Raw genomic sequence first — 72,089 nt, 5'->3', positions numbered from 1 at the left:
CTTTGACCACATAAGTGTCAAAACATAAGTATACTAAAATCCTTAAGCCTACGAGCGTAGAGGATAAGTTACAATTCCGAGATTGTAACTAAAGTATTCTTCGATTTATAAATACGTAATCGAAAGAAGAAGAATACTAAAGAAGTCATAAGCCATAAGTTCTTAACATAAAAAGGGACTTCTCATATTACTCCACAATTTTATTAAATCTATAAAGGTGTAATTATAAATATACTTGACCATCTTGTATTATTCTTAAGTCACGTATTGTTATTTAGTTTTAATATTCTTATTCGAATATTATACTACTTGTGGGCTAGTACAGTAACATACCAGTTCAAACCATCTTTTCTATACTTGGTTTGTTTCGTGGATTGTCTTATTAGTTTTGTAGTAAGGTGAAGTGACGTGAGGTGATTCTCGTTCTAAGACCCAAGTCCTAGACGTACTAACGGGGAGTTAGTAGTCTTCGCACCATGAAGAAGAGGAATGACCCAAGACCGGATCACTAAGATCCAAGACCGACAAAAGCTAAGGAAGTCAAGTCCACACAAAGGCTCTACAACAACTTTGAAGAAATAGCGGGGAGTTATTGTCTAAGATAAGTTGTGTAGGTAATATATTTATTTTGAGGTGGTGACCCTTGTGTTACGCACCAAGACAAATACTTGTAAAGGGTGTAAAGGCTTCTCCGTCTACTAAAGGAGCGAGTTTATTATAAGGGAAAATTCTGAGTCTGGGAGAGGAGCTCGGGGACTGGAGTAGGGGTGAGCGAATCTATTAGAGGTTGCGTCATCGTGAATCAGGATAAAATCACCGTGTGGTATTTTCTTTCCTTGCACTTTACTTTCCGCACATATAAACTGCATAACCACTTGGTAAAGTTTTAAAAAGGGATAAAATATTTTTAAAAACGCCACAACAATTTTTAAATTGGTAATTAAGCTATTCAACCCCCCCCCCCTTCTAGCTTAAAATAACCCTCTTACAGGACCTTACAAAGACGCGCCCTTTCCTTAAGGTACGCCCTCAAAAAAAATATATATTGATGGTGAGGTAAACTTTATTAAGTACAAGGGGAATATTAATATTGGAACTTCAGAAGAAAATAAGCTATCAGAGTAGAGGTACCATGAATCCTAGGATGAGCCCCTTGACTGTCAAGGTGAGGCCCCGGGACATGAATGAGCTCCTCTATCTAATGATGTAATGTTATATCCTTAGCATTTATAAGTAAACTCTCCAAGGCTATCTCTCTTAAGGCGCTCCTTCATTGAAATACCCATGTCATCTTACTCGACATTAAAGACATGATTTAGAAAGAAGCAAATGAAGTACAATGATCTTCCTAGTATGTCGAAAGTTTATTTTCAGTGAACACGCCCTCATATCCTCAATAATCTGAGTGAGTTTTCAGGGCGCGCCCTGAGCATATTTGTCTCATATGTTAATGCTTCTTCTTTCGGTATGATTACAAAGGTCATCTGGTTATTTTTAGCAAGAAGAAATTGTGGGAGTTGCCTTAGAAATGGATGAGGAAAATAAGGCTACAAAGTACTTTTGACAAGGTGCACGCTCGGGGGGTAGGTCACCTCTCATCAGTTCTGTGATATTACATATTGCCACATGAATAAGATATATGGCTTTTCTTAAAAATCAGGGAGATGATCGAGGTCAGGAAAACACCCACGTTTAAGAAAACGCTCAACTTCAAGAAAATGTCTCTGAGAGTGAGATGTCCTTTATTGGATGCCACTTCGTGAGATGCCTCGCTAAGAGATAATTCTACATGAGATAGTTTCAACATCCCTTGAGTTTCGTTGAAGATAGAAGACTTCTAAGAATATTGATCTTTGATTTGGTTTTGTTACATGAAGATTCTGTAGAAGACCCTTGTCGAGGTAAATGCTCCTGTTACAGAGGATGCGCCCTCTAAGGATGAGTCTCCTTGTCGTGGTAGATGCTCCTCTTACAGAGGACGCACCCTCCAAGGACGAATACCCTTGTCGAGGTAGATGCTACTCTTATAGAGGACGCGCCATCAAAGGATGAATACCTTTGTCGAGGTAGATGCTCCTCTTACAGAGGACGCGCCCTCCAAGGATGAAAACCCTTGCTGAGGTAGATGCTCCTCTTACAGAGGATGCACCCTCCAAGGATGATTCCCCTTGTCGAGGTAAATGCTCTTCTTACAGAGGACGCACCCTCAAAGGATGATCCCCCTTGCGAGGTAGATGTTCCTCGTACAGAGGATGTGCCCTCCAAGGATGATTCCCCTTGTTGACTATTTATACCTATATAATACTTATTGCTCACAATTAATATATATTAATTGACGTATCATTAATATGGTTAATCATTATCATTATGTAATTTATATATACATTAATATAAATGTAAAATTTATTTAACTAAATCATTATTTGTTAAAATCTATTAATTTTGTATGATTAGTACACATAGATACATATTTATATATACATATGTGTATATACACACACGCGTATATACATACACACGTGCACATGTACTTATTTAAACTAGACTAAAGGGTAAAAAAACGGATACTCAAATTGAATACTCGGTCGAGCTACTAATTTTTACTCATCAATCATATTTTTGACACACAAAATAATTTTAATCGTATTTCCAATACATACACATAAAATAATCTCAAAAAATTAACAAATTATACATATTTTCATATCCGTGCATAATTTAATATTATTTATTTCATACATATCCTCTCAATTAACTCATCATTAATACATATATATATATATTTATTTAAATCTCACTGAAATGTCAAAATTACTTATTTTGATTTAGATTTATGTTTGAGCAATAAGTCCATATATACATATATTTTGTCAACAACAACAACAACAACAACAACAACAACAATAATAATAATAATAATAATAATAATAATAATAATAATATATCATACAATAACTATACGTGAGAAACATATCAAACATAAATCTAATTTAAATTAAGTACTTTTCGATATTTCAGTGAAATTTAAAATTCTAAATATTAACATTTATAATTCACTTATTTATATTATTAATTTGATAAGTAATGATGTATGAGTTAGATGTCAACTGAAAAAAACTATGTATCGAGCGTACATGTGTGTATTGAACTATTAATACCTTTAATTAGATAAGTTATATATATTATTGTCATACTTTAACTATTATATTTTTATTATACAAATAAATTCAAATTCAGAAAAAGATTAATAAACTTTCATGTATATAAATACAATACAAACTTGTATTGACATTTAAAACTAAGTATTGTATGACTGATCAATCACAATTTTAACATAACAAATACACTAAATATTTTTTTATCACATTTCTAATGTAAAAAAAAATAGTTATGAATAAATCAATATTTTATATATATTTAGAGAATGCTCGTGCATCATACTGGTTAAAGATTGTGTTATATATAAGTAATCGACCTTGCATTGGCTAAAGATAATGTTATGTATAAGTAATCAACCTTCAAGATATCTTGTTATTATTTTCTCTATCGTACACAGTGAGTTATATACCATTCTATTTCCCAAGTGTTGTTTTCTTTAAAATGTATGATTGAAAATGAACACAGGCACATATATAATTTTTGGCTTATAGACTGAATTAAACATATGATCATGATGATTTATATTGGTGCTTGGCTGTGGCCTTACACGTCACAACTTGAAAGAATGGTATTGACTAAAGTAGATAATCTTAGTTTTGTTTTTGTATCAAATTCAAATGAAATCAGAAGGAGCCTAGCATGTTCAAAACTATGTATTTGTTAATATTAAATCTGGGATGTGAAAAGTTACTAAGGTTAAGAATAAATATTTAAATAACAATCAAAAATAAAATTATAAGCGTATAAACTACTATATTCTGCAGTATCTCAAACAACCACAAACACATTTACAACAACCCCATGGATCACTTTTAGCAGTGGACAACAATAAAAGCCACAAACATTTCTACAACAACCCCCATTAATAGCCATTAGCAGTGGACAACAAGAAATACCACTTACGGTCTCTATTGTTACAACTTAATGTCAAATTTTCAAGAACACGTTCAACTCAAATAACACTTCTCACATCTCGGTCCAAGAAGCACACACGAGCAAGCATTTAATATTTAAGAATAAGCCATTTATAGTTTATTAAAGACTGCAAATGTTACTTGTTATTGTCAATATTTAGTTGGTAAAATATATGGTTAACTGTGAAGAATATTATATGTTTACCTGTATAAGCACTTGATGATTAGTTGTTATGTGTTAGCTTCATAATTAAGCTATAATGATCTGTATTTTTGTGTTATTAAAATATGAATATTAAATAAATAAATATATGATATAATTTTGCCAACTATGTGTTATATTAATATTAATTATGTGTGACTCAGTTGCAGTTGAGAATTGTTTATCTTATTAATCGCTGGGTCGTATTAATTTATTTCTGTTTTTAAATGTGATTTTATTGAAAATTTATTTTCATAAATACTGATGTTATCTTTAAAATTATTTTTATAGCTTTATAATTTCAATAATTATTTATAGAAATTTATAAAATTTAGAGAATAATATTTCGTCAATCATTTATCCCCAAATGATTTTCTGATTGTATTTAGGAGCGGGTCCAAAGTTAAATTTAAAAATGCTTTAAAAATTATGAAATTTATATTTTACTAGTTTTTAAATATTCCGAGAATTTTAAAATTTGTTTTGGTGATTTTTCGGGTTATTTTTACCCGCAAATTAGTTCATTAAATTATAAAGCGCGTAACAGAAACCAGACTCTCGAGGTACGTGTTCATTTGTTTTATACGTGGCCTGTTTTCCTTCCTCACTAGAAACGTGGCAGGAGATGGTGGTTTTAAAAAAAATAAAAGAAAAAGACACAGACGGGGCATCTCTATATCTCCCATCGATTGATCTCTCTCATCTCTGGGCTCTCTTTCTCTTTTCTCTGGTCTCATGGTGCTTCTCTGCTTCTTATGTCCTCTCGCCGCCGCTGTTGTAATAACCCCAATTTTTGGAATTTTTGAAACACGGATGAATAGTAACTTTTGCTGATGATGCTGATTAAGGAAAATTATCAGACCACACTATATAAGAGTACTGTTATGGAAATTCTAAGATCGTATTAGTATTCCATAAAGTAAATAAGTGTATGTAAAGATCGTCAAAATCCAAATTCGAACACTTTGATTTTTCCCGAAAATCCACCGGATACCGAAAGAATTGAGTATAAGGTAACATGATTAAAAGGATTTAAATTCAAGGATTATAAGAGAGGATCAAAAAAGGAATATAAAATATTGAGAAAGGTTTAGGGGAACCCAAGAAATAAGATTCCGGGTATGATCCCTCAAACAATAAACGAGATCGAAAGTTAAGCGAACCGTATAACAGATAAGCGGTCATTAGCCAAGAAATTAGGGGTTAATCAAAGAGGTTAGTAGATGATGATGTCATCACACTACAAGGAGAAGACATGTGACAATTGGATGACATAAGAATGATGACCTAAGCATTACAAAAGGAAGTGTGTTGTTGGTTGATTCTTGGCCATGCAAAAGTTACCATGGTAAATCCAAAAATTAGCCAAGCCATAAACAAAGAAACAAAACAAAAATCATCACACAAATACCTAGGCAACCAAGCAAGAACCATTTCTTCTCCCCATTTTCATCTTTGCTCTCGGCTTTCAAGGAAAAAGCAAGGAAGAAAAATCCAAAGTCCAAGCTCCACTCAAGCATAAATTCCATGGTTTGTTTTTATGGATTCTACATTTCATAACTTAGCTTTGGTATGATTTTAAGCTCTTGATTCAAATGGATTCATAGCTAATTAATTCACCAAAGATTGGGGTGAATAGTGTTTTCAAATTATAACTTTGTGTTTCTTGATTTCATTTGCAAGATCAAGGTTATATAAGGATAGATCAAGGTTCTTTGAGGCTCCCTAGTAACTTTCCACCCTCCAAGAAAGGTATAAATATTCACACCGTTTAGAAATAAGTTTGAATGTTGAAGTTTTGAGATGGTTTGGATGGATGAGTAGTAATTTGAATGATAAGCATGATTTGAGCTTAATTGTTAAGTAGTTTAGTTGAATTTGGAGATGTTATAATATTTGATTGGATTGAGATCCTTGAGCTTATTTTGACTTAAATCAGTAGCCTATAAATGGATCTGAAGTTGTTATTGATTGGTAGTTGTTTTGATGTGAATTAGTATAGAAAAAAATTGGGAATCGCTAAAGTATAGCAGTCGTAATGTCTGATTTACCTTAGACTGATTTTGTTCTTAACATCAGGACCCGTGAACTCACTGTTAGGTCTTGACCATTGCCATTATTAGATAGTTCATGTTACGAGCTTCGTTTTGATATGTGGTTCACTTGAATCCGATGTACGGTTTAGGAGAAACGACCGTTTTAAGTAACGGCGTTTCGCGAACGAACCATTACCCCTCGCCTTACTTTAAAACCTTGGTTAAGGCCCTTAAATGACTAATTGGAGTATGAAACAATTATGTAAAGTGGATTAGGCAGTTGGTAGGGTATTTGCGAAAGAATCGCCTTAAAATTCTTAATGGTCAATTTATTAAAAATGGTGGAGCCGAGGGTACTAGAACGACTTATGTGATTCGTTAAGCGTAGAAGTGACCATAAGCGAACGTTAGGGTTCAATTGGTTAAAGTCTAGTTTCTTAAGCGACCGGGGTTTAATTCCAACTTATGTTGTTGTTCATAGGTTATCGGACCCACTCTAAGCTTAATTCTATCCGGGAACACTCAGGCAAGTTTTCTACCCGTTATACTGTTGTTGTGATGTATATATGTATATGCATTATCTTGTGATAGATGCATGATGGTTAATTAGCAAATCTTGCGATATATTGGAGCATGCTGATATGGTTTATATGCATGTCTGTTTCGTAATCTTGATATCTATCTGTTGATTCCAATGCTTATAATTGCATAATACCTATGCTAGAGATAAGCAGTAGTTGCGTATACCCTTAGTATAGGGGACCCAAAGGCGAACATTTTCTAAAACCGGGAGTCGATGTTCCCGAGTATATTATATATATTTATATATATATATAGATATAGTTTTCAAAACTATTAATCGAATAAGGTTTATTCGATAACTTTATTTTTATTAATAAATATTACTTTGAATATTCATTCGAGGACTTATGACTCTGCTTATTTTATTTCATGAATATTACTTTGAATATTCATTCGAGGACTTATGACTCTGTTTATTTTATTTAATGAATATTACTTTGAATATTCATTCGAGGACTTATGACTCCGCTTATTTTATTTAATGAATATTATTTTGAATATTCATTCGAGAACTTATGACTCCGCTCATTTTATTAAATAATATTCTTTATTTTATTAAAGAATAATGTTTCGATAATCAAACTTATTTTCGATTATTCAAATAAAGATCGTACTTTTGTATAAGTATATTTTTGGTTATTTATTATTCATTTCAAGTATGAGTTTTAAAACTTCTACTTCAATTATTTTTATAAAGATTATCCTTTATGGGAATATTATTTAAATAATAATATTCAGATATTTTCTAATAAATCGGGACTGATTTATTTCATTAAATCAGCATTACTCCAAACATTCTTAAAAATGTTTTCGAGTCTTCAAAAATGATTTTAAAAGTTAGAGCGGATCCCAAAACTCATTTTTATATTTAAGATCTTCCTTTTTGAAGGGGACTTGAATACTCGCTCAAAAATCTAAGGGATCCGGCTCTGTGGTGTATTTTATATTCGCAACGAGGTTGCTGTTTTGATAAATGAATTGATTACTTACCCAACATTCGGGAAGTAAGTCCATCTAATTGAGTCGGCATAAGCGACAGGCCGGGGTACGGTCTATCAAAGTGTAAGTGGCTGGGTGGCAGTCCATCAACGCGTAAGAGGTCAGGTGGCGGTCTAGCACAAGGTCCTAATGCGGCCAGGGTGATGACCGGTGGGGGATTCATCCATCTACTAGTAGAAAAGGTTACTTATTGGTATCTTTTCCTGATCAACAATATATCGGGTTTATGCCAAAATTCTTTTCTTTCCAAATTTATTGGATATTGCAACTCTGTTCATACTTTGCATGACAGAGGTTTTCAGGAAATGTATGAGAGATATATATACGGATGTATATATATCGGGACTTAATGAAGTATCTCGTAACTTCATTTCATTCAATAATATTTCAAATATTGAATCTATTCAAGTCTTATCTTGTAGTCTCATCTGGGTGATGAACTTTTGAAACTAATTATAACTTGAACGGTGGTAGTTTAAGTAGTATTTGGAAAAGATATAAGTATATTGGAGTATCTTATAACTTCATCTTTTCAACTTATATCTAGTAAATGATTATCTAATGCATGACAAAGATTTTCAGAAAAACGTTGAGACAAGGTTAGATATATGAGATCACCTTGCAACGATATTTTATTCAGTTATAAACCGGAACTCTGTGTATATTATACATGTCATAGGATTTCAAAGATTTGAGAAGTATATATGTATATATATACTGAATATTTTGCGACTTCGTCGCGTTAAGATATCAAACTTAGTTTATTTCTTCTTGACCAAGACTTTCACGAGTACTATGAGAATGCTCATATATTGTTAATTATTATACATATTATTTCGGTGGGCTTGTTGTTCACCCTTACTTTCTTCTTTCATCACACAATAACAGATAGAAAAGATGAACAAGACCAAGCTCCCAATTCGCAAGCAGTTAGGAAACGTTCCACAGTTTTCTGGAGGCGTTGATGCCGCAGTAACTGAGGTAGGAATTACCAATAGGCTAGACTTTCAACTTTTGATGCACCAGACTTATGTATCTATATGAATTGTAATAATGGCAAGGAAATGCAAATTTATTCAGAAACCCTTTTGTGGTATAATGATTTATAATTGTGGAATAAAATGACTTGTGTTATTTTGGTATTCATCTCTGAGACTATAACTTGTGGTGTGTGTGTGTGTGTATATTATGGGGTCACAGTACGCAGCAGTTGGTTGACTGTTAAGATTAAGTATGGATAAGGGAAATGGAACTCGTGACAACCCGGATCCCCGACCCCGGATTTGGGGGTGTTACAGCTGTGATTCCGGTTCTGTTTTCCGATCACTTTCAGGTCGTCGTATAATCCTTATTCCGGTCGCTTTGATCTGAAACTTGCTGCCTTATTTCAGTTCTTGTCTTTGTATGTATATACACACGCATACGCGTGTATATTCAGTCGAGTATATTGTTGCGCTACTGTGATTGTTAATTCGAAGCTTATTTTGATAAGGTGATCCTTTATCTATTATTTTAAATTCATTCTTGAACTTTCTTTTGAGTTCTTAATGTTGCAATTATAAATACTTAAGCACGCTTACAACCTATTTGAGTAATTGTTTCAAAGAAGCATGATTCTTAATTAGTTTTGATTAGTGTAAGTAGTCAGTAAGTATGGGTATGCGATGGATATATAACCTCAGTTAGTGAACCTTGGTTAATATTCATAAGTGCACAATTTCTGATCTCATTATAATTATGGCTTAAATAAGAAGTGGATGTGATTATGGTTGATTTGGAGTTGCATATAATGAACAAAAGTGTAAATTTTGAATACCAGTAAATTTTCCCTGTTCTGGAACCGTTAGTTGCAGCTCTGGTGAATACAATTAGGATGAAATTATTCTATTTTGTTTCTAGTATATTTAGGCGCTGACCTTGCATCGTTTGAGTATACGAGTAAAAAGTTATCGCAAATTTAGAAGAGGTAGCGCAACACAGAATTTTATGTGTATCGTTGCAAGTTTGGGCAATTATTTCACTTAATTACATAATTGATTTTGATTTGATATTTTTACGAGGGACTGAACTTGTAGCTAAGATCAAATCTGGAAAGTTTCATGTTAAAAATTTTATTTTTCATTTTATTAAAATTGTTTTACTATGCTGAGCGCAATAGACTCTTTGGTTTTCAGTTTTGGCGTTCAGTTTTGGGATATAGACCTAAACATCTAATTTCTTGTTGGTTAAAGAATAAGAATTGTAAGTTTATGTTTAAAGTATACATATGTAAAAGATTGTGATCACCATATGTGTAGAATTTGAGATAAAGATAATTATATAAGGTCTGTCACTGTTATTCCTAATCAACCCAGAAAGTCCAACTTCAAACCTATGTCATAAATAGTAAATTTCATGTTATGCTGTGAATTTTGGATATGATTTAGAATTATATATCTAGTTTACTCGGGAAAAGGAATTCAGTAAATTGAATAAACTCAGCTGGAGTTATTGGCTCTGGAGCGGGGCTGGGCAGAACTGATAATATCAAGAATAAACTGTTTTGAATGATTTAGTTTGTAAATTTATCTGGACTGATTTAAAAATGTTGTAAAAGTAGGTATTTGGTCCGAATAAACTAGTATGTGGGTAGGGAATATGAATAAAGTTTAAGACTAGAAGAAGTTAAATAAGTGTTGTTTAAAAGTGTTTGTCTATAATCTCGAAACCAAGATGTGTTGATGTAAGTTAACTATCCGGTAAATAGATTTTGATTAAGTTAGTCAATAAACATAGTTGGAATGCATATAATATTTGCATTTGGTTCATGAATATAGATTGTGAAGTAATATGTATGATTACATACTAATTCAGATATGAATTATAGGATCTCAAAGGTTTAGCAAGATTCAAGACGAGTAAACATCTGTAGTAATAATCATGTAAACATCAATTAAAGTATTGCAGAGGCCAAGGTGAGTATAAATTTGAGATCTTTCCTACATGTATGTGCTAAATTATATATTTCTCTTAATCTATAGATTTGAGATGATCACCTGGAAATGGTTATATGTAGTTAACACGTTTTTTGTGTACAAAGGTTAATATGCTATATGACCTCGATCGTTATCGGTATATTACAGTATGTAAATTATATGGAATCGATCGTTTTGGGGAATCATATGTGATTAGATGATAGATGACATAAATTTCAGATCATCGGATACAGGTATTTGAATTGATAGTTGATATGTAATATACATGTCATGCATTTGCATACCGACTAAATAAAAGAGTTGTGACTGCCACTACTTTAGTATCAGAAATAAGAATTAATGGCCTAGCTAGCCATCAGCGTGAAAATAAGGGAAAGTCCTTCGAGACTATAAACAAGAAAACACTGAGACCAAGATCCTAAAAGCCTATAAACTTAATACGTGAGGTCATCGAATGATGAACCAAGATCCTAAAAGTCTATAGACCTAATACGTGAGGTCATCGAGAATGTGTATTAAAGGAAAAGCCTTGGACCAAGATCCTAACAGTCTATAGACCTAATACGTGAGGCCATCATGTGACGGACCAAGATCTTAAAAGTCTATTAGACCTAATACGTGAGGCCAAGGAAAGGAGTCCCGGGAGATGCTAAAGTCAAGTTGGTCAGTCACAACAAAGTGAAAGAAAATGGAGTCACAGGCATATGTCGCATTCATAGTAAATGATTACTTGAATTTATTGGATGATTATCTGAAATGATTATTATATGAATCATAGGTATATTTATATGATATTATGAGTTTTACGAGTTAACATGTACCTATACAAGTGTCTTTATAGAATGCGAAATACTAGATTATCACTTTAGAAATATGTAAATTTTACTAGAGTATATTATATGATGATATATATTCACTGGGTTGTGACTCATTAAAATCGCTCATGTTTTCAGGTTAAGTTGCATGGTCGGCCAACTGGATCTTCAGAGTCTCTCCTCCTCAGCATTTGCACATATATATAATATGGTTGTGTTTTTATTTCCGCTATTACTATTTAATGTTGAGTCATCATGTTGTATTGTCAAGTTGTTCACCTGATCAGTTAGGACCGATTTAACTTATTTATATTTGTAGTAGTTGTTCACCTGATCGGTTAGGACAGGTTGAACTTGTGTTTCTTTTTTAAAGTTAGATTTGTTGATTTGCTATTAAATGGATTGGGATGGATTTGGATTACAGGTGGATAGTCCGATTTACGAATACTACATGCCGAAATTTTCTAAAATTCCTCTGTATCAAAGTCTATATTATATAATAAATTCCAGTAGCTGCAAGCATGATTTGACTGCTAATTGTTATATGTATAGTGAGTTACATTTTCTAAAGTTTTCAGCTTCCGCATTACAAAATGATTTGAAAGGGTCAATATATACTCTTATTAAAAGAATATTTTTATTCAGGGTTTTATTATTCCCTAAAGTGATTTTGAGAAAATGACATGTATACAAGGATAAAATATAATTTTATTATAAGGGTGTCACAACACCACACCAGGTCATATACAGAAACAAATACATTCTGAATCCACCGGGCAATGACATGCATATATTATCAATATTTACAATTAAAACAAATACTCGTAACAAAATTGCAACCAAACCACTAATACTCATGTTCATATACACAAATAAATACATCATTTATCCATCAAACAACAATATAAATATATCGTTAACGATTACGATTGAAAAATAAAATTTAATTCACGCAATATAGAGTATGCCCGTGCAATGCATGGGCTATAAAGCTAGTTATTATGTATGTATCAAACCAATTATATATCAAATAAATTATTATGTATAATTCACTAAAATATTAAATATAAACTAATAATTTGTGGTGTTACGACCAAATTTCTGATGATGATAGAACGTCCTTCGATCGTGTGTAGCGTCGTTCAGTCGGACCTGCAAAGAGAAGAATGCGAGGGTTTGTCCCCCCGATTCACCTCCGGTATGAGAATCAGTAATCGGCCTTTCATGATTAAGATTGAACGTACAAGAGCTATGATTGTACCAAAATTGTATATGTCATTGTCGTTAAAATTGTGTATATGATTGTGTGTATATATTGGTGTATTTATCCAAACCTCGGATATAAATGTTTCGGCCGTTACGTTTAGGAGGAACATCAATGTTGAAAGGGGTTACTTTTCTTTGACTTACTAGTCCAACGGTTGGCCCATGGTTGCCTTATGGGCCTCAAAAATCGGGCCACTATAACTAACATGTCCATGTCTATTGGTCGGACTAGTGTGTGGGCGATAGACAATGTGCGTGGCCCATTTTTGGGTAGTAACCCTAAGGCCACTTGTCGTATAACGCTCAACCAAGGAGATCGAAGACAAACGGAAGCTGGGAGAGGATCTAGAACAAACCGAAGAGTGGTGTTTCCATTCAGATTTGACTATGTTGTTGACAAGGCTCGTGGCCTTTCCTGGAATCACAAGCTCTTTCTGGATGAAGTAATGGAAGATCTAGTCGCTCGTGCTGTAGAAGACGGTCCTCATGCGATTTTTTTTCGGGAGAGGATGAAAACCTTTCTGAATTTGATTTTTATTCTATCAATCTCCTGCATTCGGGCTTGTAACTTCTGCCTTCGGGCTGTTATATTTTAATGCATCTTTCATCTTTTGTCAGCATTGTTTCTGTCTTTTATTTTAGCCGCATATTTGGCTGTCATTTGCCTTAGAAAGTTCGGCTTTATTCATTCGCCATAGCGATTTTTAATAAAACGAACTGTATCTTCGGCTTTATCGCTTGCCTTAACAATTGTAATAAAATGAACCGCATCTTCGGATTTATTCATTTGCCTTAGCAATTTTAATAAAACGAATTGTATCTTCGGCTTTATGGTTTGCCTTAACAATTGTAATAAAATAAATCGCATCTTCGGCTTTATTCATTTGCCTTAACAATTTTAATAAAACAAATTGAATCTTCGGCTTTATGGGTTGCCTTAACAATTGTAATAAAATGAATCGCGTCTTCGGCTTTATGGGTTGCCTTAACAATTGTAATAAAATGAATCGCGTCTTCGGCTTTATTCATTCACCATAGCGATTTTAATAAAACGAATTGTATATTCGGCTTTATGGTTTGCCTTAACAATTATTCAATTTTCACCGCATCTTCGGCTTTCATTTCGCCTCAACAATGGTTCAATTTTGCATTGCATTTTCGGCTTTTATTTCGCCTCAACAATTTATAAGTTTTTAGCATCCATCAAAATGAATCGCATCTTCGACTTTATTCATTTGCTTTAGCAATTTTAATAAAACGAATTGTATCTTCGGCTTTATGGTTTGCCTTAACAATTGTAATAAAATGAATCGCAACTTCGACTTTATTCATTTGCCTTAGCAATTTTAATAAAACGAATTGTATCTTCGGCTTTATGGTTTGCCTTAACAATTGTAATAAAATGAATCGCATCTTCGGTTTTATTCATTTGCCTTAGCAATTTTAATAAAACGAATTGTATCTTCGGCTTTATGGTTTGCCTTAACAATTGTAATAAAATGAATCGCGTCTTCGGCTTTATTCATTCGCCATAGCGATTTTAATAAAACGAATTGTATCTTCGGCTTTATGGTTTGCCTTAACAATTATTCAATTTTCACCGCATCTTCGGCTTTCATTTCGCCTCAACAATGGTTCAATTTTGCATTGCATTTTCGGCTTTTATTTCGCCTCAACAATTTATAAGTTTTTAGCATCCATCTCTGCCCCAAGTGTTTGAAGTACTAGGGCCATTGTTCGGAAATGATGTTAGCTTTGTTTCCCCCTTTTCCGAAAGATGGGTCTTGTTTTTTAAACAGTTGCTGTAAATTCCATGATAAGTATAGGCGATACAGAGACGAAGGACCTATTATCTTCGGGTAGCCCCTAAATAGGTGTTCGTTCGCCCCCTTTTTAGAGATAATATCTTGTGTAATGTTCCATTCGAACGAAGGAATATTGGGAGGACGAAGGACTTATCTTCTTCGGGTGGCCCCTGGATAAGTGTTTCGTGCGGGAGATAAAATTTTTAAAGAGGGACGGACGAAGGATCTATCATCTTCGGGTGGCCCCTAGATAGGTTTTCGTTCGCCCTAACTAGTATAAAAATCATGTTTATCTCTAGATAATATAGATTTAATATGAAGCGACTCTATTTATGCCTTAGCATATTTCGAGGAAATTTTACGTTACTTCGGCTATTTTCGTGCCTTCATAAAATTTTCTTCCTTTACGCTGCTTCGGCTATTTTGGTGCCCTAGCGTAATTTAGGAAATTTTATATGTGTCTTCGGCCTAGCATAATTTTTGGGACCGAATAGTTCGGATTCAGAACTTCAATTTTTGACCTAGCATAATTTATTTTTATGCTTCTTCGGTCTCCATTCTATATTTTAACTATTTCACATATTCGGTATTTTACCTAGCGTAATTTTTAATATACGCATCTTCGGTGTTTACCTAAAATATTTTGTTACGCGTCTTCGGTTTTTGACCTGGCGTAATTTATTTAACTTACGCATTTTCGGTGTTTTACCTAGCAATATTTTTAATTTATGCATCTTCGGTATTTTACCTAGCTTAACTTGTAATTTACGCATCTTCGGTGTTTTACCTAGCATATTTTTAGTTTACGCGTCTTCGGTATTTGACCTAGCGTAATTTATAGTTTACGCGTCTTCGGTATTTGACCTAGCGTAATTTATTTAATTTTCATCGCATTTTCGGCTTTTATTTCGCCCCAACAATGATTCAACTTTCATCGCATCTTCGGCTTTCATTTCGCCTCAACAACGGTTCAATTTGTATTGCATCTTCGGCTTTTATTTCGCCTCAACAATGGTTCAATTTTTCATTGCATCTTCGGCTTTTATTTCGCCTCAACAATGGTTCAATTTGCATTGCATCTTCGGCTTTCGTTTTACCTCAGCAATTTTCGAGGTTTTAACATCCATCTTCGCCCCGAGTGTTTGAGGGACTAGGGCCATCGTTCGGAAAGGATGTTCAGCTTTATTTGCCCCTTTTCCGAGGGATGGGTCTTGTGTCTTAAAGACTTACTAAAAATTCCATGATAAGTATAGGCGATACAGAGATGAAGGACCTATTATCTTCGGGTAGCCCCTAAATAGGTGTTTCGTCCGGAATCAAAATCTTACAAAGGAGTGGGGGAACGGATGAACTATTTTCTTCGGGTAGCCCCTAGATAGGTATTCGTTCGCCCCCTTTCTAAAGGTAATGTCATGCGTAATATTTCCTTCGAACGAAGGAATATTGTGAGGACGAAGGACTTATCTTCTTCGGGTGGCCCCTGGATAAGTGTTTTGTTCGGGAGATAAATTTTTAAAGAGGGACGAACGAAGGATCTATCATCTTCGGGTGGCCCCTAGATAGGTGTTTCATGCCGAAGTCAAATAATACTAGGAAAGTAAGAGACGAACGATCTTATCCTCTTCGGGTGATTCCCTAGATAAGGTGTTTGTTCGTCTTTGCTAGTCTTATGCATAACTAATCTGAACATCACATGTTCAACTACGCTGCTTCGGCCAGTTCGTGCCTTCTGCCTATCATTCAAAATTGCTATCTTTGTCCCCGATTTTTTAAGGGATTGTATAGCTTCTGCTTCGGGATTTTGATTTTCAACCTAGCATAATTTATTCTTATGCTCCTTCGATTTCCATTCCACACTTTAATTATTTTATGTTTCTTCGGTTTTGACATTACCTTAGCGTAGTTTATTTGATTTGTGCATCTTCGGCTTTATTATTTGCCTTAACACAAATTATTATTTTTTCTATATATTTTTTGCCGTTTCGGAACCGCCTCCTTGGCCCCTAAGTGTTTAAGGGACTGAGCTGTTCGCCTTCGGGACTTATATCGAGTCAATTTTTTCTCGAATTTCGAATGTAACAGGTCAGTGTCTTATAGACTTATTTTCTTTCGGGGTATTTGAGTAATTATTTATCTTCTTCGGGATATCCCCCTAGATAAATATTTCATTCATTTCTTTTAGCCTTTTTATGAAGTAAGATGCTTCGTTCAGCCTTAATACTATGCATCTTCGGTGTTACCTCAGCATAGTCACAGTTTATAGCCTTATTGCGAAGTAAAATGCTTCTTTTGGCTTTAATACTCTGCATCTTATGTGTCACCTCCGCATAGTCAGATATTATAACTACCTTTTTTGCCCCAAATTTTTAAGGGAGTGAGTAACTTCTGCTTTGGGATTTCAAATAATTAGGTCGATTTGTTCTACCCAATCCCGAAGGAAAGATAATTAGTGTCTTAAATACTTATTCCGCTTCAGGGTAAATATTTCCCTTGGATAATTAAGCAAGTTCCAATATTATTTGGGATACATCCTAAATAGGTATTTTGCTAATTTGTTTGTTATTAATGTGTTAAATTCGAATGAATTTACTTAATTCAAATTAATGCACTTAAACAAAATAGCGTACTGCATCCGGAAAAAATATATTTAAAGTAATGTACTGAATCCGAGACATGTACCTTTAGTCGGATCGAGGCTAGCTTTCAAGAATTGGTTGCCTTGATCTTGTCAAACTGGGCTATATAGTCGTTAAACTTTCATTCGGCCCTTTTTTATAGATGCAGTGTATTTTCGGAATTCTAGACAACTTGACACCTCCTTACTAAAATAGCCGTAACTTTCTGTAGAAAAATCATTTTCACGAACCATTTTTTGCATAAAAAAGAAGACTCCGAGATCTTTATAATGGCATATGATTCGCTGCCCAGAAATCCCCGGATAAAAGCAGTTTATTCTGCAAAGTTTGAAATTCTGCAGCTTCTCGCAAATCTGAACAGTTTTACACCCTGTCACTAAAACAGTCGTAACTTTTTATAGAAAATTCTTTTTGATGAACGGTTTTTTGCATGAAAAACTAGGCTCTGAGATCTTTCCATCGATGTATATCTTGTTGTCCAGAAAATTTCCTAGGAATGCAGTTTATTACTTGAAGTCAGACCTTGTGCAGTTTTTTCAGATTTTCAGTTTTGCCTTTTCCTTGTTTGCACAAGTCTTGCATATTTTTGTACTGGACCAGGGCATCATTTTATTGAACTCCCAGCTAGTTGTTGTGTCATTTGTGTGGTGGTAGTCCTCATTCTTTTCATCCAATTCTCAAAGAGATACTGAAATTTTTCGAGTTATATTATTTACTCCCGAACCAATCGTGTTGTTGTGACAATTATGTGTGCTGAGAAGTCACGATTTTTTGCTCCTGACATGCTCATATCTGGCTTTTTGTTGATTCTGGAGCATCAATTTTATTCTTATAATTTAATTGTCATATTGATTCAATTTGTCAGTGTCCTGCGACCATTATGGACAGCATGAGCATAATAAGTGCCATAACCTGAAGGTTGATGGTATGTGATGGAGATCAAAAAGTGTCCCCTGAAATTCACAGTTGAGAGCATAAAATTAGAAGTATGAATTTCTAGGAAGCAAGCAAGGGAAACTCTCTGTAAAATTATATAATTTTACATCCCTTTAAGTCTAACTATCTAGGCTCTCATGTACACTCTAGTCCATAAAAGACTTAAAAATAAAGAGTGTTTTTATGATGCAATTTTAGTTGTTGCTAATTTGCACATCCTTCTTCCATGTCACATGTTTTTCATGGCATGCGTACATTATTAAGATATAAAACAAATTCAATACTAGCAGCAATAGTATTGATTTAATACACAAATGCATAAAACAATGGTCTTATTAATAATAGAATTAATAAATCCAGACATGGCCATGTAAAATTAAACCAAGGTGTGGTAAAAACATAGTATAGAATGCAGATCCTTGCTGATAATTTTAATTACCAATCTGCTTTTTTCACCTTTTTATATATAAATATGATAGATATACGTGAAATATGGATGATATCACAAACATGAAATTAATCGGATCAACGACGACTCATATTCATCTAATCGAGCCAAGCAAATAAATAATTGGATAACAAAACTTCCCTGAATGTTTTTAAACTTGGATGCCCAACTTGATGCTTGGTTCGTCAATTTGTTTTTCGCATATCAATTTCCAGGGACTTGTCTTCGAATCTGCGATTCACCAACCCTTTTATTATTTAAAAAATAAAATTGCGTAACAAAATCTTCCTCACGGGATAAACCGCGATTATATGGATTTTGGTTTAAGCTTCCTTGTACGTTCCCATAGGCGGCGCCAATATTACGATCAAATTTCTGATGATGATAGAATTTCCTTCGATCGTGTGTAGCGTCGTTTGGTCGGACCTGCAAGGAGAAAAATGCGAGGGTTTGTCCCCCCGATTCATCTTCGGTGTGAGAATCAGTAATCGGCCTTTCATGAGTAAGATTGAACGTACAAGAGCTATGATTGTACCAAAATTGTATATGTCATTGTCGTTAAAATTGTGTATATGATTGTGTGTATATATTGGTGTATTTATCCAAATCTCGGGTATAAATGTTTCGGCCGTTACATTCTAGTCCAACGGTTGGCTCCTGATTGCCTTATGCGCATTTGGCTTTTGGGCCTCATAAATCGGACCACTATAAGTAACATGTGGTATTATATTTGTAAATTTATAGAAACTTAACATAATTTAAATAGTATATATTCTTATTTATTAAATTAATTTGCTTCTGATTAATTACTGAAAGACATATTTCTCAAACAATATTAATTTTCGTTTTTAAAATACCGTTAAAAACACTTACATTTGAGGTAAATTTTATGAGATAATCTTATAAACGTAATTTTCTGAAAAATATATTAAAATGTGATTTGGTGAATTACGATAATGAAGCTTGAAATGTATGGGCGAATCCAGCATTAATTTGTCAAAGATTTTTAGCATATATACTCTGTAGAGATCTATACATAGATCTTGTTCCTCCGATCTTCATCCATTTAGTTGCTGAGTCAACTACGCAACTGCCCTCGGACAAAAAAATTTCATAAACAATTTTTTTACACTTTTTTTTCATATCCCTAGATTTCTTTACATTTCAAAATTTACCAAAAATAGTCAATCGGTCCCTCTATTTCCCCACTTTTTCTTTTTTTTCATACTACTTCTACCCCCACTATCTCCTTTTTATACATTAGAAATTAATGGGGGCCACCACTTCACCCACTTTTCTTTCTATTTTTTACTATTTTATACATATTTCTTGATCTCCGTACGAATGTGTTCTTAAAAAGCTGTGTCCACCTCCAATTTTTATTGGTGCATAAAACTAAAATATTCTCATATATATTTTTAAAATCTAATCCGTTGTGGAACACGATAAAAGTGTGCACGAATAAATCGAATGTGCAGATACATTAACTAATTTTTTATAATGAAAAGTAAAGCAACAATTGGGCCCCACAGGTAACAACAGAATGTAAAAAAAACCTGTTGCGTGAAAAAGTACATGCTCATGTTTTTTGGTGATTAATTATACATATGTATATATTATGATGGGAATTCTTGACCTTTTGAAATGGGAAAAGTGTTCAACAATTGGGGCAAGCTTTATTGGCAGTATGGTCATGTTTTCCCCACGGTATTGCTACAAAACTAGCTACTTATGTGAGAAAAAAGAGGCAGAGATAACTTTAAACAGAAGTTACAATTTTCTTTCTATGGTAATTATTTGATTATTGATGATAAATTGGAAACAGAAGAAGCCACAATAAAGCTTTTTGTTTCGCATTTTGACTTGCAATGACAATTGACACGACTAAAGAATCAAGGGTTGGAGAGCAAGGAGTGAAGTTGAACGGAAGTGTGTAGTGAGTGATATATATGCTTGAATAACATTATGCCATGGCATCTCATGAACCTTTTTGTACAAATTATTCTGCACTAGCAAATAATCTGCAGCTGTAAGGTGGCTATAAATAGCAGAGTATGAAAGAAAATTAAAAGCATGAGTAACAATATATGCAAAGAAGAGAGGTCTTACATGAAGATAAGAGTGTTTGTTTGGTAGCCAAGGATGACTTGCCTGGTCGCTGTGCTATTGGTTTAGCCTGTGTGTGAGGCCAAAGCTTGAGTTATCAGGCCGGTCTCCTTGGCTAACTTGACATGCTCTTCTTCTTCATGCTAGCCCCCCCTTCTCTTCTTCATCAACAAAATCAAGCTCTGCCGTATTCGCATACAATCTCATACTCACTATCTTGGTTCATTTTTATAAACATGTACTTGCATCCGTAACATCTATTTAGATACATTACATGCCATGGCATGGGTTCTTCATTTGTTACGTAACATATTTCAAAATTTCACGACTAGCTAACAAAAAGTTGGTGTAATAATTAGTTAACAAAAATTTGGCTGGAATAAATATTATGCTAGACTGTTGGAGTTGATTTTTGTTTTTTTGCAGTGACATGCGTGTTGTTCGGCTAGACCACCGAGTTAGAAATAGCAAGTGACTTAAGATGAACATTTTGCAATAGGCTTACAATTAGGCCCAAGACTCCTATTTTCAAAAGAGGCCACGCAATGGTCAATCAGAGATCATCTCCAATTAAAAGTTCTCTGGAATAACGATATGAAAATGCCACATACTGACTCCTCTGTCTCAGTCTTTAAATGTTTTATTATCCAAACAGAGACTTCAAATACGCGGTGTAAGTGTCCTCTTGCTTTTTAGATGATGACAAATTAGTCAGTGGAGTTGATAGTTTATCTGGAGCACCAAATCTGCTGAGTATTAACAATAATTAAAATATTAAACTCGACTCATCTTATCTATACCGACACAGAGTGTTTACTACGTGTGCTGCTCTTATGATGCCACAATTTCCAAGACAAACAAGTACGTGTCACCATCTTGTTAGGCCAATCCAACTTTCCCCATGCCTTTATAAACCCACGGCCTCAACCAGCTTAAGCACCACTGCAACTCAACTGCAAAACATCAAACACATATTTGAGCTTCTTAAATACTGCAACTCAATTTTTTTACAACTTTGAAAATGGCAAGCTACGGAGAAGGATATGGAGAACAGAAGCACCATGGAAGTGATGAATATGGCAATCCAGTTCGTCAGACAGACGAGTATGGGAACCCTGTTCAGCACACTAGTACTGGTGGAACCATGGGTGAGTATGGCACTGGTGGACTCACTGGTGCTGGTGCAACTGCCACACAAGGCATGCATGGCACTGGTGCTGCAACAGGTGCACATGGTGTTGGCTTGTCCACTGGCACTGCCACTCATGGTCAGTCCCAGCTTCACCGCTCGGGTAGCTCCAGCTCTAGCTCTGTAAGTGCCATCCATCTTACATCTCTTTAATTTTAGCCATTCAAATATTGTTTGTGTACGAACATTTGGATAAAATTTGATTATTAGATAATTTGATGACTGTGTCTGCGTACTAATTGTTGAAAATGGCAAATTTGGATTGTGTAGTCGGAGGATGATGGAATGGGAGGGAGAAGGAAGAAGGGGCTCAAGGAGAAGATAAAGGACCATTTGTCAGGTGGTCACAAGCAGGAGCAGCAGCAGACTACTACTGTAACTTCTACTCCAGTCACCGGAGGATCTTATGGTACTGAAGGTGGATATGGAGGAGAGCAGCCTCATGAGAAGAAAGGAATTATGGAGAAGATCAAGGATAAGCTGCCTGGAGGTGGTCACCATTGATTTCAGAGGCTGTTCTGCAACCATGTCATGGGCGTGACATTGGTTCTGTGTGTGTTTTCATATAATTGTAACCATGGAAATTAAATAGTGTGAACCACAGCTTTTATATATACTCTGTGGTTGGTGTGTGTTGTAAACATTGCATTTCTTTTACAATAAGCAGTAGTGGATGGTAACCGTTGCCGGGTTATCAGTTGCAGGCTGCGTGTATATTATGTATATGTGTTGTGTGAACTTTGGGGGGTTTCATATAATACTACAGATTACTGCATCTTTCGTAATGCGCTCTTCTCTAAACGGTAGTCAGATTTAGTTATTAAGCATTCACAAAAATCATTGTCAAGACACCAGACCTACTTAATTAGGCCACCTATCAACTTCTTTAAGTTGGCCTCTCAAGTCGGTCAAGTTAAAATTTTATGTACAACAACAAAAATCAAAAATAAAATAGTAGAAACACAGTCGTACTTGAGAAAATTTCAGAATATCATCTGTTTATAATACTATATTAGGGGTTCCAAAAATATAGTATTATAAACACAAGTATATGTACCATAGCCTAAACAATTTTCTCTCATCAATCCAAAATTAAAGCTAATTACTCCAACAAATAAAATACAATACAATGAGCTCAAACTCTTATTCAAATTACATCACCAAACTTTGTTATCTCAAAGTCAATACTCTTTATAATGTAGGAATCACATAAACATGCAAATTTAGAGGGAAAAACAGGATGTTAAACTCCACAGCCTCTTTGGCTATTTTGACATGCTCTTCTCCTTCATGCCATCTTAATGAAGAAGAGAATCAAGAGCATGTAAGCTGCCTTATTCACATTCGAAGTTACCGGTTATCCTAAAATTTTAACATGTTGGGAATTGAGATTACTAGAATCATACCTAATTTCAAACTGCATTTTTGTCAATTTCTTCTTGGTTTTGCTTATCATATAATTGGAAAGTTTTCATTCTTCATGCAAGGAACTAAAGATGCATGATTCATTAATCCGTAACCTTTGTTTTCTATCTCTGCTGCCGTGTTTTTTGTATAACCAGCATTTTGAGCAAAGAAATAGAATGCAAGAACTATGAACCTAAAGAAAAAGTGATCAACTGTACTTTACTTTATAAGAAAAAATTACAAGTGTATTGAACCGGATACAAGAACAACTAGTCATAATTAACAAGACAATTTATATAAATTAGTAAACACTTGGACCTGCAACTTCTCGAGATCCATTATTTGAGCCCCTCAGTTGTCTTGAGCTGGAATCCATTCAAGAGATCTTGATTGTTCAAAATGTACTCGAGTTGAAGTAAAACAATCAGGTGACTTTTAAACATTTTATGGAAACTAAACAATTTGTAAACAATTTAAAATGTTCTTGCAAAGTGTGCATATACAGAACAAGTAAAATAATTTATTTCCAAAAAAAAAGTTTAATTGTATCTTAAAATGGTTCGAAAATGTCACGTAACATGTTATGGTTAATTGATCTATCATATAATTAACATGATAGATCAACTATGCATTCATATCAATTTCGTCAATTAAAATAGTTCAAAATGACACGTCACCCTGTCACATCATTTTTGAACTATTTTTTTTACCAATTTTGGTCCTTTTGAATTTTGAATACCTAGGACTACTTTTCAGATTTTTGTGAATTAGATTCTGGGTGTGTTTGGTATTGATGTTGCAAACTGCAACAGTAGCTTTTCGCTGAAAAAGAAAAGTGTTTTTGCCTAAAACTGCTCTAAGAGAAAGTATGTCCCCCATGGTTTTAGAAAAACCTGCTTTTCAGCTGTTGCGGGAAGCAGATGTTGATTTCACCATCAAAACTTACCAAAAACATCATTATTTTTAATTTTTTGTATTAAAACATACACATATCAAAAATATTAACAAACATTAATCTGATTTTTACAAGAGCACTTTTTTATCACCACTTTTTCAAACCGTGCAGCAATTTTTAACAACAATCCCAAACAGAGCCTCTATCTAGTATATTCTAATCAACAATCAGGGTTTCAAAATAGTTTTAGTTCATGTCCATCTCCAATATTCAAAGCAAATACCAAAGTAATCACCAACAAGAAATTAGGGAATTTAGCGCGAAAGCAGCCCTAATGTGCTCCAAAAATTTGCCCAGTGTCCGAACATATATAGGTTGCACTAACATCATTGTTTTCTTGTTCAGGCTGCAAACTGTACCCCAGCTGCTAACTAATCAGTCTGCGTATTTATATGCATGCATATATATAGTTATGCTTATGCACGCTCTTTAACAATATCTTCAACAAATTTCCCCAGAGAAGTCATAAAGATGACCCATTTTCCGCCATAGCCACCCTACTCAATTCCTACATCTTGTTATCCTTGCTTCTCCTTCATGTCAGTCCCCTTCTATTCTTATTAAAGAAAATTAAGGTCACGTAAGCTGCCTCACATACATATGCATATTGTTGGAAAACCTTAGATAAAAAAAGAAGACACCTATATTTTTTTTTGGAGAGAACTTGTACTGCTATATTTCTTGTTTTTCTTTTCTTTTTCCACGTACCATTTCATCTTGATACTTCACTAAATATATATGGAGAAATTTTTAATGCCATTTGAAATCACAGATAAATACTTAATATATATATATATATATAAATATATGTATTTTTATAAGAGTTTCACAAGCCATAGAACATATAGCTCTGATGCCTCCTTCATTTTTATTCTTGCTTCTCTTTTTCTAAAACTCAAGGTAAACTAGCCATTATATAGGCTTTACAAACATATTAAAACTAACTATTACTAAAACTAACCACTACTAATTAATGGGTAAATTACATGTCCATAATTTACTCCATAACTCCACTACTCCACTACCCCACTACTAAACAATTCTAAATTAATATTTTTCTCTAATAATTAATCTATTGCTAAATATCTAATAATTAAATAAACAAATAATTAATAACTAAATTTAAGATTATTCCAACACATATGTATTATTGAACTCTTTTATAATATATATAGTTTAGTTTGTAATTTTATACTCCTACATTACATGGGTACTTGATGCTATATGTTACATAATTTAATGGTCTGCATATAGGATTTAAACTAATGTAAAGCACTTGTAAAGATTGCAAGCTTACTGTTATTTCTGGAAATGAAGATTACAAAAACTGAAGGATGACTCAGACACTGCAACAACTCGAAGTTTAACTCCTACTGTGAAAGCTATAAACCAGGAACTACTTCCTAGTTTATCTCCACGACTTCTAAACCAACTACAATTCCTAAAGATCAGATCAGGTCTTAGTGTATACATCACGTAAAAACACCAGACTTATTTAAATAAATAAATACATAAACAACTAATTATGTTTAGATTAAATAATAATCCAACAAACACCCCCTTAATCTAAACATAATTCAGCTCCTTAACACCCAGAAGTTTACGCATCCGCTCGAACTTAGCTACTAATAAAGCCTTGACATCTGCTCGCTGTTGCTCGGTACTCACATGCTTGATAACGATTGACCCATTTTCAACACATTCTCTAATGAAATGATAACGCACATCTATATGTTTACTACGTCTATGAAAAACTGGATTCCTGACCAAGTCTATAGCACTTTTGTTGTCAATGTAAATGACCACAGGACCTCCCTTCACATCTGTTATCTGACTTAATATCTTGCTCAACCAGATTCCTTGACATGCTGCTGCGGTGGCTGCCATGAATTCAGCTTCACACGATGACAGAGCTACACACCTTTATTTCTGTGATACCCAAGTGATCAAACTTTCATCTAAATAAAATGCCATTCCACCTGTACTCTTCCCATCCACGATGTCTCCTGCTAGATCACTATCCGAGAACCCTGACAGCAAGTAATTCCCACGACCTTTAGAATATATTAGACCATAATTAAGTGTGCCTTTAATGTACCTCAGGATTCGCTTAACAGCAGCGTGATGAAGGATAGTAGGTCGTTCCATGAATCGACTAGCAACACCAACCGCGTATGCGATATCTGGACATGTATGCACCAGATATCGAAGGCCACCAATGACACTTTTAAATTATGTGGAATTCACAGCTTTGCCCTGCTCATCCTTATGCAGTTGTAGCTTTGGTTCCATGGGGAACTTTACTGGATTGCAATCTGACATTCCTGCTTTCTCTAATACCTTCTTAGCATAGGCTGTTTGTTTAAGCTCGATAAAACTTTCCCATGAACAACTTCGATCCCGAGATAGTAAGATAGCTTACCCAAATTTGACATGTCAAACTCCCTGCTCATTTGAGACTTACAATGATATTCTTCACACTTGTCCCCGTGATAATCAGGTCATCAACATAAACCCCCACTATCAATGATTCTCCTCCTTCCCTTTTAACGTAAACTGCATGCTCCAGTGGGCATTTTATAAAACCAAGTTTTTCAAGACACTTGTTAAGCTGTGTGTACCACGCCCGAGGTGCCTGTCGAAGGCCATAGAGCGCCTTAAACAATCTGTAAACATTCCTCTTTTCTCCCTCTTTCACGTACCCTTTCGGTTGATTAACATAAATCTCTTCATACAGTTGGCCATTGAGGAAAGCTGACTTTACGTCCAATTGATGGACTTCCCACTCGTTCTTCGCTGTAGGAGTCGAACTGTTTCCATCCTTGTCACAGGGGTGAAAACCTCTTCAAAATCAACACCAAATTTCTGCACATAACCCTTGGCGACCGAGCGTGCTTTGTGTTTCAGTATTTCTCCATTTGTATCACGTTTAACTTTATAGACCCACTTCAAATCGATTGCACGGTGTCCTGCGGGAAGATCTGTTAATTCTCAGGTCTTGTTTCTCTCAATAGCATCAATCTCGCAGTCCATAGCTACCTTCCAAGCTCTTTCTTTTATTGCTAGACTGTAACACACGGGTTCATCAACACACTCCATGAGAAGCTCGACATCAATTTCCTCTGTCACAACGTATATGACACTGATTGACCTGGATTTTTGTGGAGGCTCGCTCCCATCGTAATTATCAATTGGTACTGATTCACTCTCCTGTGATTTCAAGGACTGTGGTGAACTTAGACTCGTTGCACTCGACGAGCTTGGTGAGAGAGATTGTGGTGTTGACTGATTTTCTTCCCCATCATATTGTTCATCATCTGTAGATACATGAGAGCCTTCATCTGTATCCTCCATTTCGAACTGAGTTCCAGTAACTATGAACGTGGATGTACCCTGTGCATTTTCAAAACATGGTTTCCACATCCAAGCCTCTCCTTCTTCGAAGACAACGTCCCTACTCACATGTATTGTCTTCGACTCAGGATCATACAACCTGTAGGCTTTTGTTCCCGATTCCCTTCCGAGATGGACCACCCGTTTGCACCTGTCATCCAGCTTTTTTACATGCACATTAGGAATTTTCATGTGGGCTATGCATCCAAACACCTTCAAGTACTCCCATTGTGGTTTTTGTTTGGACCATCCTTCATACGGAGTTTTTCCTGACACTGCACGAGTGGGCAACCTGTTCAATAAGTAGACAGCATACCTCATTGCTTCTCCCCACATGTATGATGACAGTCCTCTTTCCTTCAGCAAGCTCCTGCCCATGGCTACAACAGTTCTATTGCGACGTTCCACCACACCATTCTGCTGTGGTGAGTATGGTGTGGTGTAATGTCTAATAATTCCCAACTCAGCACAGTAAGAAGTGAAATACTTGGAACAAAACTCACCCCCTCTATCTGTTCTTAACACTTTTATAACTTGCTTGGATTCCTTTTCTACTTGAGCCTTAAATATTTTAAAACATGCAAATGCCTCGTCCTTGCTCTTAAGCATATATATCCACATAGCACGACTATAGTCATCAACAAATAGAAGAAAATATTTATTACCAGATAGAGTCGGAGGTGATATCGGGCCACAAATATCAGCATGCACCGGTTCCAGTCGCTCCTTAGCACAAAAATTGGTTTGAGTTGGAAATAGATGCCTTGTTTACTTTGACATTAGACATCCCTTGCACACCCTTTTTGGCGAGATAAGCTCAGGTATTCCACAAACCATTTTATTTCGTGACATGAGTGTCATCGCTTGAAAATTGACATGGCCCAATCTGGAGTGCCACAGCCACGATATCTCATCTGTCTTTGCGAGTAAACACATGTCTCTGGTTTCATGGACAGTCACCTTGTACAGTCTGTTTTCAGACCGTTTAACCTTCATAATCAGCTGATTTGTACTGTCATGTACCCACAGGAACTCGCCATCGATCATCTCCCTGCTACCTCCTTCTGCCAGTTGCCCCAAGCTGATTATGTTGTTGCATAAACTGGGAATGAAATACACTTCTTTGAGTATTTCAGACCGTTTAACCTTCATAATCAGCTGATTTGTACTGTCATGTACCCACAGGAACTCGCCATCGATCATCACCATGCTACCTGCTTCTGCCAGTTGCCCCAAGCTGATTATGTTGTTGCATAAACTGGGAACGAAATACACTTCTTTGAGTATGCATTCCTTCCCATCGTTCGTTACAAAATTTACAGAACCTCTGCCCTGTATTTGTACTGTTGAACCATCCCCAAATCTGACCTTTCCAGTCACACCATTATCTATTTCCCTAAACATTGAGCGCTGGCCTGACATGTGATTGCTAGCGCCATTGTCGAGGTACCACACACTCGACTTGATACCCTCACTATTCTCTGTGTTACACAATTTTGGTGTCACTCCTTTTTCGTTTAACAAGACCACATCTCTGATGTTCTTGCACTCAGCAAGTAGAAGTGTGGGTTTATCATCCGTGACTTGTGCTAGGTTCACCTCGTTCCTTGGTGCAGCGTCCCGTTTAGGCTTTCGACACTCTGCTGCGTAGTGCCCATATGCACTACAATTAAAACAACGTATTTTGCTCCTGTCTCGCCCACCTCGTACAAAGCCTCTGCCACCAGCATCGCCTTGATTGCGAGTGCCCCCTCTACTTCGTCTTAGCCACTCTTCCCGTGTGAGAAGTAGCTGCCCTTCTTTACTTTCTCTTTTAGTCCATTCTTCCTTTGTGAGGAGAAGCTGCTGTTCACCTCGATTCTCAACTTGCCCACGTAGTCGTTCTTCATGTGCCTTAAGAGAGCCAATGGTTTCCTCCACGGACATTGTCTCCACATCACCAAATTGTTCTATGGTGGATGCTATCTGCAGAAACTTTGCAGGTACAGCCCGAAGGATCTTCTTCACCACATATGCTTCTTCAATTTGTTCCCCCAACGCTCGGATATTTGTCACCAAGCCATTCAATTTCATGCAGAAATCATCCAGTTGTTCAGTCTCTTTCATAGAAAGAGATTCAAACTCTGTTTTAAGAGTTTGTACATTTGCCTTCTTTACCTTGTCAGCTCCCAGGTGTACTGTCTTTATCGCCTCCCATGCACTTTTTGATGTGTTTTTATCAGCGATTGACAGCAACAATTCTTCCGGAATTCCTTGATAGATGATAGCCATCGCTCTTTTGTCCACCTTGTCTTCAATAGCAGCCTTAGAATCCTTTGGTTTAATTGCCTCCCACACGCTGTGTGCTTGCATAAATACTTTCATTTTCATAGCCCACGTCGTGTAGTTAGTTTTTGACAACAATGGATAGCTCAATCCAAATGAACTCTCCTTGGTCTTTGCAGCCTCCATCGTCGAGCAGTGTTGGGTCTGTTGAACGTAAGGCTCTGATACCAGATATAGGATTTAAACTAATGTAAAGCACTTGTAAAGATTGCAAGCTTACTGTTATTTCTGGAAATGAAGATTACAAAAACTGAAGGATGACTCAGACACTGCAACAACTCGAAGTTTAACTCCTACTGTGAAAGCTATAAACCAGGAACTACTTCCTAGTTTATCTCCACGACTTCTAAACCAACTACAATTCCTAAAGATCAGATCAGGTCTTAGTGTATACATCACGTAAAAACACCAGACTTATTTAAATAAATAAATACATAAACAACTAATTATGTTTAGATTAAATAATAATCCAACATGCAGATGTTCTTTCAAATTCTGAGACACAATTTTCACCCACATTTTGTGACTAGCCTGATTCATTTTTATAAAGATGTACTTGCGTTCGTAACAGAGATATAGATTTCGTAACGTAGATGTAGAATCGTACCATAGCTATGGATACGCACGTAACTATGTTATAGTTACATACATAGATATTAAGATCAAGTCTTTCCGCGGAATGTATTCATATATTAAGATTTTTGTTCACTCGAATGAACATTAATATTGGACTCTTGGAGCTCACAGGTTTTTTTGTAAGTCACATGTCTATGTAGCAACTAGTGAGCGATTTGATGACATTATTATGGCAGTAAAGTTTCAGTACCTAAGCTTAGCCCACCAGGCAAGACTAAACTTAATGATGTCCAAAAATAATCATATACCTGGCTTACAATTGGGCCTAAGACCATTAAAAGTAGGCTTTCAGTTTCAAAAGAGACCACGCAATGGGTCAGCCTGGTTGAACAGAGATCATCTTCAAATGAAATTCATCTAGAATGAGGAAATGAAAATGCCACATACCGACTCATGTGTCTCAGTCTTTAAATGTTTATTATCTGAACTCAGGCTTCAAATACGCGGTGAAGTGTCCTCTTACTTTTTAGATGTTGACAAATTAGTCAGTGGAGTTGATAGGGTTTATACGTAGCACCAAATCTGCTGAGTAATAACAATATCATTAAATATTAAACTCGAATCATCTTATCTTTACCGACAGAGTGTTTACTACGTGTGCTGCTCTTATGGTGCCACAATTTCCAAGACAAACACGTGTCACCATCTTGTTAGGCCAATCCAACTTTCCCCATGCCTTTATAAACCCACGTCCCCAACCAGCTTAAGCACCACTGCAACTCAACTGCCAAATATCAAGCAATCACTTCTAATACTTATCGAGCTTCTTGTATATTGTTAACTAGAACTTTGAAAATGGCAAGCTATGGAGAAGGATATGGAGGACAGAAGCACCAAGGAAGTGATGAATATGGGAACCCAGTTCGTCAGACAGACGAGTATGGGAACCCTGTTCAGCACACTAGTACTGGTGGAACCATGGGTGAGTATGGCACTGGTGGACTCACTGGTGCTGGTGCAACTGCCACACAAGGCATGCATGGCACTGGTGCTGCAACAGGTGCACATGGTGTTGGCTTGTCCACTGGCACTGCCACTCATGGTCAGTCCCAGCTTCACCGCTCGGGTAGCTCCAGCTCTAGCTCTGTAAGTGCCATCCATCTTACATCTCTTTAATCTTAGCCATTCAAATATTGTTTGTGTACGAACATTTGGATAAAATTTGATTATTAGATAATTTGATGACTGTGTCTGTGTACTAATTGTTGAAAAATGGCAATTTTGGATTGTGTAGTCGGAGGATGATGGAATGGGAGGGAGAAGGAAGAAGGGGCTCAAGGACAAGATAAAGGACCATTTGCCAGGTGGCCACAAGCAGGAGCAGCAGCAGACTACTACTGTAACTTCTACTCCAGTCACCGGAGGATCTTATGGTACTGAAGGAGGATATGGAGAGCAGCCTCACGAGAAGAAAGGAATTATGGAGAAGATCAAGGATAAGCTGCCCGGCGGTGGTCACCACTGATTTCAGAGGCTGTTCTGCAATCATGTCATGGCCGTGACATTGGTTCTGTGTGTGTTTTCATATATATAATTGTAACCACAGCTTTTATACTATGTGGTCAGTATGTTGTGAACATTGTGTTTCTTTTACAATAAGCAGCACTGGTTGGTAACCCTTGTCAGGTTATCAGTTGCAGGCTGCGTCTGTGTATATCTGTTGTGTGTGAACCTGTGAGGTTTCGTATAATACAAATTATGAGCGTTTTGTATTACGATTGTGTTTTTTTAGTAATATGATTGTCTTGACTTACATAGCAAACTATCGCCACTGCAACCCTGAAAAGAATTGAAACATATATCTTCTGTATTACGCTCTTTGCTGAACGAAGTCATATTTAGTTACCAAGCATTTAACAGAAAATAAGCAATCACAGAAAATCACCGGCGTACTTGAGAAGTTTTCAGACTACAATTCTATCATTTACGGGATTCCAGATAAACACTATTTTCAAAAAAGAAACAAATATGTTCCTAAAATACTTTACTATTAGGATCTAGGAACATGAAAGATTACGATATGCTCCTTGCTAGTATCAGTATATATACCGCCTGAAAATACAACAAACTGTCAGGAGAAATCGAACCTGCAACTGAATACTAAACAAGTTTAGTAATTTAGCAAAAAAAAAAACAACAAACGTCATATAGGTAGTCAATTTATAAGTCAAAATGTTATATTGGCAAAAGTAGATTCAACTTCACAAGATAGGTCCATCATTCATTGGTGAACAGGGACAGCAAACCTCCAGTCCTCCGTGAACATTAAGCTACTTTCCCTACCTAATCTCCTTTTTGTATGCGGGAAGTATACAGTTCTTCCGTACTGGTATCCTCTCTGGGAATTAACACTCATGTTTTCCAAGTTAACTTCTGTTTAGCGCTATTACCTTCTGTTACAAGGAAGACTGAAGCCGATAACCGAGGATCATCACCATCATTATAAAACAGCAAGTTGTGGCGTCTGGGCCAATTAGGCATACACTAAAAAGAGAAGAGCTTGATTTCCTGTACTCAATTTCTCGCCAAAGCCTATCCTTAACCCGTGGCATCGCCATACTGTCAGTGTCACTCTTGTGGACAGGATCACAAGATCACCTTTGCAATGGCACATCAGATGCTATCAATATTTAATAGTTTAACCTAGTTGAATGGATAGGTTGATCAAAACTGCTACTCATGTTACAATTAAACATCAATGCAACAAAACATAAATAAACAGTGGTACATTTTCATCCTCGGATATATGCAAGGACTCTGCAGCCAAGTGTTGTTCCTATATACACAATCTAATAGTCATTTAAAATCGGAGGCCGATGGGAGGGACGCTAAAAACATGAGATGTAACATGACTGTGTTTCCTGAAGCAGATCTAATAACTCGTGACTACAGAAGAACATATCCCAAGCTTCGCGAGGGAAAACATTTCACCAATAAACAATAACTTCCAGAGATCTCCATTGTACAGTACCTTAAGAGCATGCCTTTGTCAGTTTTACTGATTTTTTGAGTGATGCAAAACCTCCTTTAAAACAGAAGCAATCCTATGTGACATGTGCCTTTCCAAGAACATTTCTTTTACTCTTTCATAACCCTTTTTCCCCATCGTCAGTCGCCTTTCAACATGAGTTGCAAGTTTGACTATATTTTTCGCCAGAGGAGTTACACCTTCTTTCCCAGCAGGATGCAGCAAACCTGTTGATCCATTTACGACAATTTCTGTAGTTCCCCCTGCTGCTGTACCCTGGCATAAATGTTAGGTAACAATAATAAGGATGTAAACATACAATTTAATTAGAATGGACAAAAAACTTGCAACTACAGCACCGATGGCTAGTTGGTACCGTGTCAACACAGTGTAATGATTTACCAGTACAGGTAGCTGGAAGGCCATGGCTTCAATGCTTATCCTCCCAAAGCACTCCCCACGACCCTAAGCATGTTACAGAGACAAGTTAGTGTAATTATCAGAAACTGTCATGAAAAACTAATGTACACATGCAGAGGCACAGTACATTGAATGGAGTTTAAACCAAAAACCAATAATTGTTTATATCCTACGAATATAAGTCACCCCTGGCCCTGGTCATCTGTACAACACTTCCTTCCTTTTCTATCATCCTTGTCAAGTTACACCCCGAGTCCCAAATATCCTTTTTCTTCTTGTTTACGTGCTTCTCAAATAATTAGAAAACGTTATGCTTTGATATTCAATTTTCCTTTATATAAGTTTTAGATGGAAAAGTTGCAATATTAAGATGATACCCAAAGAACTAGGGAAGAAAAAGGAAGAAAATAATCAACTGAATATAAAAATTGTACACAATGGTGAAAGAAAATAACAGATGCCACAGAACAAATGTACAAACACTGCACTACAAGTGTGGACAAGGGACCAAATACCTGGGAGTTCTGCACAAGTACGTCAACCGCTGCTAGATAAGGGGCTACTGTCAGAGTTTTGTTTACAAAATGAACCCGATGTTGTATTTTCTTTAATAATACAAAATTACGCAGCTCTGTCTCAAACTTGGTCTGAACAGTCATGTCACTGCCTACAATAACTGCATGTATTGATGGCACTTGTAACTTCTGTTCTTGAATTAATCTCAAACTCTCGTCAAATGCACGCAAGAATAAGTCTTGACCCTTTCCACGGGAAACACCTACATTTTTCACCATTAGTATGTGTAGTCATACTCACACAAAGCTTTGATGTACATATCTCGAGATATGGGCAAACTTTTTTTTTCCTTTAATATTACAATTTGATAGGCAAGACTAATTCTTTGTACTTTTGTCAAGTGATATTCTAATAGTGAGTGACATTTGGAACTACAAATACAGTTGAACATAAACTATATTTGTTTGACTACAATTGCAGTTACGTATTCCATGTTTAAAATCCTAAAGAATATTAATATTATACAATAAGAGTTCCCTTTGTTTCTCCATTTTTTCCGTTATATTTCATTTACCGTGCCTGTGATATGTTAATATACAGTTAGGACATGCATTTACTCAAATTTTTATATTTACTCTCTGAAAACTACCTAAATTTAGGTAAAGATTCCTTCTTGACTTGTGCATTAATTAAAAAATAACTATATACACATCACATATAATTTTAAAATGTTCAAGTGCAATTTTTTTTGTAAAGCAAAAGAAAGCATACTATTAATATGTGCAAAAAGTATATCTTCATTTCGCACTCCAAGGGCTTCCCGGACATGCTCCCGCAAAATCCTTTTTGCCACTCTATCTTCAGCAACTTCCATAAGTTCATTACTGTTTCCAAGGTGGACAACATACGTCTTTGGCATCTTAATCCTACATAGGAAAGAATAATAACATTAATTGATAATCAAAAGTAGCAGATGTTGATGATATCAGACTGCAACATCTTGACATTTAACTCATGGTTTCCGTTGAACTGTGTATTCCTGAGTAAACACACCATTTATGTATTTAGATCCATAAGTGACCGTTGGAGGGTTAAGCTTTAACATCTCTATATGATTGCAATAATGAAGTTTCTTTTAGCTAGTAGTACAACCAAGCAATCATGTTTGATTGCATGAGTCGAGAACTACGGAAACTAATATTGTTGGTAAAAATTCTTAAATACCTTAAACGCTCTTGTGTCCTGTTCTTCCAGTATTCTGCTGTTACATGTGAATCAATCATAGCACCAGCAACCAAAGGAAGATGCTTTACATAATCCAAATTGAAATAATGTCCACGCATTTCATGGATCCACCATAACACTTTTGGGAGAACACGAGGAACATTTTCCTTAAGAACAGCATCCAGCCACTTCCCAGCAACAGCAGTGTTTAGAATAACCATATCAGCTTTTAATGCCACCTTTACAGCTTCCTGACTTTTTGCAGAGACGACCTTACAAGATATAAGTTATTATCACAAAATGGGTGAAATAAGAGAGGAAGTTGCTCTAAATAATATATCACCGCCAGAAAGCAGCATATATTTCTTATAAGGCTAGAGCCACATATCATAATCACTCTTATTATTTTTACAGTAATTACGAGATTGGTATTCTAAAGAGGAACTGCAGGCAAAACATTGCAAACTAATATCAGTTAAAGGTTATAAGAAGAAATATGGAATCTCCTGATGTGAGAGTTGCATGCAACTTTTTGTAGTTTATTCCAACAAATGAGTTTGTAAAACTTAACTAAATTCTGTAATGCCATAAAACCAGAAATTAATATGATTCACATAGAGGAAAAAAAATATGCTAAACTGCCCTTAAGATGCAAGCATAGCGAAATATTGTTAAAAGTAATATATATAAACCTGCACTCCTCGATCGAGCATTTTGTTCTCCAAAGCGTATGTCACCTGATCTGCTCCTGTTGGCTTCTGGTTTGTTATCCAACAAACCTCGGAGCCGGCACCTCTCAAGAGAAAAGCCAGTTCCATAAGCAATAATGGTCCACCTGAAGCATATAAGTATGTTACCTTAAGATTGCAACATTCTGTGTTTAAATAGAATGAAGTATTTTTTGTAACTTGAAAGACATTAAGCAAAGTATAAAATAAAGCCTTATGATACATATTTGTGTGTAGCCTCAAATGAAAACTGAATCGTAATATAAACTAAAATCTCATCACAACTACACATAATGTATAGTTCAATGGCTGAACTAGTTTGAATTAATTAGTCTGTGACCAGTAATGCGTATTAGAGTTTAGAACGGTAATTGATACTGGCAATTTGTATCATTTCGACTGCATTTTGTATCTGGTTTAGGCCTAGCGACAGTTTTCTGCATTCTGTATCAGGTTTAGGCCTAACGACAGTTTTCTGCATTTTGTATCAGTTTTAGGCCTAACAACAGTTTTCACTGGAGCATGACTCTTAACATATATAAGCTAATTTACAAATTAAAAAAATTATTGTTTAAATATGCTTGCACATAAAACCTTAATTTATAATTTAGGAAAAAAGAAACCTTAATCTGTAGAAATATACACCTTTTTTCATAATCATGGTAGGCATCCCAAAGTGCACTTCAAGTTCATATTCTTCAATAAGCTAAAATCAAGGTTTAAAGTGCATTACTTTAAACATTGAGGACGTGTGCAAGATCCCTTTAGTATATATAATTTGTACACACTTCAGAAATAACAAAAAATTTAAAAAACTAACACGAACAAGTTTGATCATTTTCAGCGAATAATTATAACACATTGTCACTAGGTATCATAATCCTACGGAAATGAACTCTGAAGATCAATCGAAGTTTAGTCGATTCGATAACACAAGGACGAACATGACTTCCAAACAAAGTTTGAACGTTCTCAATTAATGTTTGGATAAAAATATTTTCCGGTCAAATGCTTGCTCTATTTCGTCGTTTTTAGGCTTATTGAGTTTTTACTTAATTTCGGAACTATATTTCCATTTCCATATAGTTCCGAAATTAAGTAAAAACTCGTTTTTAGGCTTATTGAGTTTTTACTTAATTTCGGAACTATATGGAAATGGAAATATAGTTCCGAAATTAAGTAAAAACTCAATAAGCCTAAAAACGACGAAATAGAGCAAGCATTTGAACCTAAGGGCAAACAATCACATATCGAGTAACCATTACATAGCAATCAATTAATGTGGAATTCAAATTAAACAAATAAATAAACAAAAATACATAAAAATTAAAATCGAAGAATGAATAGGGGAAATAAGCAAACCAGAGAGAGAAAGCTCGTGAGAAACTAAGAGAACGAGTTTAGACTTAATGAAACTGAGTGGATTGAGAGCAGGACCGAGTGGAGCAACCGAGTTGAATCGCTGGTCGACTTGAAGCTGAGAACACTGAGTCGAGGAATCGAAAGCAGCTCGAATAATAAACGCAAACGCAGCAATTAGAGATAAGAGTATAAACAAGCGTAATAGCCATCGTTTGTGTAGGATTGAAGAGAGGGAGTAAGATGAAGATGATTGCTTCGCCATTTAATTAATTAATTAAATGTCGAACAATGAAGAAACAATCAGTGTGTGTATCATCTAGTTAGTGTGTATAAACTGAGGCTGGATCTATCTTCTCTCGTCAATGCGCATGCTCGCAGATCGCCTCACCTGCTGTGTTGTCGTCTTGGGGTCTGTTATGTTTTTATGACGTAAAATGTAATTTGATGATTGGGGTTGAAATTGGTAAAAACTAAAAACTATAACAAATATATTTGATATTAAATATTAGGGAATTTATTAAAAACTTTGTTTTTTAGATTTTTTTGCAATATTATCATCATTTAAAATATTTGTAAAAATATCTTTTGCTGCCAAAATTAATTTAGTGCAGCTCTTCTTTCAATTTTCAGGAAAATATTTAAATTATGTTTTTGGTTAATTTCATATTACATTTTAGATTGTATTTGATTTAAGCGGTGCAATTTGTTAAATAACATATTTTGTAATAAATAATTATTTGAATTACTAATTTTGAAGTTGCAATTGTGGTCGATTATGATTTATTTTAGTTGCAAAGTTGCGTAGAGTATTTTCATAATTGTTTTCCAAAATATGGTATTTTTGCAAAAACTTTTAAAAAGATGAGGTATTTTTACAAAAATGTTTCAATATATGGATATTTTTAAGAAAATCCCTAAATACTTATTCATTTATAATGCAAAATAATTATATTTTGAAAAAAATTGATATTTCAATACTCTCTTTGTCCCGCTCAATTCTTTATATACTTTTTAATCATGCTTAATATGTATTTTAAGTCTATTATAAAGTATAGTTCTATAATTAATTTTTAAAATTTTCATTTTCTGTATAAAAATTTAAATATTTCATTTTTATTCAAAATAAAAAAATTAAAATTATTTAGAAAAACCATACTTTATAATAATCTTAAAATGCGTGTTGATCCAGTCCCCCGCTATAAAGAACCTGGAAGGACGGAATGATTATTAATTTTATATAAGAGTAAATTGTATTCCAATCCCTTTTTACCGTCAAATACTATTACCTTTACTAATTGTAATATTTTTAAAAAGTTAACATTCTTGTAATATTTTGTAGTAAATTTTTATGATTTATTTTGTTATCGGAAAAAAATTAAAAATTTCAGAATTCTTTTTTTAGTTTTTAATTTAGTGTATGTTTTATCTAATTCTCGATTCGTTATAATTCTATTCCTGATGATCGTTTCGGTTCGTTATCTACAACTTTCTTTTTTCGTAATTTTTCAAGAATCATTCTAAAGGCAAAAAAAATAAATAAAAGTATAATATTTTTTTAAAAAAAATTAAAACCGTACAATTCTTACAATTGAGGGTTAAAAATGTAGAAAATTCATTTAACAATTTAGATGAAATTCGTGTTGAACTTTATAGGTCAAAACGTAATTAAATATTGTTAATTTATTGGGCTTACTGCCAAAAAAACCAACAATCTTTTTGGTAGTTTGCAAAAATAACCAATATAATTTTTATTTGACAAGTTTAACCAATGAACTTTGTATAATTATGCGAAAAAATGATTATAAAAGTAATCATGGTTAACAAAGGCTACGTGGCACCCCCAACTTAGTCCATGTGGCAGGCATAAATCTATACTATATTATAATAGACGGAACATTAAAAGTTTGGTAGTCGGTTGGTCGGTACTTCCTGAAATTACTTAATTACCCTTAATCAATTATTTTATATCTAATTGGTCAGTTAGTCGATTGGTCAATTTCAATTCTTATTGATATTGGAGTTAACTTCCTATATCAATTTAAATTCTATTTCATATTCAACTCTATATTATTATTAATTGATATTAAAGTCAACTTCTTCTACCAATTTTAAATTCTAATTCATATTTAGCTATATATTATTCTAGTTGATATTTTGGACTAAAATAAATTTAAGCAAACTAAATATAATTAGTTGAATTTAGTTGATATAATGTGCATTGGGTTAAGAAAAAATAATAAATACTACTGATCTGTCTAAAAAATTATACTATTAAACTAGGATAAACAAAATAATACATATTAGTCATCCAAGATAATGAAAATATAATTCAACTAACTAAAATAAAATCATATATATTAATTATTCGGTATAAAACAAAATTATTTCAGTTGTAACTAAATAAATCATATATAAATAGACTAAATCATATATAAAGGACCCGTGACATGCTTTGGACCCGTGACATATAAAGCATGTCACGGGTCCTTTATTTTAGTTGTAACTAAGGCTCTATTTGGGAGTGCTATTGAAAACTGTTGGGCTGTGAGAAAAAGTGCTGGTAGAAAAAGTGTTGTTAGAAAAATTAGATGACTGTTTGGTATTTTTTTTAATTTATGCATATTTTGAGATATAATGTATAAAAATAATATTTTTGAGAAGGTTTGAGGGTGAAACTGATAGCTACTTTCTGCAAAAGCTGAAAACAGCTTTTTCCAAAAGCATGGGGGGACATACTTCTGCTAACATCAATTTTTAGACCAAAAGCACTTTTCCAGACAGCAGCTTTTAGAATTTACCAAACACCATTCTGACAGTTTTTCGGCAAAAAGCTGATGTAACTGTTTGTAACAGAAATACCAAACGAGGCCTAAATAGACTAAATTTTTTATATTATCTCAAGAAGGACCCGAGTTCTTTAAATTTCTAGAACTCAGATTTGTAGCACAACTAAGATCAAGTGAGTTTTGATAATTGTTTCTCTATGTTTTTACAGTTAATTAATTATCACTGCAAAATACTTTAAGCTGTTAAGTTCAAGGAAGTCTAAACACTTAATTTGATTTTCTTGAAAACAATACAAAAAGTTTTTAAGTAAAAATCAATAATCACACATTCACCCCCTATGTGCATTTAACACATAACAAGTGGTATTAGAACAAAATCTGAAAGCAAACAGATTAGATCTTAGAAGTATGAATGCACAAAAGTTTAGCAGTATCAAGATACATATCTTTGACAAAGAAAACTACACTCTATGGAAGAAGAAGTTGATGTTGTTCATTAGGATGGCTCATCCACTGTAACTTGAGATTCTCAAGCATTGACCCTTCATTCCTCTGGTGAGGGTACCTGAAGCAACTCAAGATGATGTTGTTATTCCAGCTCATTATATTCCAAAAGATCCATCTACATACATCGATTCAAAGAAAGAGAAGGTCTCATTTGACAGTGGCTTGTAAATTATTTTGATTGAGTCTCTTGATAATGTTATGTACAACAACATTATTAAATGTGATTCATCCAAGCAAATTTGGGAAATATAGAGATCTTATGTGAAGGAAATGAAGAGGTAAGATCGAACCAAAGAAGAATCTTGATCTCACAGTATGAGAGTTTTATGGCTAAACCAAAAGAAGACATTGCTAAAATGTTTGAAATATCAATAAGCTGATAAATGACTTGCAGTTACATGACAAGTTCTATGATGCTGAGGAGGTCAACTTGAAGTTCTTACTCACTCAACCTGACCACTTATAACAGAAATTTTCTGCAATAAGGGAGGGAAGAGATCTAGGCAGAATAACCTTAGAGATTTTATATGAAGTTCTAAAAATCTTTGAACTTGAGATGTTGTATAAAGTCATTGTAGCTAAATTAAGGACATGTGGTTGATGTGTCAAGTACCTTGATAGCAAGCGAACAGAGGTAGATTGAAAATGAAACTGAATCTCAAATTCAAGTTGTACAGCTTATTGAGCAGAAATGTAATGAACTCTAAAAATAAGTCATTCTGGAAGTAAAACAGGAAGAATACTACACTCTTGATGAGTTAGATGAAATGGATCAAGTCATGGCCTACCTGGAAAAAAAGTTTTCAAACATAAGATTCAAGAAGCCCGGGTACTTCAAGGGTAAATGTCAATCTTCCTACAACAATGACTGGAAAGGAAAATCTCAGATGAAAAACTCAAACACAACTGGTAAGAGTGACTACAAATAAGGATCTGTGGACATATCTAAAATTATATGTTATAACTGTGAAGAACTGGGTCACTTTGCAACCAAATGCAGGAAGCCAAAAAAGGTGAAGAAAGACAAGGCATACTTGGAGCTTGAAGCTAAGTCTGAGACTCTTCTGAAAAAACAACAAGGAAAAACTTATATTGATGAGGAAAAAAGTTGGGATGATACAGAGGATGAAGATGAAAATGAAGAATATTGAAATTATGCTTCTATGGTCTTAGAGGAAGGAGAGTCATCTGCATCAAAAACTGAGGTACCCATCTTAATCACTATTGATTTGAATGTCTCTCAATATAAAGAAACTGTTGAAAAGATGAGTATGAAAATGTTTCACATTCATATAAGTATGGTGGCTACCACTGAAGAAATGCACAGATTGTCTAAAGTGAATGAGAAACTGGAAATAGAGAAATAAAAGTTAGAACTGCAACTTGTAAACCTACAATCTGTTAAGCAAGAAAATGAATGTTTAAAGAATAAGTTGAAATATGTAGAGGAGATAGAGACTATACTTAGAGAAAAGATTGAGAAAAATGAAGTTTAACTTGAGTCAATTAAGAATGCATCTGAATTAGTTGGCCAATATCATAAAAAAAACAAACCTTATGTCAATGTAAAAATTTGACTAGACTATGAGGCTAATCCACCAGTAAAGAAAAATCAAACTGATAAAGGCAAAGAAAGTTTGAACAAGAAAGATCCTGAGGTGCTACAAAAAGTAAATACACCTTTGTTTAAACCATGTGAATTGGACTTTAGTGAAGAAAAACTCATCATTAAGTAAGAAATTCCATATGAGGATGAGAGCAAGAAAAGTGTAAATTCAATTATCAATGCTAAAAGTGAAAAAAAAGCCTGAGACTAGTCATGTCCCCAAGACTCCTCAAAATGAAGTAAATAGCGAAGGTACAAAGAAGAAAAAGAAAAACATGAATGCAAAAATTGGAGTTAATAAAAGCAACAAGTATGCTTATGTTGCAGATAACCCTATAAAATAATGTAAAAAATATGGTTTAACAAATCATCTAACTCATCTTTGTAAAAAGGCTGTTAGTGAGCCCAAACATATGACATGCAAGTACAATGAAGCATAGACTGATGATATTTATTCTTTTTGTGATAAGTTTGACTGCACTCCCTGCAACATGAAGGTCATGACTAGTCGCCTAAATTAGGAAAATATCTAAAGAAAATTGACCTTGCATATGAGGTCAAGAATGAGAATGCCAATCAACCTAAGAAAACTGATTTTTTGATAATTCAAGCTCTACACCTTCTAACTCTACAAAGAAGAAAAATATGCTCAACAATGCTTGGATAGCTAAAAATACTTAAACTCTTTGGGTGTAGGCCAAGAAGAATAAAGTCATGTGGGTCATTGATAATGGCTGTTCCAGACACATGACAAGTGATAGAGCGCTTCTATCACAGTTCGAGAAGATGATTGGCTTTTTGGTGATTTTTGGAGATAACATCAAGAAATTTACAATGGGATATGACAATTTGATTTGTGGTAATATTTTCATTCAAGATGTAACACTGGTTGAAATATTTAAGGTTAATCTTCTAAGAGCATATGCACCGCATCGATATTTTTAATTGATTCATTGATTGTATTAATGAATTGATAGAGTAATCACATGCACCCCATATTATATTGAACCATCAATTGTTAAAGGAACTTTGATTCATCAATACAAACTTTAATAATTAAAGGAGTAACTGATGGGCATCAGTTGATGGGGCCCGCCTCATTTACATAATTAAAGTAGGTAAAATAATTAGACAGCTACAACGGCTACAGCCAATAATATTAACGTTTAGATATATAACGTTCTAATTATTAACGGTAATATTTTTACTTATAAATATGACCTCTTTTGTATTCATTTTTTACACAAAATTTTATAGTACTCATATTCTTAACTTTTCAATCTCATTTTCTTTCATATTTTTATACACGAGGACGCATTTTATACCTCCGACGGAAGTCGTCCGCACTGAATATTGGACGATCAACGAAATAATCTTCCATGAGATTTTTTCCTCTCGATAGCCTTTGTCTATGATGATTGGGAGATTTGCCAGGCCGTGAGCCGCGTCTTTCTGCTTCATTTGAAGTATCGATGAAGTCCATCACCATTGTCGTTTCGGTCACCATGGTATTCATGATTTCAGACTATTCTTGATTGTGTTGTTGCCTCTGACTCAACAATCTTTTCAATTCATTCATTACGATACAAATTTGTAGTGATTTTGAGATACTACAATCAGAAGATTATGATATTTTTTATGGACAATTTTTTTATGTCATTGTGTGATTCAACAAAAATCTTATCAAAAATCTAAATTTATTCACAATCTTATCAAAAATTAAAATTTATCCAACAATCTATGATTGGATATTATTGTGGTACCATTAAATAATAGAAATAAATTTAAATTATGATATAAAATATAATTATTTATCTGATGAATAGTAACTAATGAATTGATGGAGTTGTATGGGTGAATAAAAAGTAACAAAAATGATTGACTTATCATGAATAATAATGAACTCCATTAATTCAATATATGAATTGATGAATCAAAGGGACTCATGGGTGCATATGCTCTAAATATCAACAAATTCACATATAAATATTTTAAAGAGAATTTTGAATGAGAAAATTGTCTATCACAAATAAAAAAACTAGTAAAATTGCTCAATTTTAAGGAGGGATTTTTCTGTTTAGTTTCTTCCTCAGTTTGTTTCCCAACTCTTCTCGTCAAAAAAATACGAAGACATTTGCATGTTTACAGAATGTAAAAATTCGTTAGCAGGTTACCGATTTAAATGAGTTAATTATCAACTAGATCACTTCATCTGTCCAAATGTATCACCGATAAAAAAAAAGGACTCAAATTCACTCATTTGAAAATTTGTATAAAAAACATTACTCTATCGTTAGTTGAAATTTTTAAAAGTAATATATATCGAGTTTCACACATTTTTTATGAATGATATTACATCCAAATGAAAAATTCTGAGTTCTAGTATTTTAAATAATATTTTTAGTTTTTTAAAAATTTATCTACTATTTATTTTTATTTAAATCAAATAAAACAATCAAAAATTAAAAATATGGATACACATTCTAATTGAACACGTTTTCTTATAGATAAAAAAGGGTCCTCCCACTTTAATTTGGTTATTCTTGCTGAAGCTTTTGAGAAGAAAAAAAGAAGGTATTATAATAAAATTGTATGTCTATTTAAAATTAAATATTATAAGTGCGGAAAATTATACTATACTTAGCGATTAAGATTGTTGGATAGCTTGTTTAAGTTGTCTTATTGAGGCCCAGTAAATATATAAATCCAAAGTGCCCAGCATCTTTTCCACTTCACATTATGGACTCATAACCAAAAATACTATTCAAATCATGGATCAATCCGATCCAGTTCACAAGCCAATTTCAACCAATAAAAAATGGTCCCTTTGTTTAAAGCTTGTAACTTGTACAAGTCCTAAAGCCTCTTTCCAGATGTCTGCCTACTGGTTGTAAAACAAGTATACTAAAATACCTTAACCAATTATATAAATATGATTATTAAATTTCTTAATTTAGATAAGTAATCATAACTACCCAAATGTAACGTGTGGAAAACTTGAATCCAACTCGCTAATGTTTTGTCAAAGGGAGCAGGTCCTAATACTCCCACTTCTCCGCATGTATCGGTTTTACAATAATATTAATGTGTAAGTATATAAATTTTTTAATCGAAAAATTTCAAGACATAACAGGATTACTCAAGGCGCACTTTTCAAAATTTTAACATAAATAGTACAAAGTCTGAAGTGGTGGTCTGAGATACCCAATATATGTATCCGTATGAGAGAGTAATGACGTGAAACTTCAACTCAGCACTTATTAATAATATTTGTCGGCCACTATGAATATAGTTGTTATACTTTCAATTTATATTCATTTATTTATCTAAAAATTATGTTTTTTGTTGTGTACTTACAAAATTTTTTTATTTAATTGTATCAGTTATTACTATGTATTTAATTTTTATTATTTTAAAAAAATTACATCTTTATGTTTTATATATTTTCTTTTAGTATGTATTTATTTTTGTATTTTAATGCTAATATAGTTTCTTTTCAATTAAATGTTTAACTTTTTATATTAATTTTAAAAAAAATTAATTTCATTATAAAAAAATCACAACAAATAATATTGATAAAAAGTAATCAAAACACTATAATATAAAGAACAACCTACTAAATAGTAAAATTATATGTCTCAATAGAAATCAACAATAAGTCTCAATAAAAAATCATCAAATACTTGTGTTCATAATAAAATAACCAAATTGAATCAAATAAAAAAGAACATTTTTCATAACTTTCCAACTTAAAACATCTCATTAATAATTTTTATTCTCTTTGATTTCTAAAATAGGAGGATAGAAGGCTTGTATATTGTATGTGTTTCTGCCCGATGACTTGGATCATATTTGTTGTACCACCTTCATGACTTCAGTAATGGATTATCTAATATAATGTATACAAAATTATGTTAGTATATATATTCTTAAAATAAAATAAATATACTATAATCTTATAGCCAGACCTCAAAATTACCAGGAGTATAATAAGAAGAAAATGCCTGGTAGAGGGAAAAAATTATCACCAGCAAGTGAGTAATGCTCATGGTTGTCTCTGATATTTACATTTTCACGGGAGAAAACAAAAAAAAAATGAAACTTAAAATTTTGTATAAACATACCATTACTAATTAAATACTTTAAATACATATAATATTTGTTTTGATTTTATTTACAATAAAATTCAACTGTTTTATTTAAAATTATAATATATGTTAAACAACATAATATTTGTAACATTTATTGTAATATATAATATTATAATTTATTTTGCAAGTACTGTTTTATTATTAAAAAAAATATAATTTTGTATATTTTGTAATATATAACATTTTGTATAACTTTATATAAAATTATAACACAAGTATGTTATGATTTTTTTTATTGAGACTTATTGTTGATTTCTACTGAGACATATAATTTTATTATTTAGTCGGTTGTTCTTTAATCTTTATGTTATAGTGTTTTGATTATTTTTTATCAATCTTATTTGTTGTGATTTTTTTATAATGAAATTAATTTTTTTTAAAAACTTAATATAAAAGTTAAACATTTAATTGAAAATAAACCATACTAGCATTAAATTACAAAAATAAATACATACTAAAAGAAAATATATAAAACAAAAAGATGTAATTTTTTTAAATAATAAAAATTAAGTACATAGTAATAACCGATATAATTAAATAATAAAAATTTTGTAAGTACACAACAAAAAACACAATTTTTAGATAAATATATGAAAATAAGTTGAGGTTGCTGACAAATGTTTTTAATAAGTGCTGAACCGGGACTTTCACGTCATTTTGTACAATAATTCTGCACATGTAGCATTACTCGTCTGAAAATTGACGAGGGCACGGACCCCCCAAAGACTCATGTGCCTCTAGATACTGTACAGGATACAATCTTTACATTTGAACTTAATTTCTATGTTACAACAACTCAAACATCTTATTTATAAAGGATCTTTACCTAATATTATAAGGATTCAATCAAAATTGAAACTCCAACAGCGTAATAGTAGTTCCTATGCTTAATTATTCCATATCTTATTTTTATTAATTAAATATTCATTTCCCTCATTTTTCACACTCTTTTTTCTCTCTCTTCTTTAAAAAATATGAATAAAATTTGAATTTAATAATTTAATAATAGTAACAAACCAAAATAAGGATTGTCAGGGGTGAGCATAAATCAGCCAAACCGACCGAAACTGCTCAATCCAAACCGACCAAACCGAATTTTACGGTTTACTAACGGTTTGGTTCGGTTACTAATTGGCACTTTAAAAACCGAATTTTTTCGGTTTGGTTTCAGTTTTTACCTCCAAACCAACCGATATAACCGAACCGAACTGAATATTTGAATTTAATATACATATATTAGTAAAATGCAATTAATAATAATATTATAATGTACAATATATGTGTAAACTAAAATATATAAAAGAACTAATCATAATATATTTTATTTTAAGATATAAATATTTGTGTATGTGTTATGTTTTCACTGTTTTTTCTATTCAATAAAAGTATAAGAATTGGTCGCATCTTTTTCGTCCTCTTACCTTTTTTTTTATCTTTCAAAGTCATTATTTTTATATATTCTTTTTGAATATGATTATAATTGAAAATATAATTATGTAACATGATACAAAATTTTGATTCTTTTTTACAAATTCAAGTTTAATTTAATTTCTAACTTTGTTTTATAGGAAAAACGGTTTAAACCGAAACCAAACCGAATCAAACCGTTTTAAACGGTTTGATTTGGTTTGGTTTTTTCACATAACGGTTTGGTTTCAGATTGGATTTTAGGGAAACCGTTAATTTCGGTTCAGTTCAGTTTGGACCCTCCAAACCGCCCAAACCGACCGATGCTCACCCCTAAGGATTGTTGTTGAAGTTGGGCTACCTTATAATGTCTTAAATAACTAGGATCCTATTAATTTATAGATCGCACGAGTTATCGTTAATATTTAAAAAATTTATTTACACTGTTATATTATTTAATTTAAAATATTTATATAAATATATAATAATTATAAATTCATACTAAACTAATAGGATAGCCAGTGATCAAATTTTAGTAGAATAAGTATACTATATCTTTTCTCAAAAAAGTATACTATATCTAATAGTTTAACAATTTAGTAGTTTAGAGGATATATAACACTATTTATTTATATTTTTTTTAATAATAGTATAAGCTGTGGTTGTAGTTTAGTAGGATAAGGAGACTGTGTGCGGTAGTTTAATAATTTAGTAGTTTGGCGGATATATAATACTATTTATTTATTTTTTTAATAACCAAAATTAGGGAATAACCGTTGAACCAAATTATACCATATTCCGGTTATTATAGTATAGTATAGATTATTTTTAAGGAAGGATACTATTGAAGTTGCTCTTACAAACCTCTGTTATAGAAATCAGCCGATTTTTCAAAAATCGCCGATAAATCGCTCAAAAATCGGTCAAAAATATTAGTCCGATTTGACCGATTTCCGATAAATCGCCGATAAATCATCCGATTTTTTAAAAATCATCCGATAAATCGCAAATCAGTACTCAACCGAATAATCCCGATTCCCGGTAACACTGTTACAAACGCATAATCTGTCCGTTGCCGAAAATTAATAATGTGCGTGCTACTAATCATAGAAAATGATATCTTCCTTTACCGACACAAGTGAATACGACTCTGTATGATAACATGTCCTGATTTCTGCTTTAACGAACATATAATTGAAGATTTGATTAATGATTCATAATAGACCCCGTCCACGTGAAAGAGTCACCAAGTATTTGATTAAATTAATCAAGTTACTCTCCTTCCACGGGCAGATTAGTTGAGCTAAACTTTGTGTTTGTTGCAGATAATACTAAATAACAAAAAAGTTTACTGCTACAGTATTTTAACCAAAAGTAGCTAACAACTCCAACATTCTGTCACCCTCTCCCCTGTTTCCTCAGTTTGAATTCTTCTTTATATACCCCCCTGCTATCCATATCAACTTCATAACTTCATAACAAGCCTGCATAGATCATTTTGTAATTTGTTGGTAATACATAATATGGCTCAATCCATGAGCATTGTCATGGTCTTAGCTCTTATAGCTTTTGCTCCACTTGCATTTTCTCAAAAGACTGGTAGTCTTAATCCAAACTTCTATAGTAGGTCTTGCCCTAAGGCCGTCCAAATTGTTAAGTCTGTTGTTGCAAATGCTGTCGCCAAGGAGACTCGCATGGCTGCTTCACTACTCCGTCTTCATTTCCATGATTGCTTTGTCAAGGTTTGATACTCTCTTTTTTTGTGTAATGGTCGATTGCAGAAATTTATATACTCACACACTCGTGTCTTTACTTGAACTCGAACTCTTGCTTAGTAAATTTGATGTTTACTACTTCATGCACAAGGAGTACTTGTGTGTGATTGGTTCGGACAATGTCTAATTCAAATTTTCATCATGTAATGTAGGGTTGTGATGCATCGATATTATTGGACAGCACTGGTACCTTAATCAGTGAGAAAAGGTCCAACCCTAACAGAAACTCAGCTCGCGGATTTGAAGTTATTGAGCAAATAAAATCTGCACTAGAGAAGGAGTGCCCTCAAACCGTCTCTTGTGCAGATATCATGGCTTTGGCTGCAAGGGACTCTACTGTTCTGGTAATATTGTGTCCATGTAATGCATATGACAGCGTCAGCTTGTTATTACAGCTTAGTTGCACAAAATTACAGATTCTTATATTTTACAATTGTACAGACTGGAGGACCAAGCTGGGAAGTTCCATTAGGAAGAAGGGATGCTAGAGATGCAAGTTTGAGTGGTTCTAACAACAATATTCCTGCTCCAAACAACACTTTCCAGACCATCCTAACCAAATTCAAGCTTAAAGGCCTAGATGTGGTTGATCTCGTCGCTCTTTCAGGTATTTTTTTTGCTTACCGTGTCACATGTCTACAGGGGAGGACCGACATTCTGGGTGGCCTCCCCACACCAAAAAAGTAAATCAAAAACCCTGCTCAATATGATGGCCTATGAACTTTAAGAAAAACAAAAGAAAAAAGCTCCTCCCTCCGTCCATGAATTGATCCAGCATTCTCCCAGCTGCATGTTAAGCTTATTCAAAAATACATAACAGTTTAGCATATAGGGCAAGTAATATCAGATGTTCAATGTCTTGTATTTGAATTGCAGGAAGTCACACAATCGGAAATTCAAGATGCACCAGCTTCAGACAAAGGCTGTACAATCAGTCAGGCAATGGGCAACCTGATTACGCTTTGGATCAGTCCTATGCATCTCAGTTGAAAAAACGGTGTCCAAGATCGGGTGGTGACCAAAACCTTTTTGTATTAGATTTTGTTTCTCCAACAAAGTTCGATAACAACTACTTCAAAAACTTACTAGCTTCCAAGGGCTTGTTAAATTCTGACCAAGTTCTTGTGACTAAAAGTGATGCATCTATGGAACTAGTGAAGAAATATGCAAGAAGTAACAAGGCATTCTTTGAGCAGTTTGCCAAGTCTATGATCAGAATGGGAAACATAACTCCATTGACGGGTTCCAAAGGCGAGATTAGAAAGATTTGCAGGAAGATGAACAAATAAAATACACATTTTTATTATGGCACCATCACAAATAAATATGATACCATGTCAAACATTTCATTCTCTTAGTTTTGGAATTTTCTTTTATCTGTAATAGACGTTGAGTTGGTATTCATTCACCACTGTAGTGGAATTTGTATTTTGTGGTTAATAGTTTATAAAATATTTTGCCTTTGTGACTTTATCCATTATTATTAAAATTTACATGATTTTCAGTATCTTCTAAAGTTTGCCTAATGTTATACTAGGTTGCATGTGTTCAAAGAAACCAGCTCTGTTGTTTATTTTTCTGATCTCTTTAGGTTATAATTTAAGGTTTGTAAAGATCAAAAATCGTTTCAACTCGATTTTGTTGTGGAAAAATGAGTACTCTGACGAGTTCCGAGTACTCGGATAGCTAATCATGTATTATTTTTTATTAATTTTCTCTTTCATATATAATTATATATCAATAAAAAATAACAATATCTAATAATACTAATAAATTACCAACGCACTCGAAATAATAAAATTCTAATATAGATGGCTTGTTGATAATTTCGACAAAATAATCAAACATAAGTTTTTATAATAACAACATATCATTTCTAATAAATGTCAATACTTTAGGGGAAAAAAGCTAAAATATATAAAATTTAACGTATGTCTTTTTTCGAGATAGTTTAAAATAAAATAATAAAAAAAATTGAGAAAGCTAAATTCGATTTTGACCTCGAGTACTCGGAGTCAAACCGAGTTTCGACTGATTCTTTATAAATCCTTTTTGAACCCAATTATTTAAAACTTAGATCGAGCTAGTGGCTAAATTGAGTACTCGGACTGAGTATTCATTGGACTCGACGATTTTCAGAACACTACTACAAACACACACATGCAACTCGTTTTCTCTTATATGTGGTTGCGCTACTCTTTTTCTCTTACATGTGTTTGCTGATTGTTTGGACAATCCAATAATTTAAATTTATACAGGGATTGATGAACTTTCAATTTTACGCAATTAATTTACCTTTGATATTTGATTTTTTTTACTGTGATATATATATATATATATATATATATTTACATACTAATTGGAGTGTGAATAGTACTATATGAAGTTTATTTATTTAATTCTATTTACAAATTTAAAATTAATTTTCTAGTATGAATTTAATTTTAAAAACTAATTTGAGATATAAATTGTATAATTTAGCTTGACCATACAAATTTACCCTCAATTACATCTAAAGTTATAGTCAAGAACAGATAGAAAAAGATTTTTAAAATATATTGCTCATATCAAAAAAATGCTAAAGGCCAAAATAATCATTTTTAGAATCGACAAACAAAATTATTAGGTAGCAGCCAACTTTACCCTTGAGATATGTATTTAAGAAACTTGTATCTTATTCGTATAAGATACTTTAAATATTTTGTTAGGGGAAAAGTTAAAGTTCACCTTGACCCTAATTATCTCATTGTCCCCACTTCCCTTAATTCTACTCTCAACTTGACGCTTTATTTAGAACACAGTTTATTACATGGTGCATGTCCAGCACCCGATGTTAATGTCATATTATATGCTTTTAGAGTACATTTTAAATACACTGTTACAGCACTTTAGCACACTATTTGCACTACTAAAGGAGACAATGAGATATATAGAGAAAGCATGAACTTTATTTTTATAGCAAGTGGTGAAGAAACAACCATGGCAATGGACCTGGCTCTGTTTCATCTTCCAGGAACAGAGCAATGACGGAGTTCAGTTTCACTTTGTCTTCTATAGTTTTTAGCAACCCGTATTGAGATTGACAGAGAGCCTATAGATAAATTACCTGCAAATCGTAGAATCCCGATTCACATGCCAAATATCAAACAGATGCCGAAACTAACTACAAGTAGAAGTATAAATGAGCAGCTTCAGCAAACTGCGTCACTCTATAAACTTGTGAAAGAGATGCAACACTATGAACCCAAATGAATATGTTATCATGTAAAATGGTAAGGTGACTTGTATTTTTTTTTCCTTCCCAGTATATATTGGTGTTTTCTCCCTCATTCTGGATTTAGAGATGCTATTTACTTTAAATAAATATTACAAACACTGTTTTTTGGTCTCATCCAAACCAAATCATCTGTCATGCTCTGCCTCTCTTGTTCAGTCAAAGGGTGTATTTCTACATTTTGAATAGAAAATAGTCTACAGAAGTCACTGTTTTTAAAATTCTAATTATCATGTAGAATTTGTAATTTCCCAATCTAAGATGGACATTCTATATCATCCACTTCCGCCAATAAAACTGATTCAATGATTGTGCCTACGTCTCGAACGACTTGCTAGGGAAGTAAGGAACAATAAGATACCTTATAACAGGTTAAGATCTTGAATTAGGTTGTTCACCTGCCTTACGATGTGATAGAAGGCGGAAGAACTTTATATGGATTAAGAATCCCATGAGGGTCCATTAGCTTCTTAATGGAAGCCATTAACTGAACCTGTACAAACGCAAGTTTCTAAATGAATTCACTCGGCATAAAAACAATGCAAGAGGGAAAGAGAAAAAAAAATGTTACACAACATTTTAATTAGAAAACCTTCTCTCTGTACATCAAGTATAATTACTTCCAACAATGAAATACCAACATTTTTCGACAACAAATAAGAAGTGAAAACTGTAAATTTCCATACAAAAAATATTTAGATAACCCCTATCCCTAGGGCACTTTGCACTTCCACTTTGAGTTGTTCGAGGGTCCTAGATTCAGAGGCGTGCTGTCAGTTATAAATGATATTATCTTCATAGATCCTGTATAGGAAAATGTTTCTCAGAGAAAGGGCCCGATAAATGAAATACCGATTTCCTCACTACAATCAGAGGACAATAGTCAAGTTACTTAATTACCCTGCATACTTATTCAAAGGACTTGTCACTTTGAATTATGTTCTCTGTTCTGGATTTAGTGAAGACTCTTAAATATGCAACATGGAAGATACTCCTCTACTCAAGCCTTTGTGTCGCCCTATGGTCACATGATCCTCTATATACAACCCTCTACAGTTATGTTATCAGAAGATTTTAAGAATGGAAAATATATATGTATATAATATATATAGGGCCGCGCTCAACTTAGAACCAATCCTTAAAATAAAACCTTAGAACCATTACAATATAAGGCGAATTATGCTGGAACCCTAAATTTTAAATAGACTCTCAAGATCTAAACATATATACATCGTTGTGTATGCTTAAAAATGTTTTCAAAATATAATACATAAACACGACATTTTGCATGTGCAATTCTGATGTAGAACCCTAATTAATACTACAAATAAGGCAAAGTTTTACACCTGAACCCTACGTAAATAGCATATTAATACAACATAATAAAGTGAATTTTGCTGTAGAATGTTACGTTCTACACCTGAACTCTACGTAAATAGCATATCAATACTACACAATAAAGCGAATTCTACTGGAGAACCCTAATTAATACTATAAATCAGGCAAATGCTGCTTCAGAACCCTAATTTTTTAATAGACTCTCTGAATTTAATTGTTAAAATATCTCATAATTTCGATGCAAAATACAAAGTTCAGCTGAAGAATACAAATCTACGAAATAAGACGAGTTCTTCCGGAGAATCTTTGATAACTTACCTAAGATGTACAGGTTCTACGAGTTCTTAGACTAATGGTTCTAAGAGGAACATGAACATGGCTCAATATAACGAGCAGTATAACGAGCAGTATATAACAATTTTTAATATGTTATGAAAACTGAATCCAGGTTCAATCAATACAATGTAAATTGTCAGCAAAAAGCAACATGTTAGTGTAAGTTCCAATTAAACAATTAATATGACTTACAGTTTCAGGTGACTTGCTGTAGTGTATCTTATCAGCTTTCACATGTCCCAATCCATGCTCTGCACTGATACTCCCATGGTGCTTTGATGTCCATTCATAAACAAAGGGCTCAATTTGTGCTAAAATCTGCAAATTTTGGTATTTGTCAGGAAACACACATCCCTAGCATGAACAGCTGAACTCTTCAGTCAGGATTCAGGAATAAGGAAATTACGGTATTGTCGTATTGTGGGATTGATATATTAAGATGGAGATTGCCATCTCCAAGGTGACCATACCCTATGACATTTGCTGCAGAACCTATAAGTTTCATCTGTTAGGTAAGAAAATACAGGTTCTAGGCTCTAATTATAGACATACATATAGTTAGATACACATTGAGTCATTGACAAGGAAAAATAGTCCGTATCGGATTTTAAAAAACCATTCTTCTGATTGTCCATCCAAAATAAGCAACTACAAAATCTGAAGGCATTAATACAATAAAAAGTAGACAAGAAAATACACTTCACCCTCATAGACCAATGAGAAACAAGACCAAAAGGTTACTTAAAAAGTGCCTCTCTTCAGCACCTACAACATAGCATATCAGTTTATCCTCCCCTTGAGGTCCCTTTAGCAGAAGCCCACGAGAAACAAGAAATGGACCTTTTCTCAAACAAATTTATAGAATACTCCTGTAAATGATCTAAAAAATTGCATTTAAACACAAAGCATGTATTCTTCTAAAGCACGAAAAAGCTCTTAACGAAAGCATAACAAACCACTAATTGTCTTTCTGACTCAGTAAACCTTCCTCTGTACTCTCTTGGAACCAGAATCTGAAAAACAATTATTGAAAAATATTAATGCAAAGATAAGTTAGTTACCGAGACGTGTTCGCATTTCCTCAACAAGATCATACATCTTTTCAACTGGTAATGACAGATCATACTTGTAGACACCGCCAGCCTTCATTAATGCTTCTGGGACACCCTGTTATAACTTCCAATTATTTCACCAAAGATTATAATTTAGAGCAAAGCAAAGTCGTCAAACTTTCTAAATCGACACATTTTAGAGAAATTTTGTATCAACCATTGTACAATTGCCCCGTTGTACTGATGGTAAATTGAGAAGATAAGTGATGTGGGTTGGCTTGTAAATGCCTAAACATACAAACAAATGGTCCAAACTAAATAGATGCAAGCCCGGTAGGTTCAAATCACTCAACCTGGTTAGGAAGAATTTCCCCAGAAGGGCCCAAGTTATTTAGTCAGCCCCCGTTGGGTCCGGGAATAATTGATTCACAGTCAATTGGATAAATCTAAAAAAGATTCGGGCACCAGTAGTCTCATCAGATTACTTCTAAAAATCTGGAAGATGTCAGCTTGAAGCTCATTCCGGGGACATGAGTGTGACTTCTCCAGCAAGTATCCTAACCCTATCTCAACTCTAAATCCCTAGCAGGTGTTGCTATATAAAGGGGGTCATGACCCATCGCCCCACATTTCAAAGTATGCGATCAATACCCACTATTTTCATTACTAAAACTTATGATAAAAGAAAATTTTGAACATTCTAACTACAACTGTTGGTGGCAGGAGACTTATCTATAAAGTATAACAACCCCGACGTTTTTTCACTACAAGATTAAGTAGTCCTAAAACTGGTTAATAACTCTGGTTGGGTGTCATCTGGTCAAACTTTTATAGGAGAAACCAAATCAATTGTTTTTTTAAAATAATTAAATTATTATTACAGGGGACTCTTTAATATTTATACTGTTTAATTTCCACTTTTGTATATGCCTAAGATACATCTCAGACACCTTATCCTCCAATTACACTTTTTCTATTTTAACCCACACCCCTAAAACTTTTATTCCATTTTGTATTCAATTTCTGTGTTTTCCCTTCCTATGGTTAAGAAGCAAACTCTCTTCCTACCAATTTAAATCAACCACTTCATATGATGCTTGTGGAAGATTCTGATGATTTAAGATCATGAGTTAGAGGAAGTGGCTTTAGGTAGAGAAAGTAAATTATGAAGCCATGAAGGTGATATAAATTGAGTGGCTTCATTATAGTGGAATCTAAAGAAAAGGAGCCTGAGCTGTTTCTTAGGTTCCCTTTCCTCCTTTTATTATGACCAAAGTAGGAAGGAAGAAAACCAAATATTCAAAGGATAGGTAAAAATAGATACCTCACGAATATGCCAAAATGATGATGCTTGCTGTATGTCTTGTGCAAGAACACCATCAGATACCAAACCACTTTCCAGCGAATGAAGGAGGAAAGCCTCGAGCTTTTCTCTGAACATGGAAACAGAACAATGGAATCCAAAAAAAACATAATTACGACCTCATACTTGGTAACCTGAAACTTTAGACAAAATGACAGGGTGTTGGTCAAAGGCTACTCCAACAGCTTTATAATACTAGTGACTTATCAGATGAACCAAAAAGTTTGTACACGAGAATCTAAAGTGCAATGGTTGATTTTAATAAAACCATTCACTTGCACATTGATGGGAAACAAATGGAGAAATTTTCATTATACAATTTTTATAATTATTTATACATTAGACAAAGTTAGTTTTAGGTATTCTGGAATCAGAATAAGCATGTACGGGTTTACTTAGGTAAGGATTAGTTAGGAACCTGAAATAAGTAGGATTACTTTAAGCTCATTATCGACATGAATGTAATCTTCTATTTTATTTTAATTCAGATAATAAAACTATATAATGATTATTAGATTTTTGTCAATATAAAGTCTTCTGCCTTGTGTATATCTAAAAATCTCTGCATCCCTTATTTTATCACTACTACATCTAAATCCTAAATCCTGTCCTGGTCCTGCATCAGACATAGCACCATGGCATATAATAAAACTTTAGACTAAATGATGCAATCTTTTCTTGTTGCAAATCAGAAGCCCATAAAGGACAAACAAGTTCCACGAGGGGCATCTGGTATAACAATATAAGCACCACGGTGACCAACGTGCAGTATCTAACATGCTGCCTATAATTTACACATACTTTTCTAATGCAAAAAGCATCCAGCCTCTATGTACGATCAATTGCCACATGGACCTTGATAACAGAGGATTCTATTGAAAGACTAAACACGAGTAGTTACAATACCAAACTTTTACTTCCAAGCTGAAGCAAACGTGAGGAAGTACTAAATAATGATAATTGCTAGAATGACAGATATGATTAGTATTAAAAACAAGAAAAAGTTTACTTGTCACTAGATTCATCACTGCCTGTTGTCTCAATCAGAATATAGAAGTTGTGCATCGGGGGAGGTAATGGATTCCGAGCACCTTCTAGGTGTTTCAGAACCTGTAGAACAATATAATGACCATGTCAGGAGTTTTGGCTGAACCATGACAAAATAGATTATTTAATATTTATGTAGAAAATAAAATAAAACAAAACAAATTATCGTCCAGTAACTCTTAAAACACAGTGTATAACACCTGAGGACTAGTAAAAATCTGTCGACATGGACTTAAAAATGTGGTCTACTGCTGTATTGCTAATTTCCAGAGAATATTTACCAGATCAAGTGCTTGGACATCCAGAAACTCATATGCAGAAAGAATTTCTCCAAGCTTCCGCTTGGCTTCTAATAAAAGTTTCTGGTTCATTAATAGAATGTATTCACATGAGTTACTAATATCTCAAAATATTAAAGGAAAAAGAAAGATCATATTTGTCCTAAATCCAAATGGAAATTAAACTTATATTTGTCCTAAATCCAAATGGAAACTAAACTTCATTGACTGCATCAGGAAATAGTAAGGTGATTCTACCTGGCAGCTTGTATAATCACTACAAGCAAGAAAAGCTAGATTTACAGAAGATAACTTTGGAGGGGTGAGTATCGAAATTTTGGTTATCAGTCCCAGGGACCCCTCACTTCCTAAATGCAATAGAAGGATTAGAGGAATTATTTAGTAAAATTATTTGAACCAACAGAAATGTCAAAAACAAGATGTCTATTTGTCAACATACCTATAAACAAGTGCTTCAGGTCATATCCCGTATTATCTTTTCGTAAAGTCCCAAGCATATCAAGAACGGTACCATTTGCTAAAACAGCTTCAAGACCTGATAGGTCGGTATATAACTTAAAAATAATTCAAAATTTATTACGGTTTTAAATGAAAAATAATCTGACAAATTGAAGTGTTTAAATACTAAACATAGAGTACCAATTTTTTTGAGAAACTTATAGCCAAGAAACCTGTTTACTAATAAGGAAGAAGTAGCCAAGAGACTAATTTAATGACATGTGTCCTACATTACAACATCTTTCAAACAGAATCACTTCTACAACTAGACTATCTCATGACAAGTTGACAACCTCTTACCGCTGCCATCTATCTTCCATCCTCAATGTCATTGATGTAAGACAGACATAAGTACATATTACTATTCTCAACTATTTGATTTTAAAAATATTATATGACGAATGATATAATGAGGAGAAATTCACACAACTCTACCGCCAGGGAAATTTAACAAGGCCCTTATTTTAATTTTCATCTTATAAAATGTGAGCATTGTGCAGTGCCTACATATAAGCGACTTTCACATTTTTTGATATGAATACTGGCTTACAAGTTTGAATTAAGCAAAATAAAGCTGAACATATGGAGTCAGAAAGTGATTCTCACCAAGTACATTTCCATGGAGTGATCCATAACGGACCAGCCGTAAACCCCCGGCATTTGTTGAAACATTTCCACCAATCTGACAGCTACCTTTCGCACCTAGGTCTAATGGCATTATAAATCTGAATCAAAGTACAACACCTTAAGATGGATGGATAGGATGGTATATACTATATACAATGATTACAAGGGAATACTATAAGAGACTTGCAGATATTTTAGTGCTTAAGATGTAATGTCACCTAAATAGATACTTCCTCTGTCCCATTCATTTCTATACACTTTCCTTTTTTGGATGTCCCATTCAATTCTATACATTTCAAACTTACCAAAAATAGTAAAAATTTTATAATATAAAAATCAACCATACCCGCTACTTTCTCCTACTACACTCACTTTATTCATTAAATATTGAATGGTCCCACCACTTTAACCAACTTTATACTTTTTTTCATTAAATTACACTTTTTCTTTCTCTCTCATCCCACTATCTTAACAAAACTAACATTATTTTATTATGTTTCTTGTCCTCCATGCCCAAACCATTTGTATACAAATGGCTGGGACGGAGGGAGTAGATATTTGCATATCTTAGCATTATAAATCAACGGATACAATATAATATAAGGAAAACATATTTTAGTTCATTCAAGTTCAAGATGATAAAGATTACACAAATATGTATCACAGCATTATTGCAAGAAAATATAATATGAAGCCACGTAAAAAGTTCAGACGTTCATATCTTTACTCAAGATATGTGCATGTTGACTATGCAGTGACTAGAATGTGGGTGTTTATCATTTTACTATAAACAATTAAAATTTACATTGCAAACATTTACAAAAAAATATCATAAAGCACCTTCTTTGATTTACTGTTAGATTCAGTTTATAATATGTAAAATACTAAAATTATAAAAAAGTAATTCTTATACTTTAATTAAATTTTGATAACTTTGTCTTTGAAAAATAAGATAAGTCGGTTTGAATGGGACTGAGGGAGTTGTAAATACTGAGCCGCTAACCACACTCAAAAGGCAAGGGCAAAAAAATATGAGATCACGCACATGGTTTGACATTTACGGTTAATCAATTAATAGGAACGCTGGGAATTCTGGTGAATTTTTTTACTTTTACATTAAAAATGAGAATGCATTAGTTACTAATGATTAGTATGTCCCTTTGATTCAAATTCTAAAAGAGGGATTGGACACAGGTTCCAACATCAATTTGAAATGTCATGACTCACACCATTAATGAAACCTGTTTTGGATATAAAAAGTAAACATATACAAGTTAGTGGAGAATGATATTAGACGTAGGCATTTTAAGGTAGTCATGTCAACTCAAATAGGCCTGACTATAAACTTATGCAGTCTGCTAGGTAACCCATATTCCTCATGTTCTAAAAAAACCATATTTTCAGTTAGAGCTGCAAATGAACAGAGTCGTTCGTGAATATCACTTTTGGCTTGGATATTAAACTCGGCTCGGCTCGGCTCATTTTAAAAAAAAGAATTAAGCTCGGCTCGACTCGGATAGAACTCGGCTCGGCTCGGCTCAGTTCGTTTGCAGCTCTATTTTCAGTTATGCACAAAGATGTTCCAATTATGTTGTAAATATATCCAGCACTTAAAGAAATTAGTAGCAAAAAGCTTTTATAATAATGAGTAACTTAACAAACTGATTCCACAGTGCAAGTGATGTATGGAAATGGAACCATGAATGTTAATGTGGCTATGCAAATTTTATGATTGTGTTCCCTTTAGTGACGCAAAAATTACCCTTCATTGTCCAGAAAAGAAATCAAGTTCTCTAATACGCATCCTGCTTCACATACCAATACACCACTGACCTACAAAATTTAACATTTACTTCATATTTCACAGACTGACTGATTGTTATGTAATTGAGTAGAATGCTTGAAAATATATAACCAGAAATTTAAAACATTTTTTCCGTATATATAAAGAACTTGAACACATAAAGGTAAAATATTCAAATTTCTGAGATAGACAACCAAGAAAAGGCTACGAATTGACAAAGATGACTACAGCTCTGAGATGTGACCAATTTAGACAGGTACAGGTCAAAAAATACAGGTTTTATTATTGTGGTAAAGACAAGCTCACATCAAAACAATCGGAATGCTAAAGCAATTGAAAGAAAATATTATTAATAACTAATAAGTGTACATAGAGGGGAACTACATATTATTACTCAACTATCATAGAAGAGAAGTGTCTACCTTGTCAAAGGATACAATTTTATGCATGAGGCTAGTATTGATAATCACCTGCAGAATCACATGAGAAAATGCAATAAGCACATATAGAATGTGAGGGGGGAGAATAACTAATCCAACATATTAGTACGCTTGCACATTTACTACGTGACTTATGGTTTGACGTACAACCTAAACTGTTAACGACAGGCCAAGGTAACACCAAGTCCATCTGGTCAGTATTCACTGTTGGACCTAGGTGGTAGATCTATATTTAATATACTTCGGTATGAGAAAAATCATTTACTCGTCAAATATTATAAAATCATCTATAAGAAGATCTATTTGGTTTCTAATTGTGTGCAAGTATACAACTCAATTGACTTTAAACCATTATAATTACATGACGATTTAGTACATCTTTTTCAGCCATGTCAAATGATTGCGTCCAAATGCAGTCCAGACTCCAGAGATCCAAGTATTCTACAGTATAATGATACTTTAACCAACTGTAGGAATTATAGTACTCCAAAATCCAAATATTTCATCCAGAAAGTAATTTTCTAAATATCAATACATTGAATCTACTTGGGTTTCTGCAACTTGCATTGTACTGAAGTCCAAAGGCCTTTATTTTAGGAACTAGGAAGCATCAACTATTCTGATTAATATTTGTTACAAGCCTGTACATGTCTATTGTAAATGAGTATGCAGCAGCATTGTTGACCAAAACTACAGAAAACTCTGCGTAATTTACTAACATTTTTTCCTCGTTCTTGTATCCTAGCAGTCCCTTGCCGCCTTACAATTTTAATAACAATTCGCCATCAATTTAAGCATGATTTCAATAACTCATTATCTAGATACATAATTTACCTCATCAAAAACAGGAATACTTCCTCCCACAAGACCTGTATTTCCACCTTGAGGGACAACAGCAATACGTCTGGAGTTGCAATATTTGAGAATCTGCGAGACCTGTGTTATATGGTCCATACTTATAAGTGATCCAGTTATCTGATATATAATATATATGATGCAACAAGAAATTCATCTTAGATGGACAACAATAAAAGCGAATAGGAGTAAACAAATTCATATGAGTACATAATTCAACTCAAATGGAATGAAAAAAGTCAGGCTTCAATCAAAAAAGCTTAAAAGACATGAGAAATAGAAAAAACTTTTAAGGATAAATCTGAAAGGGAAGACATAGACAGGGTTGCAGCCGTTTGCATCAACAAACCAATGTTCATTCATATCTACACACACACACACATTAACACTGCCACTGCACCCAAGAGCCCATATTTGGATCAAAGTGGACCATTTGGTGCCTCATATAAGCCAGTATCAGCCATAGTGTACAAATTTAATAATTGAGAATATTGGGGTAGGAGGGCATCAAACTTGTGACCACTTCCTCTAATACCATGTTAAGTTACCAGCTCTCTTAAAATTTCAAGGTGTTACGAAGAGAACTCCTTGTAACACTACAATCCACTTTAAAGTCCATAAAAACATAAAAGAACGGTCCTACACGATCATGACCCTGATTTTCCTTATACAAATAGAAAATTACAGCTAATAAAGGTGAAAATAAAACCCCTAAAAAAACCGCCTAAAGTATCTTATTATTCCAATTAAATTTAAACGACGGAAAGAGTTTGATAAACACAAAACAGGTTTAAGAACAAACACAAAAAAATCAAACAATTCTCCCTCTAGAAATTTGCATTTCACAGAAAGCCGGATATTAACAGCATTGCACGATAAATGAGTATCAATACATTTCTCGAAAAACAAAAGGACACAAACCTCATCAGTGGTTCTAGGTTGGAGCATAAGCTTACTTGATCCTTTGTATTTCCGCATCCAATCCGTGTTTGCATCGTCCAGTTTATCTTCATCCTCAATAACATATTTCTCCCCTAATATACTCTTAAAATGAACAATATCCTCCGAATTCACGGACGAAAACATCGGGTTCCTCTCAGCTGATGTGGCATAATTTCTATATCCTATCTGCTGCTTACAGTTTCCAGCTAAATTTTCTAACGGTGCAGAAATCGCACAATAATTATATGCAAAACCTGAAAATAATTGACAATTTTAGTAACTATAAATAATCTCTCTCTCTCTCTCTCTCTGATACAGTAATTCAAACAAAACAAGTAATATTTAACTAATATACGAAAAGATAGGAGTAAAAAGATGATACCTGAAGTGAATGATCGGTTGAAATTACGGCTAGGTGGATGATTTGAAATAGAGGAGTGTTTGAGTAAACGGCGGTAGATAAAAGTGGCAGCTCTCCACTTATCCATTGTGTGTTTCACCGTCAACTGTGTTTGTTCGAGTAAAGTTAACGGCTTCGAGTCTGTGCTCTGTTTAGTCTAGAGACACGTATACCAGATGAACACTTTCGAACAAGCTGACGCACAAGTCTTATCAAAATCAATAATTTATCCGACAAATCAAGTCTAATGTTCTACAAATCGCTCGGTACAATTGGGATCAAATGACTCGGTTAATAATTTCAGATAATATTGAAGAAAATATTAGTAGCAGGTAATTTTGCTGAAATTATTACATGATTTTGATGTAATTAGATAATTTTTGCAACAATAAAAAAATTAAATGATATGTGTATATACATTGTTATACAACTGTATAATAATAAGACTACGTCTGTCATATTGACATTGCTAAGATTAAGTTGTATGATAGTCAATATTTGTATTATGTAATTGTATTACTTGAATTTGTAAAAATGTTTGGTAGACTACACTGAAGGATTTTTCTGTGAACAATTTTAAGGTAATGAATAAACTCATGATCCTTTTCAGAGAAAAGATGTAGAAATTTGGAGTTGAATAATGTTGTTCTATGAAAAAATTTCTAGGTCAAGATATCGACAATTCATAGATCAAGGTATATCGAGAAGTCATTCGATAAGTCCAGAATGACTTGTAGAGAAGTCCAAAATGACTTATAGAGAAGTTTCAGAGATATCGATAAGTCAAATTAAGATGTAGAGAACTGTAGATATCGACAAGTCATTTCTGCATATAGAGATTTCAGAAATATCGACAAGTCAAATGAAAATATAGAGAATTGGAGATATCGACAAGTCAATTTCTCATATAGAGATCTCAAAGATATCGATAAGTCAAATTGTGCATATATAAATCTTAGAGATATCGATAAATCATTTCTACATGTAGAAATTTCGAAGATATTGACAAAACATTTCACATAAAGAAAGATGGAGATCTAGACAAGTCAAATATATCTATAGAGAACTCAGAGATATTGATAAGTCATTATACTTATCGATATATCACTTCTTTATAGAACAATCGGAGATCTCGACATACTATCTCAAATTCAGAATACAGACAAGTTATAGATTCAAGATTATCTGTCAGCAAACAGTTCATTCATTAAATTGGAAAGTCTACAAAAGCAGATTTAAGAATACAAGATCAAGTGTCAAGATTAACTAGACAAAGGGTGGTCACATACCTGCAAGATTCTGCAAAGTAAATACGCATGTTCAACATGCGTATTCTTTATTAAAATTTTAAATTTTGAATACGCATTTCTTAAATGCGTATTTCGTGGGTATTTTGGCGGTTCTCGAGTATTGTGGGAGGTTGAAGTCCAAAAGGTGTATTTTGGGCATTTTTCAAAATTATTTATCTATTTTTCTAGAGCTTCTTTATTTTAATTTAATAAAATTAAATTTTCTTACATACATTCGAATTAATAGGATAAATAATAAATATTTAGAAATTAACCCTATTTAGAATTTATTTAATCGAATTAATAGGGAAGATAATAAATAATTAGAAGTCAATCTTATTTACAATATATTTAAACAAATTTTACTTTTTTCTAAATTTCCTTATATACATGCAAATTAATAGTGAAGATAATAAATATTTAGAAGATATTCCTATTTAGAATTTTATTTAATTCAATTAATAGGGAAATTAATAGATATTTAGAAATTAATCATATTTAGAATATATTTAAACAAATTTTATATTTTTCTCAACTAATTTAAATCGTGATTTTCTATTTAAATATGAATTTCAAACCTGGTCCATAATCATTTGATAAATATTTATCAATTTTCTAGAACTCCTCTATTTTAATTCAATAAAATTAAATTTTTTTATATACATTCGAATTCGCAGGGGAGATAATAAATATTTATAATTCATTCATATTTCGAAGTTGTTTAATCGAATTAATATGTAAGATAATAAATATTTAGAAGTCAATCTTATTTATAATATATTTAAACAAATTTTACCTTTTTCTCAAATAACTAAAATCATAATTTTCTATTTAAATTTGAAATTCAAACCTTTTACATAAACGAGTATATACATTCGAATTAATATGGAAGATAATAAATATTTAGAAGTCAAATTTATTTAAAATTTGTTTATACCTAGTTTACATTTTTCTCAATTAACTTAAATCATAAATTACCATTAAAATTGAAGTTCAAACCAATTATACGAAGGAGTATTATGGATATATATAAAGTAAACTTTCGGGAGCTCTAATATGAATCATATTTATTTATTTTTCTTGAACTTCCCTATTTTGGGAGCTCAGAATCGTCTGAAAATTATTGGGTGAAAACCTAAAACACCCACCATTTGGGGAGAAAATCCCAAAATACCAATTGGCGGAATGTTCCGCCCAAATTATCGACTGAACACGCATGTAAAATCTGAGTATTTTGGGAGGTTGAAGTTCAAAATTTGTGTATGATGGTCTCTACACATATAACTGAATCAATTCCAAGTGTAGAAGACATGGTTACTGTACAATCACTTCTAGGATTGAGGGAAGGGAGTGATAATTTGAGTGAGAGGCTGGGTTGCTCCCAGGCAAAAGGAGAGGTTGAGAGTCAAAATATGCATGCTATTTCTTCCAGCATGGCAAAAGTGAGTGAGGGGAGTGCCACCTTAGTAGGTGAGGGTGACGGTGTGAGGGTGTGTGTGAGCCAGGGGGAGCCCCTGATGCAAGAATATAGAGAAAATGAGAGAAAAGCAGGTAAAGAAGCTATAAGGGTGGATCCAGCCATTGCTAGTGAGTCAATCATTGTGGATGATGCTGAAAAGGGAAGACAATTTCAGCAACATTACAAAGCTGAAATTGATAACATTTCCTTGGATGCTGACACTTTTACTCATCCTGTTTCAGCCTATCAACTGTTGGCTGCTCAGGGCAATGTGGAGGCAGAGCAGACTTTGAACATAGTGCACACTTCAGAATCTCTTCAAAGAGATAAAGCTGCTGTTAATAGGATGCCTTCTCAAGCTGATGAGCCATCTGAAGAATTTGAAGTAAATTCTAATGATGATGACTCTATTTATTTGGATGGGAGCATGAACTTAGGGGGAGATGCAGGCCCAAGTTTTGTTCCAAATTTACCTGAATGGGCATGGAAAAAGAAATCTACACCAGGACAGTTTGGTGTAGCTTTGGTCAAGCAGGTTATGGCTATTCAAAAGGCCCTTCAGGACACTTCAGATGCTGGTACCAAGGCTATTCTTTAAGCTCATCTAGACTCTCTGCATCTCTTGCAGTTGCAGCACATCAGACAGAATTTGAGTGTGGATGAACTCAAAAAGGATATTGCTGATCTGAAATCCTACAATTTTGAGAAGTTGGATTCAGTCATGCCTTATGGTACAATGCAAGATTTGTTGCTGAGATTGAGGAGAGAATCTGATGCTGACAAGAGGCTGACCAAGTTGGAAAACAGAGTTCATGTCATTGAAGACTCTGTGGTCACCATTCTTCAAAATCAACAATCTCATACAAGTCTACTATTGCAGCTGGCAAAAGCACAAGGCTTGACCCCTATCCTTGATGATAAAAAAAGGGGGATAATAAAGGGGAAAGGGAAGGAGAGCCATCAACAAAAGTTCAAATATCTAAAGTGCTAGTTCCTGCCATCATCACTTCTCCAACACTTCAAATCAAAGGAAAACTTGATGGAATTGATCTAATCCAGATAGCAGCAGCTGAGATGAAAGTCAAAGAGCAAAGGAGGAAAATTGATGAAAGGATGCAACAAATTTTTGGTTCTACAACTTCAAAATCACAATCTGTGAAGCATAACACAAAGGTGGAGCCAATCATTATGGAGCTCAAGCCAGTAAGGAGGAATAAGGTTGGAGAGACTTCTTCCAAGAATCTGAAACCTATGGTTCTCAAGCCCAACAACAGATCCAACAAGGACTCTACAAAGAACCCTCTAAGCCTTGCTCAGTTGAAAGGAGTGGATTTTCCTCTTCCAAAACCTGATGAAGTCAAAGTTTTAGGTGGTGATATCATGAAGCACAAGAAGACCAATGATGTGGTTGAAAGAATGAACATGGCTATTATCTTTAGAGAAGAAAAGAGTATATGTGTGAGTGTGATACAAGGACATCCCAAATTCTCAATAGCCAAGAGGGAAGAAGCCAGAAGGTTGAAAGAAGAAGCTAAAAAGCTAAAGGTTGATAAAAGAGCACAAGCAAAGCTTGAAAAACAACTAAAGTCAAGTCAAGCTGAAGAAAAGAAAGAAATTGAAGACAAGGGTGAAGATGTAGGTATGGGGGACATGCTTAATGATGATGTGAAAGAAAGAAGCAAGGAAAGAAAGGAATGACAGAAAGGGAACAGAAAGAAGGTCAATGCAAAAAGGAAGATTGTAGATGAAACTGAAGAAACCCAATCAAAATCCAAAACACTACCTTCTATTCCTGAACCCATTATGCCTGACCCCTTCATAAACATCCATGGTGAAACAATCACTCCTAGGGAGGAACCAATTGATTGGGACACCATCAAATTGCCCACTTTCTTAACCACTTCTCCACCATCAAAGAAACAGAAAAGAAAAATCAAATCAACATCCCCTCTAACCTCAATCAAATTCACTCAGAAGCCTAAGCCTAAGCCACAAGCCTCAAAGGATGATTATGTTCACATTTGTGACATAAAGAAATTTATAGACATTGAACTCTATCTGGATGAGCTGGAGGAAGTAAGGGGAATAGATGACTACAGACAGCTTCCAGAAAGACTAGTGTTCAAATATAAAGGAAGTGGGGAAAGGACTTGGGCTCTTTACAGAATTCTGGATGAAGGCTATTCTACCTTGGTTAGAGTCTACTCAGCTATAAAAAGGGATTCTGGCTTTACCAGGACTGCCAAAACTGAGATTCTCAACAAGATTGCCAGCATAAGGAAAACTTGGTGGGAGCCCAATGCCTTGCCTAGAACACTACTCATCCCAGAGAAAGGAATTACAGTTCATAAATCACCTCATTGATTGATGGAGTTCAGAGACAATAAAGGAGTCAGAAGATTTTTCAGACTTGAAGATCATCTCAAGATTGCCAGTAATGAAACTCTCAAGGATCTGCAATATAAGTTGGACATCAATGAAGAAGATGAAGCTGAATTCTACAGACAACTCCAACTCCAAATAGAGGAGAATGACAGGAGGCTAGGGAAGAAAACAAGGGATCAAAAGAAAAGAAATTAATCTACTCAGGCTTAAGGAGCACCCTTGGAAATAATGTAATTCTTCAATTCTATCTCAGTATACACATTTTTGCAGCACTTTTGAATTTCTACTTTATTTCAGTTCATATGTTTGATAAGTGTTTTGTTATCATCAAGTTAAACCCAAATTTATGCCTACAGTTCTAGTAGACATAAATAGGGGGGATTGTTAGGAATATGTGTATTAGTTTGATGATAAGTTAAACAAAACACTTAAGTAGAAATCTAGTGTTTGTAGCCTCAACGGATAAGACCATTTTGGTTATCCGTTGAAGGAGTAGCTTTACTTAGAAATAAGTTTAGTATTGTAGCACATTTCATTCTCTGTATTTAAGTTGTAATTCTTAGATGTTGTGGGAAATTATCAGTCATGTTGACTACTGGTGGATATGCAAATAGGAGGGCTAATTGTAAATATTTCATGCCTTGTAATTTTGTATAAGTGAAGTAGTATCAACTGATATTGAAGGCCTTCAACGGATGAGAAAGAAAGCTTCAACGGATGTCTCTAAAGCTTCAACAGATAACATCTATCAACGGATGAGTGCTTCAACGGATAAAGCTTCAACTGCTAATGCATCAACGGATAAAGCTTCAACGGATAAAGCTTCAACGGATGAAAACTTCAACGGATGCTTAGTTCAATAGCAGTTGATAGTGACAATTCATAAGATGACAGAGGCACATGGGTTGACAGAGACAAACTGGAATGTGGCAGCCTCTAGGAGGAATCAAGAAAATGCAGCATTTTCATTCTGGTGCAAACAAGGAAGTATTCAAAGATTCACAGCTAAACCTAAATTGCATTGGATAGAGAAATGAAGAAGAAACATGTGAAGAATCTTTTAATTGTATTTTGCACTTTTTTCTTCACTTGTAAACTTGGTGATATATAAACCAAGTAGCAACTAGTAATTAGATGGTGAATTTTCCAGAGCTGTTTAGAAAAATCCAGAGAGAAAATCATGTAGTTTGTACTAGGACGCAGCTGTGATTTAATTCTTTGAATCACAGATTTTCTGAAATAACACATCTCTGGTGGAACAACAAATCCACCAGAAAAGTTTTTAAGTTCTTTGTGTTCTTTACATTTGTGTTTGAATATATACCTGTTTGTATTAGCTTCAAGCAATTCACACACATTTGTTCACTAAAACACTTAGCCTTAGAAACTGCTCAAAACTTGAAAAAGTTTTGAGATTTACATTCAACCCCCCTTCTGTAAATCTCATTGTTAGTCCACTGGGAATAACAAGTATACCTATAGAGAACTCAGAGATATCGATAAGTCATTATACTTATCGAGATGTCACTTCTCTATAGAACAAACTGGAGATCTCAACATACTTCTCAAATACAAAATGTAGACAAGTTTAAGATTCAAGATTATCAGTCAACAAACGATCTATTCACTATATTGAAAAGTCTACAAAGTAGCTGGAAGAATACAAGATCAAGGGCCAAGATTAACTGGATAAAGGATGGTCACAGACCTGCAAGATTTTGCACATATTTTCTAAGCTAGAAATGAAAATAGAAAAAGGTTGCTTCATAAAGTAGTTTAGTACATTTTAGTGCAAGTCTTATAAACCTGTGCTGCTAGTCTATAAAACATGCATTGGTCCTTAGTTCACATGTAATAAAATAGATCTAAATTTTCTTGTATTCTCTCAAGATAGAAGCTGAGTTATTACTTTCTTAAGAACCCAGAATTTGTAGTAAGACCAACTTAATTAATACAAATTAAGTGAGTTTTTAAAATATTGTGTTTGTTAATTATTTATGTAAACACAATATCTCTGCAAAATTTAAACTGCTTTGTTCACCTAAAATCCAAACAAATTTAAAAAGGCTAAAAATCCAAGAAACGCATTCACCCCCCTCTATGTTGCATTCAATATCTAACAAGTAATATCAGAGTAAAATCTGAAAGTAAACAGATAAAGATCTTGGAAGAATGAGTGCACAAAAGATAAGTAGTTTCAAGATACTAGCCTTTGATAAAATCAACTATACACTTTGGAAGAAAAAGATGATGTTGTTCATAAGGATGACCAACCCAATGTACATCTAGATTTTCAAGAATGGCCCTTTTATTCCCATGGAAAGGGTTGATGAATCTACTGATGGAGACATGGTCATTCCTGTTCATTATGCCCCTAAAGACCCCTCAAAATACACAGAGCCTGAAAAGGAAAAGTTTTCTCTCAATAATGCTTGCAACTAATACTA

At 33.8% G+C, this 72,089-nt stretch overlaps 5 protein-coding genes across 12 annotated transcripts; 3 read left to right on the top strand and 2 right to left on the bottom strand.

The window, feature by feature from the left end:
• The first annotated feature begins 21,810 nt into the window (after positions 1–21,810).
• LOC141717806 (uncharacterized) lies at positions 21,811–22,853 on the top strand. The gene is made up of 2 exons (XM_074520009.1): positions 21,811–22,191; positions 22,339–22,853. Exons 1-2 carry the CDS (start codon positions 21,901–21,903, stop codon positions 22,570–22,572), a joined length of 525 nt encoding a protein of 174 aa, XP_074376110.1. The 5' UTR covers positions 21,811–21,900; the 3' UTR covers positions 22,573–22,853.
• An 8,630-nt stretch (positions 22,854–31,483) lies between these two features.
• On the top strand, positions 31,484–32,499 carry LOC141717807 (dehydrin DHN4-like). The gene is made up of 2 exons (XM_074520010.1): positions 31,484–31,870; positions 32,019–32,499. The coding sequence occupies exons 1-2, from the start codon at positions 31,580–31,582 to the stop codon at positions 32,247–32,249; spliced, it is 522 nt and encodes a 173-aa protein (XP_074376111.1). The 5' UTR covers positions 31,484–31,579; the 3' UTR covers positions 32,250–32,499.
• Positions 32,500–32,878: 379 nt separating this feature from the next.
• On the bottom strand, positions 32,879–38,440 carry LOC141717805 (uncharacterized). Of its 2 annotated transcripts, none has more exons than XM_074520007.1 (7): positions 38,003–38,439; positions 36,605–36,747; positions 35,913–36,184; positions 35,460–35,614; positions 34,688–34,950; positions 34,155–34,217; positions 32,879–34,028 (listed from the first exon to the last, which is right to left on the bottom strand). In XM_074520007.1, exons 1-7 carry the CDS (start codon positions 38,262–38,264, stop codon positions 33,780–33,782), a joined length of 1,407 nt encoding a protein of 468 aa, XP_074376108.1. In that variant the 5' UTR covers positions 38,265–38,439; the 3' UTR covers positions 32,879–33,779. The 2 variants fall into 2 exon arrangements, with proteins under 2 accessions (XP_074376108.1, XP_074376109.1); XM_074520008.1 differs by having other exon boundaries at positions 33,855–34,028; positions 34,129–34,217; positions 38,003–38,440.
• An 11,381-nt stretch (positions 38,441–49,821) lies between these two features.
• Positions 49,822–51,707, top strand: LOC141717804 (peroxidase 72-like). The gene is made up of 4 exons (XM_074520006.1): positions 49,822–50,201; positions 50,387–50,578; positions 50,676–50,841; positions 51,111–51,707. Exons 1-4 carry the CDS (start codon positions 49,983–49,985, stop codon positions 51,521–51,523), a joined length of 990 nt encoding a protein of 329 aa, XP_074376107.1. The 5' UTR covers positions 49,822–49,982; the 3' UTR covers positions 51,524–51,707.
• A 1,283-nt stretch (positions 51,708–52,990) lies between these two features.
• Positions 52,991–64,739, bottom strand: LOC141717803 (D-2-hydroxyglutarate dehydrogenase, mitochondrial). 7 transcript variants are annotated; one of them, XM_074520002.1, is made up of 16 exons: positions 64,492–64,736; positions 64,089–64,363; positions 63,147–63,248; positions 62,295–62,342; positions 61,831–61,901; positions 60,048–60,166; positions 59,383–59,478; positions 59,181–59,290; positions 58,926–59,006; positions 58,607–58,707; positions 57,559–57,667; positions 56,244–56,349; positions 55,589–55,674; positions 55,375–55,500; positions 53,870–54,001; positions 52,991–53,340 (listed from the first exon to the last, which is right to left on the bottom strand). In XM_074520002.1, the coding sequence occupies exons 1-15, from the start codon at positions 64,595–64,597 to the stop codon at positions 53,912–53,914; spliced, it is 1,626 nt and encodes a 541-aa protein (XP_074376103.1). In that variant the 5' UTR covers positions 64,598–64,736; the 3' UTR covers positions 52,991–53,340; positions 53,870–53,911. The 7 variants fall into 7 exon arrangements, 5 of the variants coding, with proteins under 5 accessions (XP_074376103.1, XP_074376102.1, XP_074376104.1 ...); XM_074520001.1 differs by having other exon boundaries at positions 53,907–54,001; XM_074520003.1 differs by having other exon boundaries at positions 53,911–54,001.
• Positions 64,740–72,089: the final 7,350 nt, after the last annotated feature.

The sequence above is a fragment of the Apium graveolens genome, chromosome 4 (genome assembly GCF_009905375.1).
Source record: "Apium graveolens cultivar Ventura chromosome 4, ASM990537v1, whole genome shotgun sequence".
NCBI classification, from domain to species: domain Eukaryota; kingdom Viridiplantae; phylum Streptophyta; class Magnoliopsida; order Apiales; family Apiaceae; genus Apium; species Apium graveolens.
This window is presented reverse-complemented; position numbering and strand designations above follow the sequence as displayed.

Excerpts from the sequence above, each read along its gene's own strand:
- LOC141717806 (XM_074520009.1), top strand. The coding sequence starts at position 21,901 with ATGGCAAGCTACGGAGAAGGATATGGAGAACAGAAGCACCATGGAAGT. Across the intron at positions 22,192-22,338 it reads GTAGCTCCAGCTCTAGCTCT|TCGGAGGATGATGGAATGGG; the intron begins GTAAGTGCCATC and ends TGGATTGTGTAG.
- LOC141717807 (XM_074520010.1), top strand. The coding sequence starts at position 31,580 with ATGGCAAGCTATGGAGAAGGATATGGAGGACAGAAGCACCAAGGAAGT. Across the intron at positions 31,871-32,018 it reads GTAGCTCCAGCTCTAGCTCT|TCGGAGGATGATGGAATGGG; the intron begins GTAAGTGCCATC and ends TGGATTGTGTAG.
- LOC141717805 (XM_074520007.1), bottom strand. The coding sequence starts at position 38,264 with ATGGCGAAGCAATCATCTTCATCTTACTCCCTCTCTTCAATCCTACAC. Across the intron at positions 35,615-35,912 it reads AGGACACAAGAGCGTTTAAG|GATTAAGATGCCAAAGACGT; the intron begins GTATTTAAGAAT and ends TTTCCTATGTAG. Across the intron at positions 34,029-34,154 it reads CCTTCCAGCTACCTGTACTG|GGTACAGCAGCAGGGGGAAC; the intron begins GTAAATCATTAC and ends CATTTATGCCAG.
- LOC141717804 (XM_074520006.1), top strand. The coding sequence starts at position 49,983 with ATGGCTCAATCCATGAGCATTGTCATGGTCTTAGCTCTTATAGCTTTT. Across the intron at positions 50,202-50,386 it reads TCCATGATTGCTTTGTCAAG|GGTTGTGATGCATCGATATT; the intron begins GTTTGATACTCT and ends CATGTAATGTAG. Across the intron at positions 50,579-50,675 it reads CAAGGGACTCTACTGTTCTG|ACTGGAGGACCAAGCTGGGA; the intron begins GTAATATTGTGT and ends ACAATTGTACAG.
- LOC141717803 (XM_074520002.1), bottom strand. The coding sequence starts at position 64,597 with ATGGATAAGTGGAGAGCTGCCACTTTTATCTACCGCCGTTTACTCAAA. Across the intron at positions 61,902-62,294 it reads AAATTGTATCCTTTGACAAG|GTCAGTGGTGTATTGGTATG; the intron begins GTAGACACTTCT and ends TAAATTTTGTAG. Across the intron at positions 59,479-60,047 it reads ACTCCATGGAAATGTACTTG|GTCTTGAAGCTGTTTTAGCA; the intron begins GTGAGAATCACT and ends CCGACCTATCAG.